At 39.1% G+C, this 71,856-nt stretch overlaps 2 protein-coding genes and 1 long non-coding RNA gene across 6 annotated transcripts; 1 reads left to right on the top strand and 2 right to left on the bottom strand.

The window, feature by feature from the left end:
- The first annotated feature begins 4,275 nt into the window (after window positions 1-4,275).
- CPOX (coproporphyrinogen oxidase) lies at window positions 4,276-22,197 on the top strand. Its single transcript, XM_042903018.1, has 7 exons — window positions 4,276-4,920; window positions 7,224-7,367; window positions 7,634-7,744; window positions 9,545-9,686; window positions 12,496-12,714; window positions 17,203-17,307; window positions 20,181-22,197. The coding sequence occupies exons 1-7, from the start codon at window positions 4,392-4,394 to the stop codon at window positions 20,266-20,268; spliced, it is 1,338 nt and encodes a 445-aa protein (XP_042758952.1). The 5' UTR covers window positions 4,276-4,391; the 3' UTR covers window positions 20,269-22,197.
- A 27,417-nt stretch (window positions 22,198-49,614) lies between these two features.
- On the bottom strand, window positions 49,615-51,280 carry LOC122229989. 2 transcript variants are annotated; one of them, XR_006207233.1, is made up of 3 exons: window positions 51,191-51,280; window positions 50,330-50,510; window positions 49,615-49,695 (listed from the first exon to the last, which is right to left on the bottom strand). It is a non-coding gene; the product is annotated as an uncharacterized LOC122229989 (long non-coding RNA). The 2 variants fall into 2 exon arrangements; XR_006207232.1 differs by lacking the exon at window positions 49,615-49,695 and having other exon boundaries at window positions 50,167-50,510.
- Window positions 51,281-53,348: 2,068 nt separating this feature from the next.
- On the bottom strand, window positions 53,349-70,227 carry GPR15 (G protein-coupled receptor 15). 3 transcript variants are annotated; one of them, XR_006207231.1, is made up of 4 exons: window positions 69,067-70,227; window positions 58,561-58,675; window positions 54,160-54,264; window positions 53,349-53,913 (listed from the first exon to the last, which is right to left on the bottom strand). XR_006207231.1 is itself a non-coding variant. In XM_042955624.1 (3 exons), exons 1-3 carry the CDS (start codon window positions 69,919-69,921, stop codon window positions 54,242-54,244), a joined length of 993 nt encoding a protein of 330 aa, XP_042811558.1. In that variant the 5' UTR covers window positions 69,922-70,227; the 3' UTR covers window positions 53,349-54,241. The 3 variants fall into 3 exon arrangements, 2 of the variants coding, with proteins under 2 accessions (XP_042811558.1, XP_042811559.1); XM_042955624.1 differs by having other exon boundaries at window positions 53,349-54,264; XM_042955625.1 differs by lacking the exons at window positions 53,349-53,913; window positions 54,160-54,264; window positions 58,561-58,675 and adding an exon at window positions 68,856-69,001 and having other exon boundaries at window positions 69,067-70,224.
- Between the last annotated feature and the right edge of the window lie 1,629 nt (window positions 70,228-71,856).

The following is a 71,856-nucleotide window of genomic DNA, read 5'->3' as shown; positions in this document are numbered from 1 at the left end:
TCTTGACTCCTAAGTTTAAAAAGATGTTCATATGGGCTTAAGTTAAAAAGCCTTAGATGTGTGTTTTCCAAGAAAGCATTCTAGTTCACCAGATGAGATGAATTTGCCATGATGCGAGTGAAAGCAGCTTTGCATCTCTTGAGCAAATAATATTAGTTGAAAGTGCCACGAAAACACCATGGAGGCAGATACACATGACATTGGTTAAATGTCTTTCTTACTGCTGTCTGATGTCTTTATTGCCCCATGCCCATTGTCCCTTGATTGCCTAAACAGAAGAGATACCTGCATATACCCAAACACGCTGTCCCCAACATCTTCCCAAATGACTCTCCCTTTCAGTTGACCCATAGTGTTCTAAAGCCTCCAAGAATGGTTGCTGAGAGCATTATATGGTGAAGGGGCAGGGTGGTCAGGAAACTATTGTACCTAAGGCAAATGGAACAGCTGGATAGCTTTGGCTGAACCGGTAGAAATAACTTTTAATAACTGTCTAGGTTAAATCTATTACCTTCTGTCACACCTAACTTGTTAGTTCTTTCTGAATTCCATATTTGTGTTCATCTTAGATTCATAAGCTCAATACCCCGGAATTATCTTCAAAAATTTATCTCTATCCTGGGCATCAACTGTATTATCTGCTTACCATGTTTCCCTTTTTTCTGGAAACGATATCCCATACTGACCATTCCCCTCAATTATAGTGGGAGGTCATCATGTTCTTTTTTTTTTTTAATGTTTGTTTATTTATTTTGAGAGAGAGAGAGAGAGCGAGCGCAGGGGAGGGGCAGAGAGAGGGAGACAGAGAATCCCAAGCAGGTTCCGCACTGCCAGCATGGATCCCCTCACAGGGCTCAAATCCACGAACCATGAAATCATGACCTGAGCCGAAATCAAGAGTTGGACACTTAACCAACTGAGCCACCCAGGCATCTCTGGAGGTCATCATGTTGTAACATGATTCCATCCTCTACCCCTGGCCATTGTTGGCTGGCTCCAGGGTAGACATCGAATCAAGATGGGATAATTAGGATATTAGAAAGACTTAAGCTGAAGGTACTGAAAATCTGACAAATAGTACCTTAATTTATTTATTTTTCTCATATAACAAGAACTCTAGCCCAGGAGTTCCATCTGCTCAAGGAAGTATCAGGATCCAGGCTCCTCCTATCTTACTGCTCTGCAAATTTTTTCATGTCATTTTTATAGTCTTCATCACAAATGGTTGCTGCAACTCCAGATATCACATGCATATTACTATAGAGAAGAAATATGGAGGGGCTAAAGGCAAAAGGTGAAGGACTAAGGAGCAGGCACCATGATTCCTCCCTTTCATAAAACTTTTCTTGACTATTTGGGTGGTATCTATACCTCTATGAGAAACTAATCTTAAAATTACTTCAGATAAAGAAAAAGCAAGTCAGTAACAACAAATTGCATTGGATATTTAACCTACATTTAACTATAAGAACCAATTACTTTAATGAAATATGTAAATATTTGCCTCTAAAGACCTAAACATTTCTGGACACCTGGGTGGCTCAGTTGGGTTAAGCATCCAAATATTGATTTCCACTCAGGTCATGATCTTATGGTTTGTGAGATTGAGCCCTGCACTGGGCTCCACACTGAGCATGGAGCCTGCTTAAGATTCTTTGTCTCTCTCTACCTCTGCCCCTCTCCCCAACTCACACACACGATCTCCCTCTAAAATAAAATTATATAAAGACCTAAACATTTAAAATATAAATTCTAAAAAATTGAGTAAAAATATCAAAAAGTCCACTTCTTTGCTATCTCACTACCACTATATATATAGTGGTATATACATATATACATAACCACTATATATATATACATATATACATGTATGTATATATGTATATATATATATGCCTCATGAGTTTGTACAAGGCTATTCAAAATCTTTTTGTTTTGCAGGATCATATAGAACACAAAGCAGTGCAGGAAACCAGGCTCAAAAAAGGATGAGAAGCATTACATTTTATGTTTTGTACCTTATTATAAACTTATTATTTGTCCTCACTAGCTTTAAAAAGCTTGAAATTGCTTGAATAGGGGATGTTTTTTTATTCCATGCTGACAAATAGGTCTTAAATCTCTTGGAGACTATTTGTAGCCACAGGAAGGTAATTTACATTCACACTAACCAGGCTTTGTGAAAATGAATAAATGAAACCCAATTCAAAATCAGGTCAGGAAAAAATTAAGGGATGGTTCTCATTCAGTATCAGTTACATCTTACTTTGCATACCCCTTCAGGAAGGAGGAAGATTTACTCTTCACCCAGCAACAACCCAGCCAATGAGAAACTGTCACAACTCAGCCAATGGGAAGCCACCACAACTCTGAACTCTCTTTCTCCTCCTATGAAATTTTCTTCCAAACAACCCTTCCCAACTCTCTCCTCTATAAAAGGAAGCTCCTTTTCTTTGTTCCTCTGTATTGTTGTTCTTGCCTATGGTGTGGTGTAGTTTGCATGTCTGGAGTTACAATTCTTCCGCTATGCCTAGATAAACTCATTTTTGCTGATTAAATAACTAGCTATTTTATTTTTAAGTTTGAAAGTTATAAAGGCCTTTCTTTAGCATAGCATAATAAGGTAAGGGTATGGAAGTCTCTGGAAACCAGAAGAAAGGAGAGCAAGCTCTTTGCAAAGAGAGGCCAAGGATGGGGAGGGATGGAAACCTGCAAATTAGTACACAGTTGGCTCAAGACCAGACTATCTGACTGTGCATATGTTCAAAGCGGCCTGTGTCTGCTTATCTTTCCCTAGCTTTATGAGTATTCTCAGAATCAGAGCAAAAATGAATGGGGTTCTTATAGAAAAATGCACTGGAGAGGTTCTTTCCATTAATGAGGTTCAATTGCTATCCCCAGGCCCAGCCAAACCTTATCACAGGCATCTAGGAGAGGCAAACAACTCTTACTGCAGTGATAGTTCTTATCTTCCCTTTCCTCCTGCAACTCAGCCTCCCAACATGTTACACTATGGCTAAAATCCAATGGTATTCTTCCCCTGAAGTAGTCTATTCACTTCTCAATCCAAACCTTTACCTTTTATTGAATCTGCTAGTGAGTCAAGCATACCTACCCAGCTAATGTTGTGTCCTACTTTGAGAGTTGCCAGATGCAATTGTGGATGGATAAGATACACTGGTTTGAACAGCTTGTCTGACCCATAGCCATGAAGTTCCATCACTGCATCTAGCCACTAAAAACTTGTAGAGACCACCACAAGTGGCTTAAATTATTATCTACTACTGGAAATTAAAATCATTCCATGACAGTCTTTCTAACACTTTCATGTTCAGACAACACAAAACTGTGGTATGTTACAGGAACAATAAGAACAAAAATCTGTCAAATCTATGTTAGCTTCTTACATCTTTTTTGAAGTGTATGTGTGTGTGTGTGTGTGTGTGTGTGTGTGTGTGTGTGTGTGTTGGTAGTAGCAGGGAGAAAGCAGGGCAAATGTTTGCCCCGCCTAGCTTACATGAGTTGTTGAAAGTATTAAAAGGTGAGAAATACTTGGCAGCACGCCACAATTGTAGGGTGATATGTATTTTTAAGTCTAATGTTATTCCTTGATCACCCAAACACACCAGGGCATTACTTTTACTCGTGTTTAGTAAAATGATCACTTTGCTTTTCCTATTTCTAAAAGAATCAACTGGTTAGTGCAGGATCAAGAACTGGAAAGACTGCAATGATGAACTCTCCTAAAGTCTTTTACTAGGATTTTCTTAGCATCCCTTTACTACCTTGCGGACTCGCTTTAAAAACTGTTGGCACCGAAGGAGTCTCTCAGGCTCCGCCCCAAGCCCCTCCTACAAATTCTAGAAGGTCTCCTGGACTGGAAACGGGGCACGAAGGGGCCTCCTATACACTCAGAGCCAGGATTTGCAACTCTGTTTGAAAATGTAACTTGTAAATTGTAAATGTAAATGGAGAAGGACTCGGGCCATATTTTCTGCTCCATTGGTCCTCAGCGTCCTCAGTGTACTTTGTCTACACCCTGTGGTTGATTGGATAGCAGACCAGAGGTTGTACGTGACCAGAAAGCCTCTTATCTCATTACTTACACAGCCCTCTCGCACGTTCGGCATCCAGGTCCCATGTCTTGGCACCCGCCCTTCTGGGGACTGGATTCTTTATCTCCCCGGCGCGCCCCTGCAGGCGGCGACAGGAGCCGGACTACAGCTCCCAGCATCCCCCGCCCCTCCGCCCGCCGCCCGAGTGCCGACCCGGTAGTAGCTCTTCTCCGCCAAGGTTTCCACTCCCAGAGCTGCTCCCCAGCTTGGGACATCCAGAAGCTCAGGGACCGATCTCCGGGACGTGGGCATTGCTAGAGGTGACAGCGCGGCAGTATGGCCTTGCACCTGGGCAGGCTGAGCGCGGGCTCCTGCTGGCAAGCTGCGCGGGGCGGCCGCGGAGCGCTGTGCGCCTGGCCGGGGCGCTGCTCCGCGGGACGCATCTGCCGGCCCCCGGGCTCCGCTGGCACCGAGCAGTGCCGCGGGCTGGGGCACGGCCGGACCGCGGGAGGAGCCTCCTGGTTGGGGACCGGGCTGACCACGGCGCTGGCGGGGCTGGCCGGGCTGGCGGGGCTGGCCGCCGCCGCCTTCGGGCACGTACAGCGGGCGGAGATGGTGCCCAAGAGCTCGGGGGCGCGGAGCTCTTCGTCGGGGAAGCCTGAGGAGGAGGACGAGCTGGCCCGTCGCTGCAGCTGCTTCATGGCCTTGCCTGTGACCGACCTGCGCGAGCTGCGTGGGAGACCGAGCGACATGAAGACCAAGATGGAGCTGCTGATCCTGGAGACCCAGGCCCAGGTGTGCCAGGCTCTGGCACAGGTAGACGGGGGCGCCCGCTTCTCCGTGGACCGGTGGGAGAGGAAGGAAGGTGAGGAGGCCAGAGCCTAGCGGGAGGTGGAGACGGGGGCGGGTGGGGGGGGTGGTGGTTAGAGATCGAGATTTAGGTTGCTGGCAGCAGATGACGGAGAATACGGTCTGGGAGTAGGAAAGGGGTACCTAGAGAGCGGCTGCTAGGTTAGAAGGGACACCTTCAGGAAGATTGAGACTGTAAGGGTCATCAGGCTTCTGTTTGCAGACCTCTAGATGCAGATCTGTTACTCTAATCCTGGACGTTTCAAAGTCTATGCGATTTTTTAATGGTGCTTTTCGTAATAGTTTTAGGGTTATTTTCAGCCATCAGGCTTGGGTGTCCATATTTGTAATTGAGCATCGATTTTCCTCACATTTCATCCGCTTCTCTGGGTGCATTTCCCCCTTCTCCTCCTTCTTTAGAGATGGAAAGATTAACTTGCCTCCTATTTGTTAAGTGTTGGCCAGACTCCTCCAACTGAGGCTGTCATTGTGTCCTTATGTCTTTTTCCCAAGTTGCACAAGAAATATTTGGCTTGTCAGTAGTTCTACCAAAAGCACCCCTCAGACTTCCTGCTAGGACAATCTTCCCTTCCAGTGGCAAAACCCAGTTCTTCAGATTAGTAGTTACCAGATAGGAGGGGGGTGAGGAGAATGGGCAAAATGGGTGAAGGTACAAACTTCCAGTTATAAAATAAATAAGTCATAAGTATGTAATGTACAGCATGGTGACTACAGCCAAAAATATCGTATTGCATATATTGCTGAGAGAGTAGATCTTGAAAATTCTCAACATGAGAAAAAAAAAATTTGTAACTCTCTGTGGTGTTGGATGGTAACTAGACTTATTTTGCAATGTATACAAATATCGAATCATTGTGTTGTACACCCGAAACTAATATAATGTTATGTGTCGATTGTACTTCAGTAAAGAAAAATCCAGTTTTTATAGAATCATGTATTTATGACCTTGTTATTGCCTATGTAGGGAAAGCCCACATCTTGGTCATAAACTTGAAGAATTCCTGGCTTCTTAGCTAGGAATACTACAGCATCCTTCTCCTCAGCAGCTTTTGAGCTGTGATGCTGCCTCATCTCTATTGAGGTTAAATCTGATCTTTTGTAGTGTTATCTATCTTACAATGTTTTCAAGTGAAGACCATTGAACAAGGACCCAACTACAAGTACTAGAGTAACTGCGTGGCCTTCAGAAGTTACTTAATTTTTGATGTGCCTCTGTGTCCTCTTCTCTGAAATGAGATTAGATACTATATGAGGGGATTGTAGGGATGATGATATATGAAGTGCTTAAAATATTGTCTGATGCATAGAAAGCACTAAAACAAATTGGACCACTTGCCAGCTGTGTGATGTTGGATAAAGTGTTTTGTCTTTCTGGGCCTCATTTTCTCACTTGAAATGTACAGGGGTTGCACTGGATAGTCTTATGTCCCATCCAGCTCTAAAAATTCTTAGAAATAAAGACAAACAAGTACCTCTATGAACAGTTGCCTTTGTGGTAACTCTAGTGTCTTAAGAAAAAAAACCTATTAGTAGTAAATCTCATCTACCTAAATATTAATGTGTATCTTATTCAGTTTAAAGTCCCAAATCCCTGAAGAGTTCAAATGTCTACTGTTTTTTAAGTGCCTATAAACAAAATTAAATGGTACACAGCACACAGAAAAAACAATTAATACAGAGCTCTTAAACTTGGTAATAGCAGAACATTCCTCAAACATACCCATACCTGTTTTTAACTGTGGACTTCTCTCATGTATCATAACCAATGGATGCCATTGTGGACAGTAGTATTTGAAGGGAAAATATTCCAGTGATTTATTTTATTTTTAAAGTTTATTTATTTATTTTGAGCCAGCAAACTTGTCCAGGGGAGGAGCAGATAGAAAGGGAGTGAGAGAGTCCCAAGCAGGTTCTGAGCTATTAGCACGGAGCCCTTTGGGTGGGGGCTCCATCTCACAAACCTTGAGATCATGACCTGAGCAGAAATCAAGTCGGATGCTTAACTGACTGAGCCACCCAGGCGCCCGTCCAGTGATTTATTTTAGATGTAGAAGAAATACTCAGTTTAGTGCTGTGGGAAAGATAAAATATTTGCCCACTAGGCAGTCGCAGTGTCATCAAGCTACGCTAGTTATCTAATTTTATCGTAGTTTAAAATGCTAAATATCCTGATGGTCTAGAAGATTTGGACAGTAGAGGAGGAAAGTCACTCCCAATCCCACCACCTTCATGCAAGGGTTGTTTTCGATTTTGCATACACCCTTACCTTCTCTCCTCATTTTGTATTTCTATAAACAGGAGGTGGTGGCATCAGCTGCGTACTTCAAGATGGGCATGTTTTTGAAAAGGCTGGGGTGAGCGTTTCTGTTGTTCATGGAAATCTTTCTGAGGAAGCAGCGAAACAAATGAGAAGCAGAGGGAAAATTCTGAAGACGAAAGATGGTAAATCAGGCAGTCTCGACAGCCTTTAAAAGTCCCTGCAAACCTTTATTCCCCATGAGTTCTATTTGTACAATAAATATTGCTTCTGTGGAAAAAAAAAAACAAAACATTAGGGTGCACATGCCAAAGAAGCATGTTCACATTTACTTTTTAAAAATTGTATTTTAAGAGACAAAAAGGAGCTTTTGAAAATTGGTCCCGAAACCAAGTTGGAGTGATTTAAGCCCGATGATTAAGTGGAGCTCACCACGTGTTTTGCTTTCCAGGTAAATTGCCGTTTTCTGCTATGGGCGTGAGCTCTGTTATCCACCCCAAGAATCCTCATGCTCCTACTATCCATTTCAACTACAGATACTTTGAAGTAGAAGAAGCTGATGGTAAGCATCCCTGGAGCTTGCAAAATATTATTGTGCAAATATGAATTTTAAAACAAGCCAGGGGGCATAATTTAAGAATGTGAGAAAGAATATATAAATCTTAACGAGGTTTTCAGGAGGCGTATTAAGCCTTATTCCTTGGCAGGTGCAATGGATTGTGCATGAGAGGTGAAAAGTGGAAATAGCATTGGCTGGGCTCTGAACTTCCCCATATTTCCTCCAATGCAGAAGGAATGATTTAATGAATCTCAGCTTCAAAGTGCACACAGGGTTCTTTGCACAGGAAAGAAAATCCAAAGGAAAACCTCACGTATAAGGTTAAGTCGAAATGGAGAACTTGCTTATGTGAAAATATCTTCCAAGTGTATTGCTCTGCTAGTCACCAGCGTGTTATCAGTGGGTTTAAGATAGGGTGGAGTTGATCATGCCTCATTAAGGACGTGTAGTTCAGCCCGTGTCTCCAAATTAGCCAGACCTCCTGTTACCACCCTGTGGAGGGTCTGTGCAGTGCCACTCTATGGCTGGTGGTCTCTCTGGAGGTGGTGGTATTTAAAGTCGATGTATTTAACTTTCATTTTGAAGACATTTAGTTTGGTTCAACCTTTTAATGTTAGAAGTTGGTAACTGGTACTGACAGCCTATAGACCCAACTAAACACATGTAATAGTTATTCTCAAATGGTAAGTTGTGTCCCTCTGTAAGTGTTTTTGCCCTTTCTGGGCTTAAGGTGGGACGGGCAGTGGTTTTTAATACAGGGAACATCAGAATCTCCTGGGGGACTTTTATAAACTGCAGATACCTGGGCCAGAGATTTGCTTGTTGTTTGTTTTTTGTTTGCTTGTTTCTTTTTTAATTGTGACCCAGCAGAGGCATTTTATGCTCCTCGTGTGATTCTGATGTGCAGCCAGAGTTGAGATCTACTTCCTGGTCCACCCATGTGGTGTTTCATCATTCTCTGCCATGCATATCATTTTCCTGCCTGGATCTACTCTGTCACTTTTTTTTTTTTTTTTTTTTTTTTTTTTTTTAATTTAACGTTTTATTTATTTTTGAGACAGAGAGACACAGAGCATGAACGGGGGAGGGGCAGAGAGAGAGGGAGACACAGAATCGGAAACAGGCTCCAGGCTCCGAGCCATCAGCCCAGAGCCTGACGCGGGGCTCGAACTCACGGACCGCGAGATCGTGACCTGGCTGAAGTCGGACGCTTAACCGACTGCGCCACCCAGGCGCCCCTACTCTGTCACTTTTTGATTTCATACTTCTTTTACCTTTTCTTTCCTGCCTAGGCTTTACTGGCCATTCAGAGCTAAATTTAGTTGAATTATATATATATATATATATATACACACATACACATATATATATAAATACACATATATATATATAAATTTATATAACATTTATATATATATAAATGTTATATAAATTTATATTATATATATATATATATATATATATATATATATATATATATATATAAATGTTTATTTATGTTTGAGAGAGAGAGACAGAGCATGAGCAGGAGAGGGACAGAAGGAGGGAGATGCAGGCTCCAGGCTCTGAGCTGTCAGCACAGAGTCCGATGCGGGGCTTGAACCCATGAACCATGAGATCATGACCTGAGCCAAAGTTGGATGCTTAACCTACTGAGCCACCCAGATGCCCCTAAATATTTTTTGATTGTCACCCACTTCATGTTAAGCTAAGCTGATAAATTAAGTTTGCTAATACAGTGAGTAGTGTGCTACATCTCAAAGTCCGAAGTCTGCATGAAAATCACACGTCTCGATTTTGTAGGTAACAAGCTGTGGTGGTTTGGTGGTGGATGTGACCTCACTCCAACATACTTGAACCAAGAAGATGCTGTCCATTTCCACAGAACTCTAAAGGAGGCTTGTGACCAGCATGGTCCTGATCTCTACCCTAAATTTAAAAAATGGTAGGTAAAGATGTCATAACACCTAAAATATATTCTGTTGCTTCCTCCTGTAGATCCTGAAGGCAATATTATGTCACTGAATATGTTTTTCAGCTTATGAAGATTGATCTGGGTTTTTTTTGGCACCAGAAGTAGAATGCTAGTTTGAAGTGGTTTTATTATGTTGTTTATTTAGGAATATTTGAATAATTGGGTAGCAGTGTATTTTTTGATCCCAAATGATTTAGAATATAAATTTTAAGGTGATCTATGCCTGAGAATCAGAGGCTTTTTAATCCTGGGGTAGGCTTTTAACTTCTCATCCCAGATGAGAACGTTCGTTGCCATGGGAATATTCAGACATGGGAAGAGTCAGAGAACTGTTAGGGAAAGATACAGATATACCAGAGATTTGGACAAGAAGAAGACTGGGATTGGAAACTTTGGTTAAGGAAACTCTAATGGTAAAGAAAAGGGAAACAAATGAGTTGTGAGGAGATCCAGGATATTTGGCAGAAGTGAAATGGAGTATAAGCATAAATTGTTTGGAATAAGAATAAAGTACTCAACTCTGCCTAGAGCTAATTGACATTCTTGAAAAAGGAAGAACAGGAAAGGTTTTGGTGTTTTTGTTGTTGTTGTTGTTTTGCATTGTTTTTAGAGCTAATAATTGTGGGATGTTGATATTATTTATGTAAGGGTATGGAATTCAGCTTTAAAATTCTCAGAAAAGATATATTCTCCTTTTGATTGATATTACCAATGAAAATTGCACAGCTATGGAAGCATGAATGTAAGATGGAGGGATTTTTCCCTCTGTCTCTCTCTCTCTCTCTCTGTCTCTCTCTCTCTGTCTCTCTCTCTCTCTCACACACACACACACACATACACACACACACACACACACAAATCAGCCTCCTTCCAGGAAGAGGACTGGTTTGGGTGACATTCTCTTTTTTTGGTTTCCTCTTATTGCCATTATTGAGATGACTTTATCTGAGTGATATTAGTTACTAAGACATCTAGGATGCAGGCTAGTTAAAAAAGAAGTTTTTAGTATAAGTATTTAGCAAACTTCTTAATTTTCTGGTGATTTTGAAATAGTGTGATTTGGTTAAAGCTGACTTCACAGCCTTGCCCAGGATGGTCTTCAACTATGTTAATAAAATGTGCCTGTAAAGGACAGCCAACAAGTCACAAGTCAAGGTGAATTATACCATTGCATCAGTTCTAGGGATTTGCATCTGCTACTGGTTTTGTTTTTTGTTGTTTTGTTTCGTTGGTTTAAGCTATTAAGGCTATTTTTAATGGAACCTTTTAAATAGCTTTTAGTTTTTGTTTGTACAGGTTTTTCTGTTTATAGAGATCATCTAAAAAGTTGTTTCCACAATGTAAACTATTTTCTACAAATTGAGCATTTAGGAAATGACTTTTTAGGAAAGCTGTTCTAGTGGGCACAGAGGGGAAAGCCTCAGGAGCAGATGGATAGTTTCATGTGCTGGCTCACAGGGGTAAGCTTTCATACGTCCCTAGACGTTCTCTGAACGTCTCCTTCCACCAGCCCTTCCCTCAGTCATGCCCGCTATGGAGACTCTGCATTGTATTGATGAAAGGAACCTTAGACATTATTTGCTGTGCCTTCCTTTGGCGAATAAAGGACCTGACTTGAGAGCCGAAGGGTTGGCACCCAGTCAGACCTGGTTGGCGGTGTTGGTGGAGGATTCCTGTCCTGCCTCTTGCAAAAGCCCCAGTGCTGCTGAAGGCAGCAGCATCACTTGTTTTAAGAAATACACTGTTTGGGGGCGCCTGGGTGGTGCAGTCGGTTAAGCGTCCGACTTCAGCCAGGTCACGATCTCGCGGTCCGTGAGTTCGAGCCCCGCGTCAGGCTCTGGGCTGATGGCTCGGAGCCTGGAGCCTGTTTCCGATTCTGTGTCTCCCTCTCTCTCTGCCCCTCCCCCGTTCATGCTCTGTCTCTCTCTGTCCCAAAAATAAATAAAAAATGTTGAAAAAAAAAATTAAAAAAAAAAAAAAAAGAAATACACTGTTTGGGGGCGCCTGGGTGGCTCAGTCGGTTAAGCGTCCGACTTCAGCTCAGGTCACGATCTCACGGTCCGCGAGTTCGAGCCCCGCGTCGGGCTCTGGGCTGACGGCTCAGAGCCTGGAGCTTGCTTCCGATTCTGTGTCTCCCTCTCTCTCTGCCCCTCCCCCGTTCATGCTGTGTCTCTCTCTGTCTCAAAAATAAATAAACGTTAAAAAAAAAAAAATTAAAAAAAATAAAAAATAAAAAAAAAAATAAATAAATAAAAAAAAGAAATACACTGTTGGGGCACCTGGGAGTGCTCAGTTAGTTAAGCATCCAACTCTTGATTCCAGCTCAGGTCGTGATCCCAGGGTCATGGGATCGAGCCCTGCATCCAGCTCCATGCTGAGCGTGGAGCCTGCTTAAGATTCTCTCTCTCCCTCTCTCTCTCTGCCCCTCCCCCACTCGTGCTCGAGAGCACATGCACTCTCTTTCTCTCTCTCAAAATAAGTAAATAAAAAACACACTCTTAATACTGGACTCTGTTTCTTTTTCACTAAAGTTCTTAGAGTTCCACATCCTTTAAATATGTGTTCCATTCCTTGCTTTGCAGATGAAAGCATAAGCATTTTCTACATGGGTGCTACTTACAGGAAATGTGTCTAAAGCCCTAGTTTCATTTTCATAGTTGGGCAGAAAAGTAAGGACATTGCTTTGGCATTAGTCAAGGATAAGCTGAAATGCTCACATTGACGTTCATGCCTTTTGTTCCCCCTTTGATCCCTGACATGGCCTTGCTGTGTCTTCCAGGTGTGATGATTACTTTTTTATAGTCCATCGTGGGGAGCGGAGGGGCATCGGGGGCATCTTTTTTGATGACCTTGACTCTCCATCCAAGGAAGAAGTGTTTCGCTTCGTGCAGAGCTGCGCCCAGGCTGTGGTTCCTTCATACATTCCTCTTGTGAAAAAGCACTGTGATGACTCATTCACCCCCCAGGAGAAGCTGTGGCAGCAGCTGCGGAGAGGACGGTGAGTGAACGAGTGAGCGACAGGAGAATAGACCATCTCATTGCAAGACTTGGGGCGGGGGAGGGTGGAGCAGCTGTGGTGGGTGAATGAAGGGAGGGTGATGTGTTGCCTTGGGCAGGTACTTTGTTAGAGTTGTATTAGTACTAACTGGAACTTCTTTTGGTAACTAGGTGAATATCAAATGAATATTAAGAGTTGTCTGAAATAGTGTTGTAAAAATAGCAGAGGTTACCTCATTTGTCCGTATGTGAGAGATTCGTAGGAGCCATGTATTAGTACTTGCTGAATTTAATTCAGCTGATTTCTTTTAGTCTTCTAGCAGTTCCTTGCAGCCTTACGCCAAGATATGGGCATCACTTAATGTTTTTGCTGCTTTGTAGATTTGGAAGCCCACACTTTTCCATCCATTTTAAGGTTTCATGGAAGTTGTTATAATGGAAATAACCATTTCAGAAATTATTTACACTTAATGGTAATACTTATTAATGATGGAGTCCTTACTGTGTGCCAGCCAGTGTTAGACAGATTGCATCTAGTTTTCTTTACAAACCTGTGAGATTGGTGTAATTATCATCATTTTACAGGTGGTAAAACTTCCTCCCCGAAAAGTAAGTCTCTTGCCCAGGATTACAACTAGTAAATAAAAGATCCCAGATGTAGAAGCAGGTCACCGTGACCTCAAAACTGGTAGTCTTTCCCATACACAAAGGAAGTTAAGTAGTTGAAGCAGGTTTGGATTTCTTACTAGATACTCAACCTCAGCCACCCTGTTCTGTGCATTGAGCTTAGAGCCCAGTTGGGTGACCACATTGAGGTCGTCTTCACCCGAGGTATATTTGCAGATCAGCTCCAATGATCCACCCTGCCAGCTCACATCAATTTCTCACTGCTGTCTTAATTTCATTTGTAGTACTGGTCCATGGCTGTAACATGGATTTTCTCCTTCATGTCAATTCTGTCTCAGGCAAATAAAACTTTCAGTATTTGAGGAGGTAAAGTTAGTCCCTGAAGAGGTCAACTTAAATAATGTTTCAAGTTTAAAGAGAAATATCTGTGTTTATTCTTTCTTATGGTTGCCTGTGTTATCTGGTCCTTTAATTTAGAAATTTGGGAAAATGGAAGTTGATTAAGTTTTCTTGTTAGAAGTTTCTTAGTGCATCTGTTTTGGGACTCTTTCTTTGGTCCCATGATTTCTCAAATAATACTTTTACTATTCCTTCCTTTTTTCATTTCCTTGATATTTATTATGCAACCCTTATGGCTAGGCACTGTCCCGGCTACAGTGGTGAGTATAACATGCATCTGTGAAAAGAAGCTCATGGTTTAGTGGGGAAGGTATACCTAAGAGGATGATTTAAAACTCCATGCGGTTTTATTTCTTAAATTCCACGTTTGAGTGAAATCATATGGTATTTGTCCTTCTCTGACCGACTTAACTCATGGAGTATGATACCCACCAGCTCCATCCATGTGGTTGCATGTGGCAAGACACGTTCTTTTTTTATGGCTGAATAACATGTACAATTTAAGAAACAAAACAAACGAACAAAGTCAAAAAGAAACAAACAAGAAAAACACATACGGAGAACGAACTAGGGGTTACTGTAAGGGAGGTGATGGGGGCATGGCTGAAATAGGGGAAGGGGATTAAGAGCACACTTGTGGTGGTGAGCACTGAGTAATGTATAGAATCGTTAAATCACTATATTGTATACCTGAAACCAACATAGCACTGTTGATTATACATTAAATAGCCAATGAAAATTTGCAAAAAACCCTCTGGAAAGTACAATATTCTAGTTTTGCCCAGGATTTGATGTGCAAAGCTGGCAGATTTTGTGAATACTAATGAGGTGAAGCCTTAAAACTTCTTAGACATAGGAACAATGTTTTGCGTTCTTTTGTTTTCTGCTTTTTCATTATGTAATGACAAGACATTTTGAAAATTCCATTTGTGTGAATCCTTGCACGTCAGGTATTTTTTGAGTTACATATAAGTGTGGGGTGTTAGATGAATTTTCTGTGATGCGACATGGGAGCGTTTCTCACTGAGAACCTCCTACCCCCTGTATCTCTGGGCCTTAAGATGGCAGTAAACTCTGAGCCTTCAGATAACCACAGGTCCTGACTACGGTTGTCAGCATTGTCTTCCCCTTTTTACACACTGCACTCACAGCCCTATCTGCATCCTTCACACGTTATACCTCGCTCCTTTCCTTCCCCTCCAAGTAGGAGTTTCCCTTGCTGTGGTCAGGCTGCTTCCTTTTCGACTTGAGTCCCTTACTTGGGAATTTCCTTTAGTCTCTTACCTACTTCTACTATTCTCTCCCCAGACCTTGAACTTCACTCTTGCAGTCTTCTTTTTCACAGGAGAACAGAAACTAAAGATCTTTTTTTTTTATTAGAATTTTTTTAAAAAATGTTTATGTATGTATGTATTAATCTCTACACCCAACATGGGACTCAAACTCTCAACCCCAAGGTCAACAGTCACATGCTCTTCCGACTGAGCCAGCTAGGTGCCCAGGAAACAAAAGATCTTTAACTTACTGTTGTTTTGCTGTATTTTAGGGAAGGGAAACAAGATAAAATTTAGGCATCTGTTAAATTGAAGGGAATGGCTAAAGTTCATTCATGGTTTACAGGCACTTCAGAGAGGATAAATGTATGGGAAGGATCAGAAAGATCAGAACTGGGGCGCCTGGGTGGCTCAGTCGGTTAAGCGGCCGACTTCGGCTCAGGTCATGATCTCGCGGTCCGTGAGTTCGAGCCCCGCATCGGGCTCTGTGCTGACAGCTCAGAGCCTGGAGCCTGTTTCAGATTCTGTGTCTCCCTCTCTCTGACCCTCCCCTGTTCATGCTCTGTCTCCCTCTGTTTCAAAAATAAACGTTAAAAAAAAAAATTAAAAAAAAAAGAAAGATCAGAACTAAGTGAAACCTTATAGGAGTCAGCCTAATGTCAGGAAAGGGGCATCCTTCACTCAAAAAAGGAAAGCAGTTCAAGGATCCTTACAACAAATTCATATAGGGAGTTCCATACAGGAGTCTTTGAAAGAGACATTAGTACAAACTAGAGAATCCCAGCCATCCCTTAAATACCATGTTTTAGAAAGTCAGCATTGGGGTGAAAAAGGTGGCTGAGAGACAAATTCTTTTCCGTGCTCTTAGCGAGGAAGAAATTAAGAAGTTTCACTTACATTATTTTTTGAAACAGGCTTATAAGAAGGTGTTAAATAGTTATTAATGCATAAAATTCAATCCATGATAAATGAATGCTGAGGACTAAAAAGGGATTCATGGATATATTTAAATTTTTTCAAGGCCTTTGGCAAGTTTGCACACAGAAGGGTGTTTTCTAAAAATTGATGTACTGTGGAATTCTAGAGAATATCTTCCTCCAGGTGTGATTAAAGACTAACCAGTGGGTGAACAAATGAGCAGGCTTCAGGCTCTGAGCTGTCAGCACAGAGCCCAACACGGGGCTTGAACTCATGTACCATGAGATCATGACCTGAGCCGAAGTCAGACGCTTAACCGACTGAGCCACCCAGGTGCCCCCTGAGGGAAGTTTAGACCAAGAAAGTAGTTTCTGAATGAGTTGAGAAATGATCTGAAAGGGTGTCTATTCATTGAATTTTCAGCTTTATGGATCGTTCTAAATTCTTAGGAGTAGTAAAAATTATCTTTGGAGTTTAAATGACCTTTTACAAGAGATCCCATGATGTTAAAGCCAATCACAGATTTTTTCAGCTAGACAGAGTTTAGATCTGACACCATGTGGCAGTTAGTGGAAAACAAATTTACCAAACCAAATTTCAGTTGATGCTAAGGATGGTCTTCTTAGAAACATAAAATTTAGCCCTGCAACCCAACCAATGCTTTTTATTTTGATTGCCATTAATCTGCAGGAAGACTGGATTATATGACTGCGTTTCAGTGCTATCAACTACTTTAAGAAAAGGGAATATCTAGGATATATTAGTAATTATTAATAGACTGCTGTTAGCTGTGCCTGGCCTTTCAATTACGAACGTTTTGCACTATCTTAGTAAATGGAAGTTAGGTAGTGAAATGAGGTCTTCTGAAACATCTCAGTTCATGGGGGAATACCAGAAAGAGCTATTCTGTCCTAATACAGGATGTCGTTTCTTTTTCTTGTTTTTTTGCCTTGAAGTTCTCATTTTTGTGTCCATTCTGTTTTCTTATTGGAAAACATAATCTTCTTGTTTTGTAACTGTGCCATGTTGGGGCCGAATCTATATCCTGTTGTTTGTTGGGTAGGATACCCTTTTATTTATGCCTGTCCAGATGGGCAAGACCGAACTGACTGTAGATTGGTGTTCCCTGTGCCAGTTCAGCTGATTGGGAGGGAGAGGGGCAATGGGCAGGAAGAGGCCCCTCCCCGCCCCAAGCCCTTGAGGTACTTGTTATGGGCCAAGAAAGATTTTACTCAACTGGCCCTTAATGTTATTTGTTGTCTTTACGTCAGGTATGTAGAATTTAACCTTGTGTATGATCGAGGTACAAAGTTTGGCCTCTTCACTCCAGGATCCAGGATTGAAAGCATCTTGATGTCTTTACCTCTAACTGCTCGGTAAGAATAACTCATTATAGTAATTATTCCTCCACTCCCAATCTGCTAACCCGTACAAAATGTGAAAATATGAACACTCCAGTGTCTTACCTAACGACTTCAATGGTTTTGATATTGCTGATTTTATAATAAAATCACAGTCAAATAATTAAGGAAAATTAATTTTATTAAATTTTTTTTTCATGTTTGTTTATGTATTTTGAGAGAGAGAGAGCGAGTGAGCTGGGGAGTAGCAGAAAGAGAAAGGGAAGAGAGAATCCCAAGCAGGCTCTGTGCTGCTAGTGCAGAGCCCGACATGGGGCTCAATCTCACGAACCATAAGTTCATGTTTTGAGCCGAGATCAAGAGTTGGACACTTAACTGACTGAGCCATGCAGGCACCCCGGAAAATTATTTTTTTTTTTAACGAATGAATGGCAGGATGAATGATATGGCTCTGTGGGGGAGGGGTGAGAAAGTATAGAGGGAATAAGAAGATAGGGTGGATGATGGTGTGTAGGGGCCCAGAATGACCTTGCCCACTCAGTGATTTTCTAGGAAGAGCTGTGGGCGAAGCAAATTTGTTAGCGTATGTCAGGTTTTTCAACTTAATTTTGTTAGTAATTTTTACACCTGTGAGGAAGTCTTACTCTCCACTATGAAATATCAAACATGTGTGAAAGTATGAGGGATTGTTGCACATGCTCCACGTTCTGTCTGTGCTTTACATGATGCTGTGGTGAGCTTCCAGAAAGGTTACTTGAAAATGGGGGGGAGGGGGATTTTAAAGACAGATATATAAGAAAGAAAGAAAGAAAGAAAGAAAGAAAGAAAGAAAGAAAGAAAGAAAGAAAGAAAGAAAGAAAGAAAGAAGAAAGAAAAAGAGAAAGAAAGAAAAGAAAGAAAGAAAGAAAGAAAGAAAGAAAGAAAGAAAGAAAGAAATTTCTGTTGGTGCTATTAGGTTAATAAAGATCTACAATTGACTTTTTGTGTATAAGAAAGTGAGAATGATGTGTGTCCAGACTAAATAGAAAAGATTAAAAAAAAATTACCATTGCTTGTTTTATAAGCACTAGAATCTTCATTTCTCCTTGAGGGTAGATGTCCAAATAAGAATGGACTGCCGACTTTGGCTCAGGTCGTGATCTCTTGGTCTGTGAGTTTGAGCCCCGCGTCGGGCTCTGTGCTGACAGCTCAGAGCCTGGAGCCTGCTTTAGACTCTGTGCCTCCCTCTCTCTCTGACCCTCCCCCATTCATGCTCTCTCTCTCTGTCTCAAAAATAAATAAACATTAAAAAAAAAAAAAAAGAATGGACTGCTGGATGGCACTAAAGGTCTGCCTTGCCTCATTCTGCCATCCAGATCTAGCCTGGTGAGATTAGTAGCCCATATAGTTGTCACTGTCTTCAAAATGGCATTGTCTCTGTCCTTGTAAAACTGTTGTTCTTGGGATCTCATGTCTGTAGCAAAAGCTCATATATGTCACTGTTAGGTATTCCTGACACCCTAGAGGTGAGATGTGAATAAGATGTAGAGATAAGTTCTTTTTTTTTTTTTTAACTTATTTTTGAGAGAGCCTATGCATGCATGTGCATGAGTAGGGGCGGGGCAGAGAGAATCTCAAACAGGCTCTGCACTGTCAGTGTGGAGCCTGACGTGGGGCTTGAACTCATGAACGGTGAGATCATGACCTGAGCCAAAATCAAGAGTCAGGAGCTGAACCAACTGAACTGCCCAGGTGCCCCAAAACTAGAGATAAGTTAAGGGCTTCAGGTAGTCCTCCTGATTACTGCTGGCCCCTGATTATAAGGTACATTGTAAGCTGCAGATATGGGTGGATTATAAATCAATCCCTTGCTCATTTGCATAGTTCACATGACAGGTCACTTTTAGCTTCTTCTAGTCTATACCAAGTGCGTGCAAACTTGAGGCTGCAAGATGAATCCAAGTCCGCCTGTGATGTGTTTTTGTACAGCCCTTGAGCTAAGAATGAATTTTACATTTTTAAAGGATTATTAAAAACAAAAAAGAATGTTGTATTCTTTTTTTTATTGTATGTGGCCCCACAAAGCCTAAATTAAAGTATTTATATGGGACACCTGGGTGGCTCAGTCAGTTAAGCATCCAACTTCAGCTCAGGTGATGATCTTGCAATTTGTGAGTTCAAGCCCCACATCGGGCTCTGTGCTGACAGCTCAGAGAATGGAGCCTGCTTCGGATCCAGTGTCTCCCTCTCCCTCTGCCCTCCCCTGCTCGCACTCTGTCTCTCTCTCTCTCTCAAAAATAAATAAACATTAAAAGAAAGTTTTTTAATAAAAAAAGTAAAAATAGAGTATTTATTAATGTGACCCTTTGTAGGAAAGGTTTGCTAACCCCTGGTCTAAACGAGGTTTTGCCAGACTTCATACTACAGCTTAACCATTTTGACTATATTTGTATATTATCTGAGGTATTCACTTACATTTTATACTCTTATTTTTTCTGAGAGAGAATTTGTTTAAAAAGGCAAACCGATAATATTGCTGTAAATAGAAAGTAACACATTAAAATAAATGCATAAATGCCAAGCTAAAAAAAGTTTGCCTGTGGATCCTCTGTGGTTCTACATTTTGTGAAACCTGGTTTCTAGTAAAAGTGTATTTTAGCTCTGAGATATTAATATTAGCCAAAGGATGCTCAGGAATTATTAAAATATTTTATTTCTTTAGCAGCAAATATTTTTTAAAAGCCTAGTGGGTAAAAGGCATATTAAGTACATTGGAGACAAGGAGATACAAGAAATTTTTTACTCTTAGAATTTTAATTTTCATTTATTTTAAGTAAAGAGGTATGTGTGTTGTTTATTATTATTTTTATTATTATTGCATGTTTTGCTTTTGTTTTGGACCTGTATAGATGGGAGTACATGCATTCACCCCCAGAGAACTCCAAAGAAGCGGAAATTCTGGAAGTTCTGCGCCATCCGAGAGACTGGGTGCATTAATGCAGGTGGAGTGGCCTGCCCGGGCTTGGGGGACACAGAATGAGTGCCCCATTCCACCAGCCCGCAGCGTTGCCACTGTGTGGCAGTGAATAACCTGTGTGTTAAGCTCCAGTCTTCTCCACTCTGCAGTCTGCTTCCTTGGCAGACGCGGAGTGTGTTTTAAGTACTACAAGTTTCCATAGGATGCTGCCAGTGACAGGTGGTGATATGGCAGCTTGTCAGAGTCAATTGGTTGATAAAAACCTCATTTATACTTTCCGAATCATTTTATATGACTAGTTTACAAAATACAAAATTGAGTTTCCAAGTGTTGAGTTAAGGGAATCTAAATATAACTTGCGTCAGGAAACTTTTCATGCTCTTTTTGTTTTATCTATTTTTTAAAGTTTTAGCTTCTGCCACCAAAAATCTGTGGTGGGATAAATTTTATTTTCATTAATTCAGTGAGGTTGCAACTTCATAACAATTTCAGAAAGCAATTTGAAATGAAGGTAAAACATTTACTTTGTCATGACAGAAGTTTCGTTGATCGTAACCTTTATATATTTTTCTCTAGAGATAATAATATTGTAAAATGTTCATTTTTATAATGACATTTAGGAACACTTGAAATTTCCTAAATATCCGCATGTGTTACAATTCAATAATTCCCTGTAGTTGTTAACTCTAAAGTGACATCACTGTTATTTAAATAAGGGACATCTGAGATGTAATTCTGATTTTTGTAGAGCTATAATTTGTTAATGTTGGATTCTCTGCACTTTTGAATGTGAAAGCTTATAACCCTGGAGTCTGATATTTAAAATTTTCTATTCCAGACATTTCTATATGCAAATTTAGATTAAGAACAATCCTGGGCATGTTTGAGTTAGGAAATGTTTCTCATTTGGGAAATGAGAAATACTTTCCTTCCTTAATTAAAGTCAACATAACTAGTGTGAAAAGCATGTAGGCATTTTATAAATATATTTCTTTGTAAGATGGACTAGTTAAAGTTGCCCTCTTTTTAAATTAGAGATTGTGTAGTAAATCACAATAGAATAGTGTGTCTTCTTTGTTCATATAATAATGTGAGTGTATTTTATTTTACTCATAATATGTTGAAGTTTGTAAGGAATAGTATCTTCATATTATTAAGCATTATCTTGGAATATGTTAAATGTATGTGATTGTGTATGTGACTCTTTAGGGCTGGGAAATGTATGGACTCTTCAACTATCTTACAACAGATCTGCTGATAAATTTTATGAAATATGACTAAGAGATGTTTCTATTTTTCATTTTTTTAGGGGTAATTGCTATAGGGAAGATAAATATTTTTTAGCACTAAAGCCATCATTCCTCAGCCCTAGGTATTTTACCCAAGAAAAATAGAAGTTTTGCATTCAGATTTCCATAGCAGCTTTTTTCGCAATAGCCCAAACTTAGAAACAACACCGATACCCATCAGCAGATGACTGGATAAACAAAGGATGATTTACCAGTATGTGAAAATACTACTCATCAGTGAAAACGAACAACCACTCTGGTGAATAGCAGAACAGCATTGTGCCAAGGGAAAGAAGCCAGACACAGAAGAAGACTCACTGTATGACTACAGTATGTGAAAACCGAGAAAAGCCAAAATTTGAACAAGGGAAAGCACATCAGTAGTTGCTGGGGCTAGAGCTGGGGAATTGATTGTGGAAGGGAACCAAGGAGTATTTTGAGGGGATGGAAATGGTCTATCTATTGATGGTGGCAGTGGTTACCAGACTGTTTACATTTATCAAAACTTATTGACTGGGGCACTGAAAAACATGGACTTTTATTGTGTATATGATTTATACTTCAATAAAGCTGATTCAATGAAAAAAATATACAGGCATATAGGAACAAATGTTCAAATAAACCTCAGTTTACCTTGTACGATAAAAATTGCCTTATAAAGATCTGCTAGTCTGTTTAGTTGTGTTTAGGGCTGTTGGGGTCTGGGCATTCGACTAAGATGAAATTTCAAAATTTCAGGGCATCAGTTCTTCATACTCTTCAATAAGTGTGTATTCCTCTTACAGATGAGAATATGGGAGAAAAGACAGAATTGCATAACTATTGGAAAATAGATCATTCTGCTGTTCCTCAAAATGAATTTCTGTTTTAAATCCATATTGATGTCTATTCTGAGTCTCCTAGAGGCCCAGGGTGTACCTCCAAATGGCCAGAACACCTAACTGCTGGTGTCTTAAACATGCATATTAGTGGTCATAAGGGGTGGAAATTTGAGGAATGGTGTGTAAATGCTTTGTAGCAAATTTCTAACCACTATTTTATATCCATCACTAAACTCTGCTTACCCACATATTCAACTGAATGTTCAATGAGAGAAAAACTTCTGCATGCTAAAGAGCATCATATTAGGTCAAACACTGTTCCCTTACAATCTATCCTTCCATGTGTCTATTGCTGTTACAGTTCATCCAGACAGGAATCATCTGACACCTGTATGCCTAGGCTGGGACAACTTCAAAGACTAGGTTCAGCTCGGTCTGTAACATACAGGTGGTTGAGAACAGGTATTCCACCAAACAAGGCAGAGGCAGCGTGGTTTCTTCTTTCTCATCTAGCCCCAGAGGTTATGTAGTATCACGTCCTCTAAAGTGCACTGGTTACAGTGTATCATTAAGGCCGGCTTCAGATTCAAGGGGGAAGGGCATTAGATCCCAAAACCACAAAGTAGATTTGACTTTCCCTCTTTTTATTGCCCTAATTAAATCCTGTTGAGTATCCCTTTGAAATATTTCTTGGTTTCCTAATCTGTCTGCTGTCAGCACTCTACTGTTCTCTTTCACTTGAACTTTTTCCAACACCCTACCTGTCTCTGGACACTTGGACCTCCATTCTTTCCCTTCACAATAACTTCCCCAAATCCCAAGACTATTGCTTTCCTCAAACATTCTATTCATCCTCCACTTCTACAGAAAAGATGCGAAAAACCTGATATTCAAGGCTATTCATTTGACCCCAGTCCTTCCTTTCTGCCTTTTCCTCTGCAGTTCTCCCCTGCCCTTCAGCCTCAGCCTTCATGCACCCTACTCATTATTCTGAACAGTTTCTAAATCTCTCCCATCTGGCCTTTAGTCAGGCTGCTACAACCCCTGTTTGCAATCTCTTATGCTCTGTCCATCCTTCCATAGCCAGTTCAGACTTCCAAGAACTTTCCTTGGAATCAATCTCCACCCCTTCAGCACATTTTATCTTTAGCATTGCTTTCACCACAGAAAATATTTAAGGTGGCTCTTCCCTTATTTATAATGCCTGCCTACTATGTTGTGGGTGATTTGTTAACCCTTCCAACGCTGTTTTGCAACATATTGTGTAATCAGGCTTGGTATTGCTTGGCTTTCTATGTAATTGTCTTATTCCTAGTCTGTGAAGACAGAAGTTCCCTGTATGCATCTCTTAGAACCCATTTAGAAATGGTTCTCAGGTGAGGATTGATGGGGGGTGGGAGGGAGGGGAGGGTGGGTGATGGGCATGGAGGAGGGCACCCTTTGGGATGAGCACTGGGTGTTGTATAGAAACCAATGTGACAATAAATTTCATATTAAAAAAAAAAATGGTTCTCAGGGATGTATTCTATTATCCCTGCCACAAGTACTATGTATTTGAAATCCCATATTTAAAAAAATTGATCCTTCTTCCTAAAGAAACACTCGTGTAAAATTCCAATTTCATAAGAAACCTAAATTAGCACATTTAAGTAGAGAAGCTTAGATATTTACAAATAGCTGAGTAGATTTGGTATTGTTGCCTGAAACCAAGTCAGGCGGTACAGCATAAAACCTCACAGACCTGTTTCTACAGGTCGTTAATACCAGGTACACACTAGCATACCAGCTGAGTAAGGTAATTAAACTGCCTTTCACCTTCCAATCAACGTACTTGGTTTTGATTCTAGAAGTTAAACTCATTCATCAGTAATCAGTATTATAAAGAATGCTTCACCTATTAATTCAGTCTGTACTTCAAAACATGCTTGCACAGAAGTTGGCACAGTTCAATCCTCGTTGGTTTCAATGAGCTGACACAAATAGGGTCATTTAGGAAAGTCATTTAGGCTTTGCAGTTGTTTAGAGTTGCAACATTGACTCCATCATGGACACGTTTGCTTATGAAATGGTTAGGGAGGTATCAAATTCAAGTTTATAAATAAATTTGCACCAGTTGGATGCCTGTATTTAACAACAAGGGAATAATGCATCTGTAGATAAAATGCAGGTTTGGTCAAAGTTGCTTCCCTTTTGCTGATTTGGTGAGGCAGCCTGAGACTTTCAGAATGTTCCATGCCTGCTGTTTGACATCCTTCTAATAAGTTTAATATACACAATTTCAACCCAGCTTATCAATTTCTTGCAGTTAAAGTTGCAGTTTATTTAAAAATTTCAGTAGATAGTCTCAAAGAACGTTTAAGTTATATCATTACAAATTAACTTTTGCTGGGAGTAGTTTTTATTCTTTATTATGAACTTGATCTTCTATGCCATTTAACAGTGTACTACTTAAATAATGTGAATATTTTGAGGAAACAAAGAATAAGGACCCACTTTTCATCATTACCTCTCTCTCTCCTTTGTAGTAATGTGAAGGAAATATGGTATCTTCCTTGTAAGGGCAAGACAGTCTTCTCAGAGAACGCCCAGGCATGTGGAGCAGAGACATGCTGCGTCAGAACTCTTGACTCATGGAATCTGTGAACATATACAATGGTTGCTGTTTTATGTCATTAAATTTGGGGTGGCTTCTTCAAGTGCAGTGGACACTGGAACGGGATAGATGCCATTAACAAAAGAGGAGAGCAGTTTTGATGGTCTTGACGTGCCTTCAAGCCAGTATTTAGAGATGCAGGTCTAAGGCTCAGTAGAGAAGTCCAGTCTAGAAACAAATATTTACCAATTATTTGTATTGATAATTGAAAAAGTGAAAGAAGGGGAGTCATCCAAGGAAGTGCATGCAGTGTCATAAGAAAGCAAAGTCAGAGACTGAACTGGGGACAGAGAAATGAGCTTGAGAAGAGGGGTCAGGGAAGGAGGAAGAGAAGCAGCTCCTGGAGCAAATGGAACAGGGAAGAAGGAAATCAAAAGGGACAAGTTGGATGTGATTGTAATGAAGTTTAAAACATTATACAGTGACTGTGTTTCCACATATGAGAAGACATTAAAATAATACATGTTCTATGTAAATAAGTTTGATAAATCACATATTAAGTTTAGATTTTTAAAAATGATCTTAGACCCTAAATTACCAAGATCTTCTAAGGTACTAAAATTTAGGTGATAAAATAATTTCCATTAACGTGTCAGATAGTGTTTCCAGTTTCCCAAATTGTATTTTTTTTTAATTTTTTTTTAACATTTATTTATTTTTGAGACAGAGAGAGACAGAGCATGAACGGGGGAGGGGCAGAGAGAGAGGGAGACACAAAATCCGAAGCAGGCTCCAGGCTCTGAGCCATCAGCCCAGAGCCCGACGCGGGGCTCGAACCCACGGACCATGAGATTGTGACCTGAGTTGAAGTCTGACGCTCAACCGACTGAGCCAACCAGGCGCCCCCAAATTGTATTTAAATACGAAATTCTTTAAAGTACCAGTAGGTGGAGCACATTTGTTGAAGAAAATCTAATCCTGGGTTTTGGAGGGTTTATTTTGGGGTGGGAGGAGAAGGAAGAAAAAGTAAAGGGAAGTAAACAAGGAGGGAGAGAGAAGGAGAGAGGGAGAGGAGGAAGGTGAGAGAGGGAGAACAGGAAAGAAAAGGAGAGGGAGACAGGAGAGAAGATAAGAGAACTGTGAGATCTCTCCTTCATTCAACTATGGGACTATTGGAGAGATTATCTTAACAAGTTGTATTACATATTTAATCACAGAGGGTTAGTTTAACTAGGATGCTTGTGTCTTGTCAAATGGCTCCACTATGTTTCATTTTTCTCTTTATTACAGATTCTGGAGTCGGCAATGTCTATAAACCCAGCAAGGTTGAATTCCTAGGGAGCTCCTGAGTTGTGGTTTGCTTGAAACCATGTGAAATGTGTGCATTTTTCTGAGAGTCCATAATGTTAATTTGATGTTCAGAAGGATACATGATCCTGAAAGACTAAGGACAGTTCATCTAAATCAGGAAAGCACCTATACCCCAGGGGAAGTGCATGATATTCAGTGAAGAAAGGTAAGAAAACATTTTTTTATCCCTTCAAAAGTTCTATTTTTGTGTGTGACTTAATGATTTGTCCACAATAAATTAGTACATTAATGCATATATTTAATTTATAAATAAGCAAGAATATTTTAGGGGTATAAAATTAGTGGCACATAATTTAAAAATTTCAAAATTCGCTTATGCATATAAATAGTGTGCATTTTTACATTTTTAAGGACTAAACATGAAAGTGGAGAAATCAGCAGAATATATTGATAAATCAAAGAAAGAAAACAATAACAATGCATCTTGGCTTCCGGTTGGAGTTACAGGGGAGAAAATGTAAATATGCTAATTTCTCATTGATTTTAAAGGGAACTAATGGATACTGTCCAAAGAAATGAAGGGGAACCTGAGTGGCTCGGTCAGTTAAGTGTCTGATTCTGGATTTCAGCTCAGGTCATGATCTCACAGTTCGTGAGTGCGAGCCCCCACATTGGGCTCTCCACTGGCAGTGCAGATTCTCTCTCTCTCCTCTCTCTCTCTGCCCCTCCCCTGCTCACTCATTCTCTCTAAAGAAAGAAAGAAAGAAAGAAAGAAAGAAAGAAAGAAAGAAAGAAATAAAAATAAAGAAATGGAGAGCTAAGATGTTCAATAAAGATGTGATAATGGAGGTATTCACTAGAATAGAAATATAAATACCACAATTATTCACAAAACTCATAAACATGGAACGAAAAAAATCCCTGTAGAATAAGGCATACAGTATGATTTCATTTGTATAAAATTCAAAAGATACAAAGCTAGACCACAGACTTTTTTTCTTATTATTGAAGTTTAGTTGACATACAGTGTTAGCTTCAAGTGTAAAACATAGCAATTCGATTGAATAATTCTATATGTTACTCATTGCCCACCACAGTAAATGTGGTCATCATCTGCCATCATATAACATTATTAGAATACTACAGACTATATTCCCCAGGCTGTAATTTTCACATAGACTGTTTTTAAATGATAAAACTAATGAAAAACCAATGATAAACACAAATTCAGGTGAAGGATTGAGTCAGGGTTTATGCAGGGCTTCCAAGTTCTCAAGTGGCCATTTTAATATATCAGCATATCGATACGAAATTTCTTAGCATCTTACTCGTATTTCTTAATGTTAATACATATTAAATATTTACTTGTAAATCTTTTAAGCTAGGAGCCAAGAAACTTTTTTTCTCTGATATCAACATACACCTCTGTGGGTTTTCTTGTTGACATCTTGATACGTGTTCTTTAAAAACCAAATTTTTTCCCTAATATTTAAATGAATGCCAATGCTTTGTAGAAAAATTTTGTAAAATAAGCAAAAATAGCAAGAAGGGAATAGCAATCACATTTTATAGCACTCCTCAGAAATAGTCATAACCACTCAATATTCTGGTGTATTTCTTTTTAGCTATCTCACACACATTTGAATATAGTTAAATCATAATGTGTATATAATTTTGTATCCTGATTTTTCCCCTTTATGTCTTAAGTATTTCCCGCTGTTATTTTAGACTTTCAAGGGCATAGGATAGGCTGAGATGAAAATGGGTTTCTTGAAAGTGAGCTATTTGCAGGGGGCTCAAAGCCATGGCTCACCCTCTTTCTCCCAGAGAATTTGGCTTCCAGCTGGGCAGAAGATTCAAGGGCTGTTTTATAGAAAACTATTTTCTAGTGCAGTTCTAAGGAAAAAAATAATACTTCACCACTGGGAGCATTGGTGTTTTCATCACAAAATGATTAGCTCTATCCTTTGTGTCTCCCTCCCCCCCCCCCGCCCCCCCCCCCCCCACCTCCCACCACCAACCCTCTACTCCCAGAGCTTCCAATCCAGTTTTTAGTGCTCTTTAAAGGAAGGGATCATCAGATATTTGGGGGAAATCCCCAAATATGAGAAAGAGAGAGAAAAATAAGCAGAAACAATAGACAAACATACCTGTAGTGCAAATATCCTCAGATAGATAAGAGCTTAAATTTATTATTTAGAAATGTGGAGGCAAACAGAAAATACATGTAAGAGATTTAAAAGTCGTTACTTCGGGGGGGGGGGGGCACCTGGGTGGTTCAGTTGGTTAAGCGTCCAACTTTGGCTTGGGTCATGATCTTGCAGTTCATGGGTTCAAGCCCCGTGTTGGGCTCTGTGCTGAGGGCTCAGAGCCTGGAGCATGCTTCAAATTCTGTGTCTCCCTTTCTCTCTGACCCTCCAGCACTCATGTTTTCTCCCTTTTCTTTCTTTTCTCTCTTCTCTCATGGTTTAAAAAAATTTTTTAATAAAAAAACATAAAAATAAAAGTGGTTGCTTTTGGAGAGCAGGACCAGGGGTGGATAGAAATGGAATAGAAAAAGGCTGTTTTTCATTATAAGCCTTTATTTATATTCAATTTTTTAAACTGCAGACATTTGTTTATTAGATTAATACAAATATTAAACAGTAAAAGCCATGGATTTTTTTAACGTCTCAAACCATCATTTCTTTATGCATATTTTTCCATCATGTAGGTTTTTCTTATCAGAAAGAACTTTCCATTCTGATACATTAATTTTTTTGTCATTATCGGTGCTTTTGAAAGACCTCTTCCTGTTTTTAACCTCACTGTTAAGATTAATTAAATGCATGTTATGTTCTAACTATTTCTAACTTTAAGAGATCAGATATGGTTAGAAAAAAAAAGAATTATTTAACAGGTTCTAATAATTCTTCAGGATTCATAGAACTTTCTGTCTGGCACTCAAGTATCTTTTCTATATATGCTAATATGCTTTAAGTAAAATTATTGTTCATAAAATTCAAACTGTATAGTCACAGATTTCATACACAATTCATACACATCAAGGTATGTGGGGAAGGTATTTCAGAGGTTGAATGCTGGACAATGCCCCAGATACGTGACCTCTTTAAAGTTTAAGCTTGGGAGATTAGAAGTTACATTGAAATCAATGACCATCTAACAACTTGACCACAGTTTCTGGGTTATGTTTTCTTAATGCAGTAGCCTTCAGGCTCAACCACAAAGGCATGTCATGAGTTATAGAGGAACTTGAGCATATTTGTGTTTGTAAAGAAAGAAACCTAAAAAACCCCCTCATATTCAGTTTTTATAGCTTTACTTTATGTTTTCTTCAAACTATATTTTAATGACACTTGAAGGGCCGGCTACCAATGGTTGAAAAACCTCCACATGGTTTCCTTGGCAATCACTAGAATGGGGAAATGAAGGGAAAGTTACCCAATTAAAGAACAAAAACCCACAACTCCTCATGCTCCCTCTTGATTCCCACCAAATCAGAGGAAGCTGTATGGAGGAAATGAGCCAACCCAAGGTCTTAGAGAAAATATCTGGCTTCCTCCCTGGACTGTCACACAATTCATGTGTAGCCACCATAATGCCATTACTTTGTGGTCGGATTGGTATGAGATACAACACAAGTGAGCAAAGAGATGAGATTGAAGGACACTTTCTGTTTAGGAGAAATGAGTTATAAGCTGAAGAATGCTTCTTTCTGAAACCTTTGAGCTTTCCTGCAATGCTGTTACAGGGTTGGGTTTGCATGCTGGCCAGGTTCTCATTTGGACAGGTGGGCTGGAGTCCTCACTCTTATTACCCTTTTGTGGTGAGACAATCTCTCACAGTTGCTTGCTCTTCAGAATTTTTCAGTGCCTTGCTATAATCTTACATAAACTCATGAATGCCTCAGACTCCTCCTGATGGCATAGCATGAAATTGTACCTGAATTATTATTAACTTAGAAAAATAGTTTATAGTTAAAAGTATACACATTTGAAAAACAGATGTACAGAGACAATATAGCACAATGTTTCATTACTCATATATATGTCTTTTCCTTGAAACTTTTAATTTTCTCCCACCATAAAATATTTTTAACTCCATAAATCTCATAAAAATTTAGGCAGATCAACTCACACAAACTCATTTTCCCCTTTTTGTAAACTGTCCTTTATTTTTTTTAATGTGGAGTTTTTGGTTCTTTAACCCATCTCTGTAGCTTGATGTTTTGTCCTCTGGATTAATTTCAATACTTTCTTTTTTGGGGAGCACCTGAGTGACTCAGTCAGTTAAGCATCCAATTCTTGATTTTGGCTCAGGTCATGATCTCCGGTTTGTGAGTTTGAGCCCTGCGTTGGGCTCATGCTGCTGACAGTGCAGAGCCTGCTTGGGATTCTCTGTGTCCCTCTCTCTCTGCCCCTCCCCTGCTTGTGAGGGTGTGCGCCCTTTCTCTGTCTCTCTCTGTCTCTCTCTCAAAGATAAATAAACTTAAAAAAACACTTTCTTTTCTATTACTAAAATATTTTTCCTTGCACACACACTAGGACTTCATTGAACATCTTTTTAAGTTCTGGGAATTTATCAGCTATATCTCATCATTTCTTCTTCAATTTAGATAGTTCATATGTTCTTTCCTTATATGTAGAAATATAAATCTAGCCTTACATAATGACTTCAAATGATGAAATCTACTTATTTATTTATACTTCTAACTTATCCTGAAAAAGAATTAAGGTGATTCATAATAATAACACATAAGATATGATGGGATCAATTCAATTAAAAATAAGAAAGATTAGCAAAGAGAAACTGATGTTGAGAAATTAAGAAGCCAAGAGTGTAGTCAGTATCTGTATGCTTGCCAAACAGAGCCACAGTTTGGCTTCTTGGTGCTGTATCCCTGGTTTTTGTTCACCGGCTGCAATTTTCTTTCCTGTAGCCTGAAGATTACAACTCACTTGCATTAGTCGGGGTTCTCCAGAGAAGTCAAACCAACAGGATGTATATATATTGTGGGACTCAAGAAATTTAACAAAAATCCCGTACCCCTGGACAAGCAGAGCAAGACTAACTCCATTTTGTGCTACACCCACCATCTCATGTATAACCCCCACATGACCTACTTATTGCTTAAGACACTCCCCTACCCTAGTCAAGCCTCTGAGCACACCCTTACTGGAAACCGGCTCATTTAGGAAGGCGGAACCCCTAACCGCCAAAGAATGTAAACCCCGCCTTTTGCCCGCCAAACTTGCGCGTCAATTCTGACCAGAGTGATAGGCTAGTTCAAACAGTTACTATAGGGTAAATTGTAATTTAATTGGCCACCTGCGTGTGGACTGACATGAATGTGCAACTTTCTGTGTGTGTTACAATCTCATTGGCCACTGGCCCCCATAAAACTGCTACGCCTCTTAACCTAGGGGTCCAAGTCCCTGCTCCGCTGTGTCGGGTATACTTGGGCCCAAGCTTGGGCCCAAGCTCGAGCTTGTAAATAAAAACCCTGGTGCGTTTGCATCGGTATCAGCTCCTTGGTGATCTCTCGGATTCGAAATCGGGGGCATTACATATATATATTAAAGAGATCTAGAAATATATAGATGTATATATGTATTAAAGAGATCTATTTAAAAAATTTTTTTTAATGTTTATTATTTGAGAAAGAGACAGAAAGCAAGCAGGGGAGGGGCAGAGACACGGAATCGGAAGCAGGCTCCAGGCTCTGAGCTGCAAGAACAGGGCCCGACCTGGGGCTCAAACCCACAGACCGCGAGATCATGACCTGAGCCAAAGTCAGCCACCTAACCAACTGAGCCACCTAGGTGCGCCTTAAAGAGACCTATTTTAAAAATTGCATTATGCTGTTATGGAGGCTGGCAAGTCCAAAACCTGCAGTTCACTTCTTAAGGCCCACAGACTGGAGACCTAAGAAAGAGTGGATGCCTCAGTTCAAGTCCAAATGAAGGCCAAGTACTGCAGAATTTCTTCTTGCTCAGGGGAGGTGGGTTGGGTGTTTTGTTCTATTCAAACGTTCAGAGTGATCAGGTTTTGGAGTGGTGGGTGTCTGGAGCCAACAGCCAAGAAAGAATTCTTGAGATATCTTTGGTGCAAAAAGGTGATTTTATTAAAGCAAAGAGACAGGACCTGTGGGCAGAAAGAGCTGCACTGGGGTTATGAGGAGTGACTGGTTATATACTATGGAGTTGGAGGCAGTAAAGACAAAAGGGAGGCCTCCAGAAGGACTTTCATAAGCTAAAGAGGACTGATAAGATGCCAGGGGGCTTGCTATTGTCAGGTTAAGGTTGTTTTCCCTCCTTTAATGTTTTCCCTCCATTAACATGATGACACTAGGGGGGTTATACTCTGTATTTGCCTCAAGTATTTGTCAATGGGCTGCAAGTTATAAAGAAAGTTAATTTTACCTGTCATTTCCATCTTGCCTTTGTTCTCCACATCACTCTGGGGGGTGGGGAGGGTGATATTAGGGGTTCCAGGAAACTGAGTCTATAGGTTTCTAGAGATTAGGCTATTGATAAGATTGCCTTTTTCTTGTAATTTACTAAGACATTTGTAAACTGGTGAAGACTCCTGTCCTGCATGACTGTGATCTCTATCAGTTAACCATCTGTTTTCTTCCCTTTCCTTTGTTCTTGGGCATCCAGGAGTGCCTGAGGAATAGCATACACATCCCATCTGGGGGAAGGGGAGTTGTGCTAGCTTGTTCTTTGCCCTCAGCTTGCCTTATGGTCCCTCCTCAAGAGGACTGTAGGAGGCCCACCCACCTTATGGAGGGCAATCTGCTTTGCTCAAAGTTCACTGATTTAAATGTCAATCTCACTGAAAATACCCTCACAGAAACATCCAGAATAATTTTTGGCCACCTATGTGGGCACTGTGGCACAGCCAAGTAGACACATAAAATTAACCATCATACCACTAATGCCTGCTCCTTGCCTTTACCCTCCACCTGCCTTTGTTTTCCTCTGTACATGCCCCCTTTCCATTTTCCCTAATCCTTGAAGCTTCTCTCAATCCTTATTTTCTGACATCTTACACTAAAGAGACACAATTCCAAGAGTGTCATCAGGCCACAAGTTCATATTTCCAGGATTGGGTAAAGCTCCTCACCTTTTTGGTGGCCAAGGATTGCTTATGAATAGGCTCCTGGGGTACCTTGGGCTTCCTGCCAACCTCTCCTCCAATGTCCCTCCTCCCACCCCTCCACCCCCCAGGCTCTTGTAAAAATCCTTACATTGTTACAGGCCTGTCTTGAACCACCACTTCTGCCAAAGTGTTTCATAGTAGGAAGTAGCTTTACCAACCTAGGCTGTATTTTCTAGGTGCTACTGCAGCCAGTTCACAGGGTTGTGGCTTTAATAATTTACTTTAATCCCTAATGAGGATGAGGCAATGGGGCAGTTCTGGGAAGAGTTTCCCTGGACCCAGCAGTCCAGTGTGTCCCTGCTGCTGGAGGGGGATTCTGTTCCATCACTACACCTCTTGCTCCCCTGAATACAGACCCCAGACCACAGTCAGGGGGTTGTGAGAATAAGTTGCTCTCTCTGGCAGGGTTCTGAAGCTTGTGAGGGAAAAATAACCCTTTAGCTTTCTTTCAGATCAAAAACGAAATCAAAGTAAGACCAATAAATGGCAACAACAACAAAATTACAAGCAGAGACTCTGTATTATCGCCCCCACTTTTCCTTTTTTAACCAGACACCAGGGGACCCTTAAATGCCATTTCTGAAACCTTTTATAAGATTCCCATACCATCCAGCCCCACATAGACCAGTCACCCTTTGTGATCTAGGGAAAGTCACATAGACTGTCTTCTCAAGTTACCTACTCTGTAGACTAGAATGAGTAATATGCCCCTCTCAACATTACTGTGACATAATGTGTGGGAAAGAGCTCAGTAACCTGGTTGTTGTCCAAACATTATTAGGTACCTAGAAAATCAGTTAAAACCACACCAAACTCATTAAAACAAGTGACAAGGTAGAAAAGTAGATGAATGAGTAGTTGACACTTGAAAGAGTAGATGAGATTCATCAGGAATCCCCTCCAGGTGGGAACTATAAATGCCCACACATGTTTAGATTTTACAGAGAGAGGCTTTGGTAAATTGCTTTTCACTTTTTCTAGTCAATGTCAAAAATAATCGTTAGTTTTAAAACTAAGAAATTTGAGTCATCTGAAGGAGGAATTTAGCTGGAAAAGTGAAAAACAATTCAGTAATATATATTTACACATACATCAAAATATTAAACACACTTATATACAGTAAAACCTTGGATTGAGAGTAACTTGTTCTGCAAGCCAAGCAAACATTTCTAATAAATTTCAACTTGATAAATGAGCGGTGTCTTGCAATACGAGTGGTATGTGATGCCATACATCACATGATCACAACTGACCCAACGGTTCTCTCTTTCTCTCTCTCTGGGGATTGTGGATGATCGTCTTCCATGATCAGATGCTTGGTCTCAGTCTGTGGTGTTTGGCAGAAATCAGTGAATTTTCAGAACATTGGAAGGTGTTCACAACTGGTACTAGGGCATTTTTTGTCACTTCAAAGCACCTATGGACGGCCCTTTGCTTTTCCATGTAAGGGTAAGCTTAGGATTGCTCTGCTTCATTCTAGGTCAGGCTGCCTGCAGATATAGACCCTTTCCTCTGCTGCCTTATTGCCAGTTACATTAAATACAGTATATGACAAGAGTTTATCAATACTGTACTGTAGTCAACATCTGTGCGGCTGTATGCGTATATACTGGCCCCCGTGCAGAAAAAGATTCCATTTAGCAGTGATTCTCTTAGTGATAGTGAAAGTCATCCTACACAATAACCCTCCTGTCTCTTGTCTCCCACACACCAGCCAGGAAGGTTTTCAAACGTAAGTGCAGGTTCATTTGTTTATTTTTCTTTCTATTTTGTATTTTCTTTATTATTTTGTATGATATTATAGTATTGCAATCATTTTTATATGAATATTTTTGGGTTGTGGAGCAAATCATCTGAGTTTCCGTTATTTCTTATGGGGAAATCAGCTTTGATATACAAGCGCTTTGGATAACAAGCGTGTTTTCTGAACGAATGATGCTTGCAAACCAAAGTTTTACTGTATATGTATATATACACATATCTATACAAATATATACACACATACATACATATATTTATTTACTTATTGCAGAAGGAAATAACATGTTAACCTCTGTGTGTCTTCTTTTATTTAGCACTGTTTCCCATCTGTTGTTTAACTTTCTAATTCTCTTTGTATTTTGTTTCTTTCCCTTATGGTCCAGTGTGCAGCACAGACTCCTAACAGCATTTGAAACTATGCCACATCAAAGGTGGGCAAAAGAATTGGTTTCCTGGCCCTGCAGGAGCCTCCCCACCCTGACAGCCAGCCCCAGTCCTCTCTCCATATCCATCTCACCCAATGTTGACCCCAGGCATACTTAGTATCTGTAACTCATCAGATTCTTACACACTGCTCAGCAGTATCATTTATGTCTTTGTAAACTTAGATGTACATTTAAATGGTCTATTTCTGGGGCGCCTGGGTGGCTCAGTCAGTTAAGCATCCAACTTCGGCTCAGGTCATGACCTCACCGTTCGTGAGTTCGAGCCCCACGTCGGGCTCTGTGATGACAGTTCAGAGCCTGGAGTCTTCTTCACATTCTTCACCCTCTCTCTCTGCCCCTCCCCTGCTCATGCTCTGTCTCTCTCTCTCTCATAAATAAATAAATAAGTAAATAAACATTAATAATAATAAATGCCCTATTTCTCCTCACACTAGCTAACATTAATAGCTAACCTAATTGGCGATTTACCGTGTACCAGGCACTGTTCTAAAATTACATGAGGTTACTCAGTATTAAAATATTCCTATGAGGGGGTCCCTGGGTGACTCAGTGAGTTAGGCATCTGATTTCGGCTCAGGTCATGATCTCACAGTGTGTGAGTTTGAGCCCTGCGTCGGACTCTGTGCTGACAGCTCAGAGCCTGGAGCCTGCTTTGGATTCTGTGTCTCCCTCTCTCTGCCCCTCCCCAGCTCATGCTCTGTCTCTCAAAAATGAATAAACGTTAAAAAAAGAAAAGAAATTTTCCTATGAGACAGGTACTATTATCCCCATTACATGTATGAGAAAAACTGAGGTGTGGGGAGGTGGGGCGGTGGGGGGGGGGGGGTGGGAGTATTTGCCCCACAGGACGGAGTCCTGTGTAGAGCCAGGTCTGACTCTGAATCACTGAGGTGGGAAAGCGCCTCCGAGTGGAGTGGAGAGACTTTGCCTCACAGTTGGCCACTTTCAGCACTTAACCATGGTTTGCATTCAATAAGGGACCTGTAAATGTGCCTGGTTGTTGATCTGTGAAAACAAATCCCATTGTTATGCAAAAAAATAAAGAAAAAAAGGCTAGGGAACTTACACTCTACTAAGCTATTCTTTTTATTTTTTTTATTTTTTTTTATTTTTCAATATATGAAATTTATTGTCAAATTGGTTTCCATACAACACCCAGTGCTCATCCCAAAAAGTACCCTCCTCAATACCCATCACCCACTCTCCTCTCCCTCCCATCCCCCATCAACCCTCAGTTTGTTCTCAGTTTTAATTTAAGAGTCTCTTATTCTACTAAGCTATTCTTATGATTTTCTCCTTATCTTTTTTTTTCTCCATTGAGTTAAAAATTTTAGGTTAAACTGACTTGTACTGAATTCAGAAACAAGGAATGTTACTGATATCGAGGCACTGATTTTTTTCGAAGTATCAACCTGTGATTTGGAGACAGAACTAGAAACATGGACAGAAACTCCCTATTACATAACAAACCACTTCCTGTGTCTGTTTATTCTTTTATCTGCAGTGTTTTAGCTAAACTCTTCTCCCTTTGTAGGGATAAATTGCAACTATCTCACTGCAATATCACAGTGTTGAAGAGCATGGATTTGGTAGCCAGATTTTGAGGTTAGGATCTTAGATAATTCTGTGTAAATAACACATGCTTCATTAGGGTGATAGAAAGGATCATGTACGTTAATATATGTAAAGCACCTAAAACAGTGCCAGGCATATAATTAAGTGCTTTGTATGTATTTGCTATTATCACTAAAACCCCCCAATCTTAGGAAATATATTTAATCACGTCTTCTGCAATCAGCAGCTTCAGCTCAGTTCAACCTGAAGGGTAACATGTAAAGCTCTATTCTCAGTGGTAACATCAGAGCTTAGCTATGAAAGGAACCGATGGGGTGCTGCTCACCCTTGTCTAGAAGATACCTAACAGGTGGTGGTAGCGATTCTGCTTGAACATTTCCAGTCATGGGGAGCTTTCTATCTCAGGAAATGTCCTTCCATGATTGACACTTCCATTATGAATAAGTTTATACTGAACAGAAATTTACCCTTCTGTAAATTCTGCTCACTGGTTCAGTGTTGGATCAGCAAAGCAGTAGTTTTCAGATTTCTTGAGCGGGAGTACTTACTTTTAAAATATTTGATTCAAGGGTGCCTGGGTGGCTCAGCTGGTTAAGCATCTGACTCTTGATCCCTGCTCAGGTCATCATCTCATGGTTTGTGAGCTTGAGCCCCTCATTGGGCTATGCACTGGCAGTGTGGAGCCTGCTTGGAATTGTCTCCCCGCCTGCCCCCCGCCCCCTTGTGCATGCACTCTCTCTCTCTCAAAATAAATAAATAAAACTTTAAAATGTTCGATTCAAAATGTTTTTAAATTACATTTTTGAATTATTTGTTAAAACTGAAATTCCAAAATAAGTTATGTAATATCCTTGGGAAGATCGCTTGGCTTCTCCTATTCTCAGCATTTTAAACTTTAAAATGGGCACAATTAGTAAATGAATAATCAGCATTCAATAAATATCAGCTGCATCTGATAATATAATTATTATCATTGTGTTTTTGGCATTTTTATACAAGCTATTAGGAAGCTTCCTTAAAAATCTATAACTCTATCTTGCTCATGCTTGCTGCACACAGTTCTCAGCTGTCCTCTCCCTCAACCCAGCGGAGCTCTTCTTGACCTTGTAACACAAGCTGGACCTCGTAATAAACTGAGCATGGGCTTTCTGTGTCCACATCCCCATCATCATAATCCACCAAGAGTGATCACTCTTGCAGTGGTAGTCCCTGAGGATCTTCTAGGACCCAGGTTCACATGCCCTGCTTTCCTAGGAGCAGATGATGAAGGAATCCACGGGCACTGAGTTTCACTAACACTAAGGTGTTGAGAGGCTTTCCATGGTTGAATGACCCTGTGTAACTGCTACCCACTGCAAGCCTTGACATTCCTGCACGTTCTCAGCTGCCAGACCCTCCATTGGACTCTGTGGCCTCAGAATTGGGAGAAATCGACCACAGCAGATTTTTCCTTTGGGATAATTCCTGTCTCATGTAATCCAGTTTTGCAGAGTCTGGAGACCTGGAGATCAGGGAGACTTCATAGCGCTCAACCCTCAATTCAGAAAACCCTGTTGTGTTTTTTCCTGCTTGTCCCTCAGCTCCTCTGAGCAAGGGCTAGAGTAAGGAGGAAGTCTGTCATCTGACCTTGGCTAAAATGATATCTCCCTTTGTTTATCTGTCCTGTAAATATCTGTGAAGCATATTTTTAAACTAGCTTTAAAAATTATGAATGTATTATATGTGCATAGTAACGTTTTTTTCAAACATTACCAGTGCATAAAAAAAAGTTACCTATCTTTAACCACTAACCACTAATAAAACTCCTTATAAATTGTTGCAGAAATTGTGTACCCTTATGCATATAATTATGCAACTGTGCATATATGCCTATATTTATAAGAATACTCAGAGATTCGTATTATAAACACATAAATGTGTGCTTCAAATTTGGGCATTTTCCCCATAGCAGTGCATGTAGGCTGCTCCCGCTTCCTTCTTTTCAAAGGTTCTACGACATTTCATTAAGTTAGGAAATTTATTTAACCTGCACCTTATTAGTGGCTGTTGAGATCAGCCTCAAAAGATGGCCTCCAGTGTCTTTCATCCACTGATATTCATGCCCTTGGTATATTCTCATCCCTCACTGGATTGGGTTAACCTGTGTAACAAGAAGATATTATGGATATGGTGATGTATTACTTCCGGGAGTAGGTTATAAAATGCATTGGGACTTCTGCCTTGTTCTCTCATGGGTCACTCAGTCTGGTAGAAGCCAGTTACCGTGTCATGGGGACACTCCAGTAATCCGACTTAGGTCTGGGGGGTGAGGAACTGAGGCTTCCTTCAACTTGTCAGCCATATGAGTGAGTCACACTGGAACTGGCTCTTCCAGCCCCAGTCAATGACCTTCAGACACCTCCGCCCACACCTTGACTACAATCTCCTGAAAAATACTCCCCCAGCTAAGCAGCTTTCCAACTCCTGAGACACAGAAATTGTATAAGATAATAATGTTTAACATGACTTCAAGCTTTTCAGTCTTGGGGGCATTTCTTATGTAGTAATAGGTAACTACTACACACACAGAACCGTAACAGTCATCCACATCTGCTCATTTTTATGAGACTGTGAAAGCCTATAAAACAAATTCCTAGATGTAAAATTACTGAGTTGGAAAGAGTGTGAATTGTAAATTTTACTTAATAATGTTAAATTTAATTTAACAATGTCCCACAGTGAATGAATGGGCTACATCACTTCTACCCTCAACATCACAGCCTACACTAGATTTTTGCCATTTTATAGATTAAAAAATATATATATGTTTTTCATTTTGGATTTCGCATTATGCATGAGGTTGAGCATGTTTTTCATGTACTTATTAGCCATTTATATTTATGTTTCTGTTAACTGTCAATTGCTGTCTGTCATCTTCATATTAAATTGCTCAGCTTTTCCCCATTAATTTGTGAGAGCTCTCTGCATAAGAAAATGAGCCCTTTTTTATATGTGTGTTTATTTTTCCCTCTTTTGACATTTAAATTTTAACATGACTTATAGAATTTTTTCAGAGTAGGTTTTTGCTTTTTGTCAGTGTATCTTTTAAAAAATATTTTGGATTGTATAAAAAACTTTCTCTACCACCTCTAAGGTTGTAAAAAGAAAAATCTTCATGTTATCTTCTGGTTCGTATCTTGTATGATTTTTTTCTACCAGCAGTGGTGACTGGAAAATTGGGTCTCAAAACACAAAAACAACAGCAGCCCTGATCTGTAGTATTTGCCAATTACTGAAGTGTAAACATTCCCATCCTGCTCAATTATCAGCTATCAATGTGAACTGAACACAGAGTTAGTTAGGAAAAGATGTGCGCAATGGGCTCCTGCCAGCTGGTATATGCCAGGTCTAGCACATCACTGCACCAGAAATGTATTTTGACATAAGGGAGGAGAGAGATCCAGGTTCTTTTTTTGTTGTTTTCCATATGGCTTTTTCCCCCAAGAAATGGTAAAGTCATTTTTTTTATACTGAAGTGCTCAACTTTATCATATTCATATCTCATATATATATTTCTGTACCCTGTTCTCTTTCATTGGTTGTCTATTTCAACACACAGTTTAATCACTAGAGCTTTATAATATCTTCTAATATCTGGCAAGGCTAGTCCTCTTTAATGGTCTTTTCTTTCAGAGTTTACCCTGGCTCTGCTCATACATTGCTCTTGCAGATAAGAGATTTGTTTAAAAAAGTTTATAGCTTCACATTTGCAAGATTTAAGCCTATAAATGCACACGGCTAAGTATACCATGATAATGCTTACATGATTGTGGTCCTGGCAAGACCCAGGAATGCCTTTTGGTGACTGTTTTCCTCATACATCAGTACTCAGATAGAAGCAATTGAGCACATAACTTGGTCATATTTTGATATTTTTATACAGATGGTGTTAATGTTAACTGTGCATTTTAGATATGTGTCAGACTTTTGTATTTACACTAAAGAATGCAAGAAATTAGTGCTCTTTAAAAGTTCTGATTCAGCTTAATGGAAATAGTCTGAGACTGCAAGTTGAGTTCTTTGAAAGAATCACTTGCAGGGGTGCCTGGGTGGCTCAGTTGGTTAAGCATAGACTTCAGCCTAGGTCATGATCTCACAGTTCGTGAGTTCAAGCCTTGCATTGGGCTCTCTGCTGTCAGACCTGAGCCTGGAGTCTGTTTTGGATTCTGTGTCGCCTGCTCTCTTGGCCCCTCCCTTGCTCATGCTCTGTCTCTCCCTCTCACTCTTTCAAAAATAAATAAACAGTAAAAAATTTTTAAAAAAGAACCATTTGCAGATATTTATTATTATGAATTGGATTTTTTCAATGCCATACAATAAATAAAAATTTAAAAAGAATAGATCCAATGCTGCCAGCAGAAGTTGATACTGAGGTACATGTAACAATATAACTTTTATTAAAATCGTTAAACTTTCATTCTAACAAACTCTTAACAATCACATTTTTAGTTAATATTCTATGTATATAAATGTAAGATATTGTTTCAACGTAGGTTTTCATGGCTAAAAAGTTTGAATGAGGCGAGTCTCAGTAAGATGTGGGCAGGGGTGAGGCAGAGAGAGGTGTGTATCTACCTCACTTATAAGGTTGCTAGAGTTTGTTAATCTTTAGATCTTCAGTTTCCCGACCCACATCACCCTGTATACCTTAGGTACTAAATGCCCTCATTTTTGTGTTTTTTGTTCCTTTGTGTTGTTTTTATGCTCATCTATTCCTATGAAAAACTGATTTTAGAAAGAAATAAGATCAATGGTTTCCAGGAATTACGGTGGAGGGAGGGATGAATAGGCAGAACACAAACTATTGTTAGGGCAGTGAGACTATTCCGTGTGATAATGTGGTTGGGGACACACGCCATCATGCATTCATCCAAACCCATAAAATATGCAACACCAAGAGTGATTCCTGATGTGAACTATGGATTTGGAGTGATAATGAAGTGTTACTGTACATCCATCAATTCTAATGAATGTTCTGCTTTAGCAGGGGATATTAATGATGGGGGAGGCTGTACATGTATAGGGGCAAGGGGCATATGGGAAATCTCTGTACCTTCCCTTCAATTTTGCTGTGAATTCAAGACTGCTCTAAGAAGAAACGTTTATTAAAGAAAACCTGATCTGAAGGGCACTTGGGTGGCTCAGTCGGTTAAGCAGCTGGCTTCAGCTCAGGTCATGGTCTCACAGCTCATGAGTTTGAGCCCTGCAATGAGCTCTGTGCTGATGGCTCAGAGCCTGGAGCCTGCTTCTGATTCTGTGTCTCCCTCTTTCTCTGACCCTCTTCTGCTCATGCTCTGTCTCTCTCTCAAAAATTAATAAACATTAAAATGTTTACCCTTGGTCTCACCCTGGTCAGACCCTTGGTCTCACTGAAGTGCAAATGGCTGATGAAAGATTAAAGTGCCACTTCTCATAAGGGCCTTTATGTTTTAACAGGAATTGAAGCTGGAAAGCTGATGGGCTAAAGCTTCAATTTTGGCTGCAGGTGGATGTGGGAATTTACAGACATCACAGCCTTCCCATGAATCAGAAGGAGAGGAGGGGAGCAGAGATGAAAGGCAAGAGGCTAGACTGAAAGAGCAGAAGAATTGAGGGCACAAAATTTGTTTTCTGGTCGGGGCTCTACCATTTCCTGGATGAACTTGAGACTCATTTTTCTCACCCGAGTAACAAGCTTACTAACAAGAGCATCTTTTCAGTGCTTTAATGAAGATAAATTGAGATAATATAAGAGAATGTGCTTCATTAGTTGAAGTAATACAAAAATGTTGATTAGTCACATAGAACGCAGGTGTGGTTTTGAAACATCGAGACTGCAGAATGGCGATGGGATGAGTCTGCCTGGATGTCGGAGTTTTACTCTCCTTCTCCTTCAACTCGGTGTCTCAACTTCCTCATCTCTAAAACTGGGATAACAATATTTACTTCTCCAGGTTGTGTTAAGGATTAAAATTGATATTCTTGTAAAGTATTCAGAAAAGTGTCTGTCCCAGGGGTGCCTGGGTGGTGAAGTCCTGTTAAACATCCAACTCTTCATCTCAGCTCCCTAAGGATCTCACGGTTGGTGAGTTCAAGCCCCACCTTGGGCTCTGTGCTGATGGTGCAGAGCCTGCTTGGGATTCTGTTGCTCCTTCTCTCTGACCTCTCCAGCTTGTGCTCTCTCTCTCTCTCTCTCTCAAATAAATAAACTTAAAAAAAAAGTGTCTGTCTCTCCCACTCCAGTTAAGTGCTCAACCAGGTTGTTCTTGCTGTTTCCTTTCCAGATCCACAGGGAAACACATTAGTGTCTGTCCCTGCAGCTCAGCTCAGTCAAAAGTCCAGCCCCACTGCCCCAGGAGAGAAGGAACTTTGACCTTGCCATGACTTCTCTTAGGACACTTATCACTTCCTACCTTCCTCTGCTCACTGTGCCCATGCTTGTTCCTCAACACTCTGGGTGGGCGGGTGGCCTTTGCCCCCACTATTCTATCAAAATTGCACCTGTTTTAAAGGAAGTAGACTCTAACGGGTCCTTTGGACAGTTAAGAGTGAAGTGATGCATTTAGAAAGGGAACTTTAAAAAGATAGAACTTTAAAAACACAGTGATCAAGTCTATTTTGACTTGCAATATGCAGGTAAGAAAACTGGAATAATATTCATTATTTGTAACTGCTGATACATATCTGAAAAAGATGTTTATTCTTCTTTTCTTCATTTGTATTTTCAGTTGCCACCTGTCTTCTTAGATAGAAATAACTTCCTTTCTATAAAGCTGCTGGGTTTCTCTGGGAGTGGGGAGATTTTGAACATCGCGTGTGATTGCTTTCCTCATTTTAGTAAAGAGATCAGTCACCAAGTCACCCTTCACTCTTCAGTGATGGCTGCCACCTCTCATTTTCACAAGAAATGATAAAATAAATGAGTCAGCCCTAGGGTCCTTCAAGAATGGCACGCAATGCTCAGGCTAACCTCAACCTTAGCTGGAGCCAAAGAGGTTTTTTTTTAAAAAAAAAAAAAAAGCCTTCAGAAACATCTGGTTTCCTTCTTTTTTCTCTATTTGTCTCTTATCTGGCTGTCTGGATTTGATTTAACTTTTTATATGCACCAAGATATGGTTTTTAGTTTGAATAAAAGAGCTGTAATATAGTAGCCTGTGATCATCCCCTGTAAGGTAAGATTCTGCATTATGTGTTTAAAAGGGAAGGTGTTTTGAATAGTAGAAAAGGGTGGATGTGTTTATTCTTCTGTCAGTCACCCCAGAGTCAACAAGTACAATATTAGAAAATCTTTTTGCTTAAGCTGCATTGTTGGTTTTCCTTTCTTCCTGAGATAAATTTGGTTTCAAGAACGTTTTCATAACCGGTGCCACGTTTTCCCCTCTGTTGTTTTTCTAACTACGTTTTTAAAAACTCACACCAAAGTTTAAGTACTTGGAATATCATGTGCAATAAAATAATTTTTAAATAATAGGAGAAAAATGAAATGTGTGGCTGAGAAATTCTAAATGAAACCTAAATCTAAACTCCTTTTAACCAACTTTGTAAATAATCACTTGTTTATAAAGGAGGAGGTTAATTTATGTGGTGAAAGGGGGAAGAAGGATTTTGGCTTTTTTGAACTTTTATTATTGTTCCTGGGTGTATATCCTCTAGACACAAAGGAAACCAATAGCATTTTAAAATGATTTAGTCACTAATCATTGTATTCCTTGAGCATTCTTTCTTGTTGGCAAGCATTCAGTGTATTATCATCGGATTGCGTGGTATCAGACTGGTATCTTTAGACCCAGGACTTTGGGCAGCAGGACAGCGAATAAAGTTGGTGGAAAAGGAAACTTTTGATATGAGAGAAACTGATTTAGCCCTTTATACAGGATAGAAAAGTCAACTATTTGACCAAAGCATCCATCTTTCAAAAAAATAGAATTTTAATCAGATGAACAGATAGGACTTCAGTTGGAATGTTTATTTTTGTCTATTTATACATATTCTTTATAATCCCTCAGATCAAAGGGTTTGGATTAAGTAGGATTATTCTTATATGTTTGAGTAAATCAATATCTATAATAGAAATGCTGCAAGATTATAGGAAAGGCCAAATTGGGCCAGATCTATGATCTAGCCACGCTAATCCCACCTGTTTCAGACTGATCCAGGGGTAGTATGTGAAGTTACCTGGTAGTTGTCCTTCTGGCAACTTCGAAAGTTTAGGAAGGAATATGCAGTACCAAATGTTTGGTTTGGTAATGATTAACATTTGTTGAGCAAATGAATGGACCATAAAATAAATCCTCATGTAATTATCTACATTTCCTTGAAGCTAATCTTGGTTTATATTTATTACCTATTTATTGTATATAACAAGCTTTTTAAGTGTCTTGCATTACCTTAAAAATTACCTGTCTTCAGCATCAGGAAAGCTTCCTCATCCCCCCACTCCAACGTTGGTATTTCAGGATTTCATCTGATGGATCTTAAAGCATAAGACAGAGAAGGAATGCTATATCCCCCTAAGCTGATGTTCTCCTTGCTTTAATTAAACTCTGGTTTTATTCTGAAGTGGAAGAATTTTGGCTTGGGTTGTAAATGACAAACCGGTAAGAAAACAAATTGTTTACTGGAGTCTTTATAGCATGGCTCACCTGAAGAATAAATGTTAATTAGTTAGGATTACTCCTTACCCCCAGAGATGTTACAAGATTAACAGAAGATAAGAAAGAGAAGCATAATTTATGAGCCATGTCAACAGAAGGTTAATTGTAGGGGAGTAAGCAATTATTATGTAGTAATGACTCATTGCAATAGGCTGTAACAAGGCTTTTGTAGTAGGTACTAATACCATTTTGAAAAGCCTGAAGGGACTAAAAGAGGAAGGATGCAGAAGCTAATTCCTTTGGTTAACAGAGAATTTGTTGACAGAGTCACTATCATATTTCAGTTTCCAGGAACTAGAAACGGTTGATTAGTCACATCTCTTGTGAGTATGGGAGTGAAAAGTGGAAACCCTTTGCCATATATTTGCTACCCCAGGTTAGACACTGCAGAGAATTTGGCTTATGCTCTGGGAGGGGGGTTGAAATGCAATTAAAATAGATCCAACACACAGGAAGATTCTCGGACAGAACTAGCTCTATGCTAAGACTGTACAAGTGGGATCCCAATGGCCTTCTGAAACAAATGCTGGATATTTAAGAGAAGGCTCAAGGGTCACTTCCCCCTGTTATCAATCATTGGTTAATTGTATTCAGATTGAGTGTATCCAAAGGAAAAAAAAACAGTCGCTCTTTTACTTAATTATGAAGAATAACAAGTAGCAAACTTTTAGAACTTTTTTTTTTTTTGACGAGTTTTTAATCTCAGGTAGAAGAGCTTATTCTGGGAGTAAGGAATCATTTCAGATTCGCCTACTTATATCTATCCCATACCAAAAATTCTGCATTGCTTTGGCACAAAAATTTTCTACCTCTGGCTTTTTCCTCAGTAAGGATACATTTTTACCAGATTGGGGACATTAAGAGAATTATTTCAGGAAGTACTTCAACTGGCAAGGATTGAAATGTTTTCAACATGCCTATATTGGCTTCCAACGTATTTATTCCCTTGGCTCCCTCTCTTCACTGTTGCTTCAGGCTGGCAGCCTCCGGGCTGAACCACTCTTCCTTCCGGGTTCACAATTCCTCCCCGACCGCTTCCTTTGGAACACAGATACAAGCTCTGTTGTCACCAATCTGGGCTACCTGCGCTATCCTTGTTATCGTCCTTATTAAACCCCCTTGAATTATTGTAATTTTGGCAAGCCATCTCTCGCTTCCTGGGAGCCTGATACATCACCTGATCTCATGCAAGACTATAAGAGGTATCTTCAGTGTGAAGTAAGAGTTTTGTTTCATCTGGAGAGTGAGAGAGAAAGACAGAGATGGAAAGAGTCTATGTTCCACTCATTGTAGCAGGGCTTTGCCCTCAAATCTGGGGGAATGTGAAGTGCGGAAAGTGAGCCAGAAAGAGGGAGAGATACGAAGGTCTCTGCTTGCCCGGTGGGACCCACTCCCTGGGAATGGCTTGGTCTCTTGCACTTGGCAAGTCTTAGCTATTTCCCTGCAGGATCATTTCATGTTGTAACACTTCCCTTAGGAATCTACCACAAAATCCTTCTACTCTCTTTTGGTAATGTCTCCATCTTTTTAGTGACGCTGCTTCTTTTTTTCTTTTAAAAATTAATCTAAAGCGTGAGATCGCTAATCACGAATAATGATAACAAACACGATAATAATGAAAACATTTGAAATATTGCCAGGATTACCAAGACGTGGTAATTGCAGCATCCATACCTTCCTCTTTTTTTTTTTTTTTTAAGTTTATTTATTTTGAGAGAGACAGAGAGAGAGATAGCATGAGTGGGGAGGGGCAGAGAGAGTGGGGAGAGAGAATCCCAAGCAGGCTCTGCACTGTCAATGTGGAGAAGCCTGATTTGGGGCTCTAGCTCATGAACCGTGAGATCATGACCCAAGCTGAAATCAAGAGTTGAACGCTGAACGGACTGAGTCACCTGGGCACCCCATACCCTACTCTTTTGTGAATAAGGAATCAAAATCATAGGATTTTCAAGGTGCAAGGGTCATAGGAAGCCATGCAGTACAATTTCCTCCCTTCATGCATAGGAAACTGAGGTCTCTGAAACCAGATGGTGAAGTCCTCATGCAAAAGCTCCATAGCTACTGTTTGTTGCGAGTGTCAGATCCCATGACATTTACAGCCTTATTTTCTTTGGTCTAATCTTTCTGTCCAGAGACCTTGGACTTGACATGTGCCCCTACTCTGATTACAGGCCTGAGGAGTAAAGTCCTCTGTAGGATGTTTTGCAAGAAGAATGAAGAGAAGAGAACAATAGAGGAAAAGGGAAAATGTTTTTAACTCCTGTGAGAATTTTCTGAGGTGTGCTTTGAGGAATGTGCTTTACCAGGAATCTTACAACAATGCAGCCACCAAAAATTTCTGCCATTTTTTTTTTTTTTTTTTATAGGGAAGACATTTTCAGCAGATAGCCAGGGGTCAGTCAGGTCATGCTGAGGCAGGTAGCCCGTAAAAGTAGCTCACTTCTTCCCTCTGCTTTGCTTTAGCCTTGCCCAGTGAGTGAGGGCACCAGGGTGGCTCAGAGGCTGGCCAGTTCAGGGCCGAGCCAGCTCAACCTTCTACCTGTTAGTTACTGGGAATGGAGTCATGCTGGTAAAGGCTGCAGCTTTGCTATCATTCCTTGGATCCCAGGATTTATACATTATAATTAAAATTTAGAGGCACCCCTCATCTTATTGTGTGCCACTTTATTGCACGTCACAGATACTGCTTTTTTTTTTTTTCTTTTTTACAAACCTTCAGTTTGTGACAACTCTGTGATGGACAAGTCTATCAGCGCCATTTTTTTTTTATTTTAAAATTTTTAATGTTTATTTTTGGAGAGACAGAGCACAAGCAAGGGAGGGGCAGAGAGAGAGGGAGACACAGAATCCGAAGCAGGCTCCAGGCTCTGAGCTGTCAGCACAGAGCCCAATGCAGGGCTTAAACTCAAGAATCTTGAGATCATGACCTGAGCTGAAGTCAGATGCTTAACCGACTGAGCCTCCCAGGCGCCCCTCAGTGCCATTTTTTGCAAACAGCATTTGTTCACTTCATGTCTCTGTGTTACATCTTGGTTGTACTGTCAATATTTCAAATTTTTTCATTATTATTGTATTTGTTATGGTTTGTGATTAGCGATTATGACTTGTTGAAAGCTTAGATGATGGTTCGCTTTTTTTTTTAGCAATGAAGTATTTTCTAATTTATAGTATTATATTATTTTTTAGACATAGTGCTTTGTGTACTTAATAAACTATAGTATAGTGTAAATGTAACTTTTATATGCACTGGGAAACCAAAAATATACTTGGCTGTATTGCAATACATGCTTTATTTCAGTGGTCTGGAACCAAACCTGTAGTATGTCTGAGGCATGCCTGTATTCGTATGTAACATGGCTGGTTTCTAACACTAATGTTTTCTTTTTAAATGTGGCAACCTCAGAAGAATATACCTGTGACCCCTGCAGTAAAAGAGATACTCTCTTAACCATTTGAAATAAAAGTTGAGGGATGCCAGCGTGGCTCAGTTGGTTAAGCATCTGACTTCGGCTCAGGTCAAGATCTCGTGGTTGTTGGGTTCATGCCCCGACTCAGGCTATGTGCTGACAGCTCGGAGCCTGGAGCCTGCTTCAGATTCTGTGGCTCTCTCTCTCTCTGCCCCACCAACCCACCCCCCCCCCCAGATCATTCTCTCTCTCTCTCAAAAATAAATAAACTTAAAAAAAGTTGAGAGTACTAAAATGGCATTCTTGCCAGTTTAATTTTATCTCCCCTGTATCTTCATGATGTGGTGTGGGCTTCTTCTATGTGGAATTTCTACCAACTTCAGAGGGGAGGTCCTGAGCTTTGATGAGCTGTTGACAGCAGGCAGGAAAAAGTATAGGACAGCCATGTTTAGTCATTAGCATGTTGGGAGAGACATACTTTCATGCAGTGTATTAGTTTCTTGGGGTTGCTGTAACTGTACTACAAACTGGGTGGCTTAGGACCATAGAGATGTGTCCTTTCACAGTGCTGGGGGCCAGAATTCTGAAAGCTGAGTGTCAGCTGGGCCATGCTCCCCCTAAAGTCTCTAGGGAAGGATCTGCTCTATTCTCTGTCCCAGTTTCTGGTAGCTTCCATCATTCCTTGGCTTGTAGATAACATCTTTTCCCTGTGTCTCTTCCCATCATGTTCCCCCTGTGTATGTCTGTGTCCAGATTTCCCCCTTGTGTAAGAACATCAGTCCTATTGGAACAGAGCCCACCCTAAAGACCTCATTTTAACTTGATTACCCCTGGGAAGACCCTGTCTTCAAATAGGGTCACATCCCAAGGTGCTAATGGTTAGGACTTGAACACATCATTTTTATTGAGGGTCAGGTAGGCACAGTTCATAATAATAACAATACAGTCTGTCAAAACTGTGAATGAAATTGCTCAAAGGTTCTCCACTACTCAGAACCAAATGTTCTGACTGGGACTTTTCACTGGCATATCCAGAGCTCACCTTTGCTTGTTGTGCTGTTTACTGTAAGCTAAGATACAGCCATGTGTCTAAAATGAGTGGTCTTGAGGTGTGGGCTGGCTGGGCTTGGTGGTTTTGGTGTTTTCTCTCTGCCCTTTCCGAGTTTCATATGCAAGGGAGGCACCGCTCAGTCAGGGGACGGTGGCCTCAGGCAGAACTGCGACTGGTGAAAAATCACAGGACCCGAATGATGGTACATGTTTAGAAATTTGGTTATACAGTACACAACTTTGTGTATTGCAATCATATTCTCACCTGAAGTTGCTAAGGATGTTCTTTTCCTTTCAGATTAAGCCCTTTCTCTTCTCTAAAAATTACCCAGTGATAACAATAAACGTAATTCCTACTTATATAATCTTCTAACTCTGTGAAAATGATGCTCGACATTTCAAAAAAGTTTTGTATTTCTAAACACAAGAGGATACAAACTTTGTAGTATTATTTGAAGGATTCTCCGGGGCACTTTGATTCACTTAGCCATATTCAAATGTATGGAAACATTTGCTTTACATAGCTGTAAAATTAGAAACCTGGGGATTTGCACAATGACACAGTGTCCCAATGCATTTAAAACTCTGCCATTTTATAACGATCACCTAAGCAGCCCCAGGACTGCTGCTTTTACTGCTACCGATGTGGTTGCTACAAATAGCAGCTGAGGTTTATTGAGCACATGTTCTGTGCCAGGCACTGTTCCAGGGGCTTTGCCATGTTTTGACTAATTTCCCTTCCACAGCAACTCAGTAAAGTAGATATCATTCTCTATAATTAAATAAAGAAACTGGGGCACAGGGCCTAAAGGTAAGTAAGTGGAAGAGCTGGAATTCAAATATGGACTCAGACCTCTTAATCTTGCTCTTGATCACCAAAATATATACGTTCTAGGGCAATCCATTCCCAAGTCTGTGCCACAAAACAGCAATTTTATTCAAATCTCCTGAAAAAAAAAAAGAAAGAAAGAAAAAGAAAAAAAGTTTATGTAATTAAAAACATTTGGGAACCACTGCAAATTCCCACCCCTTCTTGTAGACTCATAATGTATGCTATATTAAAAGTTGTGAGAATTCTCCCAGAAAAGAAACCTATATAACAGAATGTAAAATTGAAATTTCAACTAGGCATCAAGATAAAGTAAATGCTGAATTCTCAAGCGAGTTGCTAAGTCACCCTGCACAGACTCTACAAGCAAAATATCTGGGAACCTATTCCACAATTTTTGGATCCTTTCAGAGGAGGAGGTTTTTGTGAGATTTTCTGAGGAAAGACTAGCAGCTGTGCGATGGGGCCCCCACCTTTTCCCCTGGGGAAAGTTGCTGCCTCTATCACCAAGCCCAGTGGCTTCAGTGTGACTACTTGAGGAGATATGTGCTCCCGTATTTCAGGGACACTGCAGACTGAGGTCGATGCCCTCCTCGAAACGTAGATGCAAAAGTTGGCTCATTAGCGCTTTGGTGGCCAATCTAGGAGCTTGCTGCTGCATGGGGGCAAAGATGTCTCATTGCTTCCCATGAGACAATGCAGAGGGTTGTAACTGCTGTGGGGCCCCACAGCTGGCAGATTAAGGGCTACATGGGGTGGGCATCCTGAGGGAATGAGGAATATCCTTCAGATCTTGAGAGTTGATGCTAGAGATGTCCCCTAGGACCAAAGAACTTCCCAAGTTGGCACAGAAGAATCATCTTCACCATTTGCCCTGTTCAAGGAATGTGAAGGCACTCAGGAAAGTAGGGACTATAAAAAAGGAACCTCTTTTCCCTGTGCTTACCTAGGGTTGCCAGATAAAATACAAGATTCTCAGTTAATTTTGAATTTCAGATGAACGATGAACAATTTTTTTAAAATTTTTTTTAATGTTTATTTATTTTTGAGACAGAGAGAGACAGAGCATGAACGGGGGAGAGTCAGAGAGAGAGGAAGACACAGAATCCGAAGCAGGCTCCAGGCTCTGAGCTGTCAGCACAGAGCCCGATGCGGGGCTTGAACTCACGGACCATGAGATCGTGACCTGAGCCGAAGTCGGACGCTTAACCGACTGAGCCACCCAGGTGCCCCAACAATTTTTTATTATAAGTATATCCTCTGCAATATTTGGGACATACTTATATTAAAAATTATTCATTATTCATCTGAGATTTAAATTAAGTAGGGATCCTGTATTTTTATCTACAAAATCTGGAAAACTTACCCCCACCCCACCTTTACCCTGGCAGCTGGTGAGTAGGTGAATGGTGAAGGGAAGGAAAGAACAGAAGTTGTTCTGTTTTCTGAATTAATGCTTTTTAAAGAGATTTAAAGGTCTTCCCAAAGAAAAGTAGAAAAGTCAACAAACCTGTCAAGGTCCTCCGGCGTGGGCAGGGAATCAATCTGCTCACCTACCTCCCCTCTAGTAATCATCAATTCATTCTCTACAGTTAAGACTCTGTTTCTTGGTTTGTCTCGTTCTCTCCCTCTCTTTTTTTTCTTTGCTTGTTTGTTTTGTTTCTTAAATTCCACATATAAGTAAGATCATATGGTATTTGTCTTTCTCCAACTGACTTATTTTACTCAGCATGATACTCTCTAGCTCCATACATGTCATCACAAATGGCAAGATTTCATTGTTTCTATGATTGAGTAATATATATATATATATATATATATATATATGTATATACATATATAATATATATCACAACTTCTTTATCCCTTCATTTGTTGATGAACACTTGGGCTGCTTCCATAGTTTGCTATTGCAAATAATGCTGCTATAAACATAGGGGTGCATGTATCCCTTTGAATTAATGTTTTTGTATTCTTTGGGGAAATACAAGTAGTGTACTTGCTGGATCATAGAGTAGTTCTATTTTTTTTTTTTTTTTTTTTTTTTTTGAGAAACCTCCATACAGTTTTCCACAGTGGTTGCCCCGATTTGCATTTCCATCAACGGTGTGAGAGGGTTCCTTTTTCTCCACATCCTTGCCAACACTTGTTTCTTGTATTTTTTATTTTAGCCATTCTTCAGAACACATTTTGAGAAATTCTGCTTTGTTTCATAACTTTGTGGTATAATTAACTAAAGGGCTATACTGGAGACCTTTGGCTAAACTTTGCTGGTGGACCAGTGTATTAATATATGAGGTCCCATAAACTTTCAGGTAAAAGAAAACCCAACTCAGATGAACTTAAACAACAAAAGAAGTACTTAGGCTCAGGTGACTGGGAAGTCCAAATTCAGGAGGACTTCAGCATTGGTTGATCTAGTAGTTCAGCCATGCCAGGAAGGACTCAGTTTATTTTGATTTGCTTTGTGCTGCTTAGTTTTTCTGTTGTATCTCTTTAGTGTCAACAATGTTAATTTCATTCCAAGACTGGGTCTCTTGCTCCTAATAAGGTTGTTGCAAATTTCAACAGGGCCTGGGAGGGGAGAGAGCAGTGTTGTCCCAGCATTCCAAGTAGCCTGGTTGGCCGGTCACATGCTCGCCCTGTGATACCTGTGGCCAGAGGATGGAAGGTACCAAGGACCTGAAGTTTATCGAGTCTTTTCCATGGAGCTCAGAGTGGGTTCAACCTTTACCAAAACACATGAGCTGTGTGAGGAAGAAGAGATAGATGATTGCCTGGGGGTGGAAGGGGAGTGTGAGAATGCATGCTAGGTCAACCAACAAATGTCCAGTACAGCTGGGAATTTAAGTTGCTGTCATTGGCTGCATGCAGGGACAATACTCAAAACTGTTAACAGCCTGCACCCTCTTGGGCACCAGCCAGTCTGAAAAGACACCCTCGCCAGGGGGGGTGCCTGGCTCCCAAAGGCCTCTTGCTTATAAAGGGTTAACCTTTTAGTTGCTTAATGTTGAAGGGTCCAGGAGCTTTTGAGGAAGATGTCAGAAGGTTTTGATAGGTAGGCACTCAGAGGACTCAGGGCAGTAGCACTTTATTAGCTGAAATAAAAATATATCGTTATCTTAATTTAATGATGTTTATAATTATGTCCATGTGTACTAGCTCAATGACTTTAAAAAAATACCAAAAAAAAAGTTTTGTTTCTGAATAAGATTCTTCACTTAATTTCCTTATTTGAAAAATGAGTGAGTCACATTAGATGATTTTACAACTCCTTTGACAGCAATGTTTGTGTTATATTCTGTAAAAATATATATAAATAAGCCTTTAATTTTATCTATCATGCACATTGTGACATGTCTGCATTAAATAGAATATTGTAAACAGTTATGCATTTTAAAATGCAGAGAACCAAATTGTCATCTAAAACTTGGCACATTGAATTTAACTGAATTTAAGTCTGAATTTAACTAGATCTTTATGTTGAAATTTTCAGATGTGCTATTTCTAAAGACCCTGAGAGGGTTCTTGTTTCTCATTTTCTGTGTTTTTTGGTAAAACAAGGGGGGAAACTACCATCTAACATGTTAAAAACCATTAATGTTGCTTTGGCCTCAACAGAAGGCAGAGAGGTACAAAAACAGAAATGGCTAAAGAAAAATCAGAGTTGAGATGGAAGCTGTGCATTCACCTAAAGATGGTTCATTAGGGTCACCCAAGGGGAGGGATCAAGAGGGAGGAGCCGCCCAGGCCATTCCCTCTCCCATGGGTCAGTGCCGTCAAGGGCAGAGCTGATGTGCAGTTTGAGAACGTGAGTTTTTCTCCAGGGCTTCGCCTGCCTGCTCTAACCGTCCTGAGAAGCCTTCCCAACCTCTTAGGTCCTCAACTGGCTAGTCATCTCAGATACAAAAAACCACAAGGAAGGAATATTTTCCTAAAATAAATGGAAAATCAGCAACAATGATGATCCTTTTTCCCATTTCATATCCTCTTCCTCATCCCTTCTACGTCCCCCCTCCCCCAATCCCTTGCCCCCAAACAGAGTTAATTATTCCAGAGGGCAGTGTTGTTTATAGTCACCAGAACTGCAGGCAAGAGAGAAGAGTATTGTATATATTTCCTGTTTTTTTCTGCATAGAGACATGCCTAAAATATTTGTGATATTTTGAATTTTTAGACTGAGGATCATTTAAAATATTTGCAGACCTATCTTTGTAGATTTTTTTTCCCCCTGTACTTTAAGACATCAAAAATATCAAAGCTGAGAAAGGTTTTGACTTTCAAAGAGAGAACTTTTTGACAACAGCCAATATTTTATTTCATCTTCAGAGCAAAAAGCTATCCTGGTTTGGTGGAGCCTTAGGTCGCTCCCTCCTTCTTTATACATAATTTCTGATAGATTTATAGGTATACACACATCTGCGTTAATTAAACCAGATGAAAATCATACAGAGACTGCTAAGAAAATACATAGTCACAGGGATTAGGACTGATCATCTTATCCCTTTAAAGGTATTTTCTGTTATGGCAATAGCTAGAACTAAATAATAAATGTATTATAATGCTTTGAATAAAATAGCTTTCAAACATAATTTATAAAATTTGCTGCCCAGAGGCCACAGTAAATTTATTAACCATGAGTGAGGACCGTGTTTTTGGGGGTCTGCATGTTTGGATATGTATACAGTCTGCCTAATATTTAATGGTATATATATATATATATATATATATATATACACACACACACACACGTATATGTATATATATATACTGCAAAAACATCTTCATAAATCTTAAGTCTCCACAATTAAATTATTTTAAATTAAAATTTGTTTTTACAATATATATGTATTTGTATCTGTGCATACAGGATTAATAAAGAATTTAAAGACAAAACAAACATTACTCTCATGACCTTCATAAGTTTGCTCATTTATTTAATGCTCAATAACCCCAAGGAACATAGTGTTACCTTCATTTCACAGGTGAGAAAATTGAGGCAGAGAATGTCAATAACGTGTGCAGTTCACACAGACTTCACCAGTGGTTTGTTGTTGTGGTTTCCAAAACAAAGTTTGCTAATTCTAAAGCCTTTATGTTTTCCATCACCTCGCACCATGTTTTTTTACTCCATTATTTGAAGGCATTCCTCATTTTAGTTTTCTAGGGATGTGGGTGAAAGGTTGGAAATAGTAGAAAGGTGCAAATAGATAAAATCTAATAATGGCTACAATAGTAACCATCACTATAGTGGTGAGAATTATTACCTAAGGTGTCATCGACACCTTAAATGTTTTTTTTAGTAAATGTTTATTTGTTTTTTGGGGGGGAGAGAGAGAGAGAGAGAGAACAAGTGGGGGCGGGGGGCAGAGAGCGGGGGACACAGAATCCAAAGCGGGCTCCAGGTTCTGAGCTGTCAGGACAGAACCCAAGGCAGGGCTTGAACTCATGGACTGTGAAATCATAGACTGTGAGATCATGACTTGAGCTGAAATCAGACGCTTAACCGACTGAGCCATCCAGGCACCCCCATCAAGGGCTTTTCTTAAGACAGCTAATCAAGATACTTCTCAGAGGCACATTTTTAGAATTCTCGGCTAAATATATGACTTCAGCAGTATGAAAATGCACAAAACACTTGTTACTCCAAAGCATAGCATGCTCCATCTTTGACATGTCTGAGAGAAAGCATTTTCCAAAGGGTTCTTTAACTCTAGAAAATTTATATTGTCAGAAAAAAATTTTTTTTCTCTTTATGTGTTCAAGTTTGCAGAGAAACAGACCTCAAGACAGGAGTAGGAAAGATTTATTGAGAGAAGAAGCTAGAGAAGCTGGGGAGAAAGTTTCAGACTGAAAGGAAGATCTGACCACTGTGGAAAAAGAGAGAAAAGGAAGGAGGACTGGATAAGTTTTTTTTCACAGGTTGGTTTATGGATTAAATTAAGTGTGATAACATATGTGAACCATTTAACAGTTCCTTGGTACTAAATGAATACTCCATAAACATGGGTCTCATTCTTAAGCTCCATTTTTAAAAATCATTGCAATGAGAACCATAGATACCTGTTACAATTCATCCGCCCTGTGCATTTTTCTTGGTAACAGAACTGTACTGTTACAATGGAAAATTGATGTCAGGCTGGTGGTTCGGCTTCCTTGAGAACTTAGCAAACAATGTTTACACAGCCTCAATGCTAGAAAAGTTTGTAGATAAATCCACATGACAGAGAAAGACGTTAAAAACCAACATTCTTCCTCATATGATTGCTCAAATTAAAAAATCCTTCCTTTTATTTTAGAAATCTTTCATTTGGAGGTATTTTCAAGAAATATGTTATTTGCAAATACTTTTCAATAGAGCATTTGGAATAAATGGTATAACTCACAGTCAACTATTATCCAACCAATTCTAATTTGCACTTGATTGAAAAGTTGAAATATTTTAAAATAAGATAAAGAACTGCATCTATACACACAACCTGGCCTGACCTTTGACTTAACGGACAAGCCAATTTAGTAAAAGTAAATTAGAAGCTTTGAACCAAATAATGACTTGCTGCATTTGATATGAGAACAAATATGATTTGGTTGAATTTTAATTTATTGAGGCTTTGTCTAAAGTTAAATCATCTGAAAGTTATGGATATTAAACTTAAAACTGAGCATGACATTTAAAAAAATCCTATTCTGACTTTAGAGGAAGAGGTAAAATAGTGCTGAAATATTAATATATGCTTTATGCCACATATGACATTTCTTTCAGCATCCCTTATTTTAAACTTTAAGAAATACATATTCATTATAAAAAATGGATAACATTCATAAAAATATTTAAAATTAAAAATGAATCTGTCCTTGGTTCTACTACCTACAACAACTATTGTTAACATTTTAATATCCTTCCTAAATAAAGCAAGCTGAGGTAATTACGCTCAAAAAATATATATTTAGAAAATAAATAGCAGGTTTAATGTTGGAACACTATGCTTTCTTATTCTTAAAAACTATGTTTCCTTTTCTTCTTGATTGTGGTCATTCAGTTATTGACCTTATTATCATTTTACTTCAGAACATTCTTAACTGCCCCTCTGAAAAATGCTGCATGGAAATATTATTTCTTAATTAAAGTAAATGTAAATCAAGTTTCAAATGTTTGGGGCAGTTTATAATGTTACTAATTTGAGAAACCACTATGTTTTTTTTTAAACTCCTTTTGGAAATCCTTATTAAAATTAGGAAGTCATTTATACAAATATGCTTTCTGAAAAGTGTAAACAAGTTTCCTGGAATGCAGGAATAGTGTGTATTCAAATTGCTCTCTCTGCACATAGATCAGTGAGTGCAGCTTCTTGGCCTAACAAACAGCACCGAATAGGAAAGACGGTGATACTTACAGTGTCTCATACCAGTTTGGGTGGCAGAGCCCGTAGGCACACAGTCTATAGTGGGAACTTTGGCACTGGATTTATCTTTTCTTCTTGCCATAGGAATATTACAAGAAATCTGTGACTAGAACAAAATGGAAAAATAAAGAAAATGAAACTATAATTCTTCCCTCGTATGTATGTGCTCTGTAAAAAAAAAAAAAATGTTTTCCTGTGAGGGTAACTGTCATAGATGTTACTGTCCTTTAATATGGTATCGAGTGTGAGAGGGAGTAGAAGGAGACAGCTGTCCATTTCTTAGATGCAACATACATTTGATTGCCTATATAAGATGTTTAGTGACCACTGAACAGGATGGAAAATGTCATTTCTAATAAAACGCGATGAAGAGGGAAACATGCTACAAGAAAATATGATTCGTTCAAGATTGTATTTTCAATAAAATGGACTTCCTCTTCCCTTGAGCAATATCTTCACTATTTAGCCACGAATAGGCAGACATTTTGGTGATTTGAGGTATTTGCATTAGAAAAAAATAAGAAACATGTTTGAATTTGAAAAGGAATTGGAGACAGAAAAAAATAAACCAAACCAAGCTTGTGATGTTAACAGAATCTATTGAAAAATCTGGGACTCAGAGGAAAAAAATATGAAGTGGAAAAAGCATGAGTTTTGGAATCACATAGGTAAGCCTAGATTTCATTGAAATCAAGCTTGCATTTTCGGTACACTTCACTAAGAATTGTGTGAAGTCTGATTTCTTTGAATCCTATTTCCTTTATCTATAAAATGGAGTTCTCAGCAGTGACTTAACAAGCTCTTAATATGTACCAGATACTGTGCCAAATTCCTTACATTCTCACTTTAATTTCTTAGAACCGCCGTGATCTAAGGCAAGTATAACTGTCCCCATTTTGTAGAGAGAAATAGACTCAGGAATACTGAGAAACTTGCTCACCTTTCACAGACAATAAATAGCAAATTTGGATCTGTGTTCTTTAGCCACAATGCTATACCATGCTCCCTGCAGTAATAGCTATATTACAATGAATATCACAAGCTAATGATTTAAATGTTTTATGTCACGGTATTTGAATTAGCTCTGCTTTTTCCAGGTAGTGCCAGAAATAGACTGTTAGTTGCTATTGCATTTTCCTTAGTTTTTATGGAGATTATCTTCCAATTATGTGACCTATAATGCTGCTTTCATGTCCTCTCAAAAGTACAGAGTCACATCTGTCACATCTGGAATATAGGCTTGGAGTTTGTGAAAAGGTTGACAATATCCTTGCAATCACAAGAGGAATGTTCAACTATCACATGATTATAACTGCGAATCACTAATTTTTATTACAAATCATATCAGATTTGCACTAAGAATTAAAGTCTTCCATTTAAATAGGACATAAATGTCACAGAGAGAAAGAAATAACTAGGAATCAAGTGAAAGTTACTATACCACTCATTTTGCTAATCATAATACCACTAGAATGACCTACAAAATTCAAGGAGAATGGAAGGATTCATGTTCCTAAATGAAGTGTAACTGGTATAGTCTTCTAGCCCCTCATAATTACAACATATTAGAAATAAAGTAAAAACTAAAAATGGGAATATTTAACATTTGTAAAAATCCTTAAATTTAATTTAAGCCAGAGATGGCATGTTTCTAGGATGTTCTGTTTAGTTCAACAATCATGAATGACTGATTTGGAATAGGATATAGACATACAAAAATGAAGACATGGCTGTCCCCCTCCCCCTGGGGGAGCTCTCTCCCAAGCTCCCAAGCCGGGGGAAAGACCACCAATGATTCCATAGGCAGGTTGCAGGAGCTGCTGTGCTGAGGGAAGGCACTGGGAAATGGGGAATGAATGCTAAAACATTCAATCTCTCATCACCATTTAAAAATTGTAAACGTGTATGGGGTGCCTGGGTGGTTTAGTTGGTTAAGCATCCAACTTCAGCTCAGGTCATGATCTAGCTGTTCATGAGTTTGAACCCCATGTTGGGCTCTGTGCTGACAGCTCAGAGCCTGGAGCCTGCTTTGGGTTCTGTGTCTCCCTCTCTCTCTGCTCCTCCTCTGCTTCTGCTCTCTCTCTCTTAAAAATAAACAAACATTAAAAAAAACTATAGATGTCTGATAGTTCTGAAATTGTTGCTCTTAAGGAAACAAGCACACTTACAGGTAACAGAAAGGCCTTCCGAAAGAGAATCAGCAGATATTCGGGAAGGTTTCAAGGCCAATGTAGGGGTTATACTCACTCAGAAATCAGAAGAACCAGAGGACTTGTGATTGCAGAATTGATATTTTACAACAAATTTACTTTTAGCTACTATTTTTACCTGTGTACTTCATTTTTAAAAAATGGAACTAGCTTGGGGCGCCTGGGTGGCTCAGTCGGTTGAGCGTCCGACTTCGGCTCAGGTCATGATCTCACGGTCCGTGAGTTCGAGCCCCGCGTCGGGCTCTGTGCTGACAGCTCAGAGCCTGGAGCCTACTTCTGATTCTGTGTCTCCCTCTCTCTCTGACCCTCCCCCATTCATGCTCTGTCTCTCTCTGTCTCAAAAATAAATAAACGTTAAAAAAAAAATTAAAAAAAAAATGGAACTAGCTTTACTTTTTTTTTTCCTTAATGCAATATTAATGCATATTCTTTTTGGAAAATACAAGTTATAACAAAAATAAAAATCACAAAAATAAAAATCAAATAAAATATTAAAAATCACCTACATAGTGAGGAACAAAGTTAACATTTTGCTGTATAGGGTTCTGGTAGTCCTGTATTCTAATATAAATGAAATAGTCATAAACATGCAATTATTCTGTAGAATATTTGTAGAATAGAATATTCTACAAATAGAATAGAATATTTGTAGAATATTCTGTAGAAAATTGTACTATTTTGTAGCCTGCTTTTCTTTTGACTTAATTTTATTTAATTTATTATGAAGATTTTTTTCATGTCAGTACATGGTACAGTACTCATAAAGGCTATGTAGTCCTACATTGTAAGGATGTGTAGGAACCTTAATTTATGCAGTCAATTCTCTATCAGTAACATTTAGATTATTTTCACTTTTCTACTTTTGCAAACAATGTTGCAATAAAAATGCATGTACATATATGTTTGCACATGGCCATAGTTATATACAAATTACATTAAAATCCTAGAAGTGGAATTGCTTTTTGTAAATGTTTCTAAATTTTCTCTAGCTTAATCAACTTGCACTCAGTAGACTGTCCAAGAATTTTTACCCACACCCCACCCCTCCAATCCTGGTCAACCTCAGTATTTAATGTCTAAATCTTTGCCAATATAATAGGTAAAATTTGTATTTTGTTATTTTAATTTGGCCATCTTTGATTATTAGGCTAAATATTTTCATAAATTTATTGGTAGTATCTTTTCTATATTTGAATTATAGAGTTGAAATTACTGTTATTTATAATCCTAAAACGCTGCATAAGTTATGCACTTCTGCATTTACTTTTTAATTAGAAATAGAGTGGCCATTTCCATCTACCTTTAACTGGTCTGAATCTGTTTTTGTTCTTTTCTTTTTCTTTTTTTTTTTTTTTTTTTTTTTTTTTTGCTTTAAACATAAAACCACAGGCCAAGTTTCATTTCTCATTTACCACTTCTCCACCTGAGTTGTCAGTTTTGCTTTTGGTCTAAAGTGAGGGTAAGCGAGAGGGCATCTCAATAAATCACTGTCTTTGGGCAAGATTTGTATAGAGTTATCTTCTTTGCATATCTTATTTTAGTTCGTCATTTGAAAATAAATTTAAACTTAATACTGCTCAATGTGCGTTCTCCTGTTTAAAATCATCATTTACACTTGAGACTCTTTTAAAAACAACAAAAGAATTTTTATTTGGGGATGCCAGTGTGAACACTTCTTTAAGGAAATGTGACAACATTTAGGAAACAATCGTGTCAAAATAGCACTTACCTGAAATGACTTGGATATGGACTATTTATGGGCCTTTCCCTAAACATTAGAAAAGATCAAAGAAAGTGATTTGACTTATGGAGCGCCTGCATGGCTCAGTTGTTTAAGCGTACAACTTCGACTCAGGTCATGATCTCACAGTTCGTGAGTTGGAGCCCCGCGTCCAGCTCTGTGCTGACAGCTCAGAGCCTGGAGCCTGCTTTGGATTCTGTGTCTCCCTCTCTGTCTGCCCCTCTACTGCTCACACTCTGTCTCTCAAAAAATAAATAAATGTTAAAAAATTTAAAAGAAAAAAAAGCGATTTGACTTATAATCATTATCATTATCTAACAAGCTCTTCTTGAGCATTAGTACTTCATTCTTTTGTTCAAAAAACCAGTAACAATGGGGATTACAAATTCCATGAAGAAACAAGTTCTACTTCTTTACATCCTACAAGAGTCTAATAGTGCTATATATATATATATATATATATACACACACATACATGTGTATATATATATATATATATATATGTATGTATGTATATAGTAAATTATCGTGGAAACAGGCTACTTGTTCAACCTTTTAATAGGGAATGTGATCCACTTATATTTTTATTGTAATTGTTGATATATTTACATATTTATATATGCCATTTTACTATGTTTGCTTTATTTTTATTTTCTTTCTTGCACTCTTTCAAGTACTTTAGACTATTAGCAACAAGATTCAACAGGTACTCATCAGCTGCATTTGTACATAGCATGTTTGTGTATTTGTGTGTGTGTGTGTGTGTGTGTGTGTGTGTCTGGGTGTATGTATGAGAAAGTGAGAGAAATTTTGTAAGTGACTGTTATTTGCCTATTTTCAAATCCGTCACTTACGCTAACAAATTTTGGGCTATCATAGTGCATTGTGTACAATAGACACTTTGTATTAACAGTTTGATTTTTTAGTTATTGACTATTTTCAAGGAACTCCACAAGTCTGTGGCATAAAAGGCATCAATTTAAGCCACTGTCCCCTGATGTGATGAACAAATAACCCATCGGGAAAGGCCCAACACCCAGGATTGACCTTTCAATTCTGCTTCATTTTCTACACCTCATACAGTAGATCTGCACAGGCTACACTGTATTAAGCTTACATGAAGTAATCGTATGTTCTTCTAGAATTTGCAGGTTTAGAGATTTGTGACAGTTTTGCAATACAAAGTTCTTAAATACTTTCTATACTCTATAAATAAAAAGAGCAAATTTGTTTGTTGAAGACTCTGCCCGAGAAAATTTTTTACAAATTAAAAATAGTCTTTTTGTCGCACGTATTTTTTGATGCATAATATTTTATTTCATCTAAAAACATCACAAGAATATTTATATCTCCTGCTTGTATGTAATTAAGAGCAAATGGAAGAGTACATTTATAAAGTACAGGTCATAAAGAATTCTAGCAGGGAGAACCATTTATATTTCATTTTGAACTAATTGTAATATGGAAATGAAATCTTTCTAATTAGAAATGATAGGAGATAGCAAATAAAAATGTTTTTTGCCATCAGTGTTGATATCACGAAGTACTTGTAGATGAAGCCTAACTCTTTGTAGTATGGCAATGATAGGAAACTAGCTAATTATTAAATCTTCTTAATTAGCAAATAAGAAAGTCACTGAGTGATGTCAGATAGATGATGATAACCTGTACTAGATCTGTAGAACATTATAAAAGTATTATGAACATTGTATCATAAATTCTTTAAACGGGCCACTTGCCTAAGTTAACAACAATTCAACTTAATCACATGTGGTCAACTTTAAAAAGGCCCACCGTAATTTAAAAGATTTTTTTTAACGCTTATTTATTTTTGAGAGAGCGGGAGAGAGAGAGAGAGCGGGAGAGAGCCAGAAAGAGAGGGAGACACTACATCTGAAGCAGGCTCCAGGCTCTGAGCTGTCAGCACAGAGCCCGATGCAGGGCTCAAACTCAAGAACTGTGAGATCATGACCTGAGCCTCAGTCAGATGCTTAACTGACTGAGCCACCCAGGCCCCCCTAAAAAAGACAACTGTAATTTTAAAGTACCTTTGGGTCTTAGAAATTTGTTACTTATATAGTTAAACCGAGAACTTTTTACTTTAATAATGTCTGTCAACTAACAGAATAGTTCCCCCGACTTTTAGATTAGTGAATGGGAATTTCATGTAAGTTTACATTTTACTGTGACTTAAGTTGCCATAACAACCTTCGCTTCATTAACAGTTTGGCACATTGAATATTTAAAGTAGTTGTTTTTTTTTTTTTAATGTTTCAGGATGCAGTCTTAGGATGCAATTCCCATTTAGGAAATGTAACTCTATAAAGGAAATGACAAAGATAACCAGAAGTGCCAAGAGTAAGTCGCAGGTCACTGTTACTGTTGATTTTCCCTGTCCACTTATATGTAAAGTCTAGTCATGATTGTTTACTCATAGACTTGGTAAAAACAGAGAATGTTGACTCAAAGAAAAGAACTTAAAATAAAACCCGGCATTTGCAACAGACAAACCATCCCATACCAATCTCTGTGGAAGGCAAAATCCAATAATCATTTACAAATATTCTGATGGTTGGAATAATCCTCCCGCTTTTTCTCCAGATGATACTTCTTTCTCTCATGGTGCTGGAGGCCATCATCTTGCTAGCTGGCTACACCAGTGGCTCTGCTACAGTAAATTCATAATTCTTCTAATATTGCTTGTCTTTTGTGAATGAGCTCTGCAGGAAAACTGAGACCTCCTGTTCACTGTGGCACACACACCTAATGAGTCATTTCTCACTTTTGAGATTGCCAGGGGGGATAGAGAATGATTGGAGGAGCCAAGATGAATCATAGGAGAAGAGTTCTTTCACTCAGCTCACCATCATACTGTGCATTTCTGCATCTATTTAAAAATTAACTCGTGACCCCTAGTAATATTCCACCCTCAGTCACGCACATTGGTTTCCTTTAAGACCATTATTCTCACTAGCGTTACTCTCACTCAGAGGTGATTCTGGCTTGTTAGAGGGGACAAATGGTGGGCCTTCCAGAACTATCAGGTTAGTGTTACTCTTTTGGTATGGCCTGAATGGAGTAAATGTGTGTTTGTGATACGTGAACCTTGAGTACGTGGATTTTAAAATTAATTACAAGTTATTCAACGACATCTTATACAGACTTTCTTGGAGAACTTTTCTGTGGTGAGTTCAAGAAAAATTGTTTGAGAAATGTTTGGGGGATGACTATCCTTTTATATTTGTCCTTAAAGACCTGGCAGTGGCTTTGGATCACTTTAAAAAATGACAACAAATGAGGTTAATCTGTAGTGATTTCCACATATACTTATTCTTGCTAAGTTTTATTTTGTTTTTCTAACTTTAGATGTAACTGGCCAGATGTGGTTGTTAGGATATCAGATTAATTTTCTAGAAATTCATGGAAATGTGTGTTGATTTGTTTTACTAATGACATGAAATGACCACAAAGCAGCTCTCAGAATAGTTTGAGATAACAAAAATCTTGATAAGCTATGTTTCTACATGTATCTATATGTATATAAGTATATAAATGAATTTGTCTTAAAATGTGGAAATATCCTTGTTTAAAAATCTGCAAAATGAGACCTACTGATACAATTTATAATAAGCCTTTTAATGCTATTATAATGTAAATTACATTTCATACCAGAGGACTCCATATATGACATCGTAAAATACCAACTTAATCAAGTTTTGAACTTTTTACTATCAGAGTTATTCTATCTATAAATTTATATCTGCTTTTCCTTCCATCATTGGAACATTATGAGTATAATATATGCAATATGCTAAGATTTTTGTAAGGCATATTCTTAATATTTGTTAAATGAGAGTGATTGTCACTTGATACTGTAGTTTGGAAATTTTCTTTCTTTATTTATTTACTCTTATTTTTAAAATTTTTTAGCATTTTTATTTATTTTTGAGAGACAGAGAGAGACAGAGCACAAGCAGGGGAGGGGCAGAGAGAGAGGGAGACACAGAATCTGAAGCGGGTTCCAGGCTCCGAGCTGTCAGCACAGAGCCCGATGTGGGGCTTGAACTCACAGACTGTGAGATCATGACCTGAGCGTAAGTCAGATGCTCAACCGACTGAGCCACACAGGCGCCCCCGTAGTTTGGAAATTTTAAAGTAACACTCAGTAATTAATAATAGGAGCCAATAGCTTTATATAATAACTTTTACCCAATATTTAAAAACACTTTTGTATTTATTAGACTTATAATATTCTTGACAATTCTATAGACATAGATATTACCAACTACTTTACGTATGAAAGATTACAATGATTTACTCAATGTCCCAACATTAAGAATGAAGCTGAATCTAATAACCCATTTTTTCTCATTTCCTAACAAATACTTTACCTGATTTATTGAGCTATATTTTAAAAGTAGCATTTCTCAAAGACATTTATTTCCCTGATTAGTAATAGTGCTTTTGCTGATTTGTTTTTATAATGTGAATGGCTTCTACCTTTTATATTTTGTTTTTATTTAACTTTAGGAGATCTATTTAACTGTTTTAAATTCAGTTTAAAGTTTTCCAAGAAACCTTATTTCTTATCATTTACAGTCCTTTTTTCTATATCTATAATGAAGTATTAAAAGCTTTTATAATATCAATATTAATAGTAACTGTGCTGATAGAAATTAATACAACATAGAAGAATACTTAAATAAGAAAATTATATTTTTATTTAATAAAGGTTAAGAGAAATTAATAAATTAACCAATTTATAAAGCATAACACTGTATTTTCAACTTCTAAATAGATTATGGTATGCCAAATATTTGAGATTTCTTTTAATGTGAAAGATACATGGGATGAGCTTGAATTACCTAGTCTCTGAAAAGATTCTAAGCTTTCTCTGATTTTCAAACCTAATATTTAGAAGTAAAATAGTAATTCATTTGTGTCAACACTGAGGGTCAACACATAACCCACTTTCTCTTGAATCAAAAGATATTTACAATAGTATGTTTTCTGTAGCAAAAGCCTTTTGTGGTTGCTGCTAATTACATGTTTTTCACTTCAAAGTCTTTAAAAGGAATATACGTGCAAGTAGACTTAATACATTTTTATTGGGTGAAAGAATTCAGCAAAGTCTCTGGGTTTGGAAAAATGTATATAAAATATCAGTAATATCTTCATTTTGTATTTTTCACTTCAGCTAAATACAGAGCATACTGTCTTCCTATATTACTGAATCAAGTCTTGAAATTATATACACCAAGCAAATGATGCTATAGAAAATGTGTAGCACTAACATTTTAATTAAAATGTAAAATGATAATACACATGGTGATGTAGCTAAGCATTTGAGGACCTCCAATTATATTAGTAGTTACATTTCATTTGATAACTCAATAACTAGTAATTAAAAACATGTAATTAAAACAAAGTCATATCCTAATGTATGAAGTCAATGAAAACAAAAGAGCATAGTAAAACCCTCTTGAAAAGTAGTTACTATGCCATTATAATGAGATAAATTTTTACCAATATATCTTATAAGGAAAATAAAGGTCAAACTTTGCCCTGTGCTCTCTTGTTAAAATACTCTAGAAGACCAGGTGATAAAGGAAGTCTTAAATCATAAACACAATACAGAATGATTTTATCCCCATGAATTTTTTGACAGTCCAAAGTTATTGTGAATGGCTTAGGGTGAAAGATAACATTGGAAGGCAGTAAAGAATCGCCATACAAAGTTTTAAAGATTAAGGCCAGACTCTCGCTTTGTTACTCAGTAATAATTAACTAAAGGGCACACATATTTTTTGCTACCTGTATTGTTAACACATTTCTCACCAGATGAAAGTGGGCAGAATCCTTTAGATGTAGTCCAATTGAAGCCCATTATGAAGGGCGGTGTGGGTCAAGGTACCATTGTTCTTGAGAGAGGAAAAGGCCTGAATGTACATAAACAATCATGAAGAAAGGAATTGATCCAAGCCGGCCTTTATGTCAGAGTTCAAGGTCTACAGGAGTCGTATTTTGCCGGGTAAACTAGATTGACCAGAGTTAAAGAAGGCCATTCAGCTAAAAAAAAAAAAAAAAACCCAAAAAACAAAAAAAGGAAAACAAAACAAAACAAAAAAGACAGCATATGGTTTAATTATAGCCATGAACACAGGGACTTTTCACTCATCTCTTTAAAAATAAACTCTTCCTTGTATTCGTGAAGCGATGCGAATATGAATACCAACAGCAATACTTTTTTCCTTCTTTATCGCTGACACAAATTAAGTCTCCAATCTACTAACAGAGCTTGAAATGTCACAGTGACTTTTAGAGTGACACAGACCTCTTCCTCCTTCTGGCCGAATCTTCCACATGAATGAAGTTGGAGAGAGCCTTGGGGAGGTGACTATCTGATGTCTCAGTGCTGCTCCCAAAGTCATAGTTCTTCAGGCAAGGGAACAAGCAGTGCAAGATAGCCCGGCGGATGTAACTGTCAAAGATATAGTAAATGAAAGGGTTGACACAGCTGTTGGCAAATGCCAAAGGCCCACTCACCTCCATGCCTAGCTGGATAAAAGATGAGGAAAAGTAGACTTCCTGCTGCAACCCAGAGACAATGGCCAGGAGCTTGAAAGTATTGAAGGGCAGCCAGGAGAAGACAAAGGCTGCCACGACAATAAAGATGATCTTTATGGATTTCCTCAGCTTTTTGTTATGTTTTCCCGACTGTTGGTAATGGGCATACAGCTTCCTTGTGATGCAACAATAGCATGTCACAATGCTCACCAAAGGGACAAAGAAGGTAAAAATTAAGGCCACCAGGGCCCAAGTCAGTTTGATTGGAGTAGCGCTCCTCTCTGCACAGTATGGCTTATCATCAATCAGGGTGAGCTCCCTGGAGAGAAGAGTAGGCAAACCCAAAAGGCAGGAGATAAACCAGACACTGGCACAGACTCCATATGCACAGTCTCTCCTCCTGAATTTCCTGGATACGGCTGGGCGCATGATGGCCAGGTAGCGGTCAACACTCATGCAGGTGAGCAAGAAGACATTGCAGTGCATGTTGACTGAGATCATGTAGGAGCTGCCTTTGCACAGGAAAGAGCCTGTCCTCCACAGTCCTAAAGATGCTTCTTTATCCACCCAGAGAGGCAACGTGACAAGGAAAATGAAGTCAGACACAGCCAGGTTGATGATGAAGATGTCGATCAGTCTTCGGCTGCCCCGTTTGAAATGCAATGCACTCATGAGGACTAGGTTCCCCAACACTCCCGTCAGGAACACAACTGCGTAGAAGATGGGAAGGAAGACAGATGTGTAAGCAACACGGGAGTGGTTCTCCTCAATATCAGGATTTTGGCTTGTAGCATAGAAATAATCCAAAAAGACAGCAGTTGCTTCTGGGTCCATCACTAAGGTCAGCTGCCAGATCCGATTAAGTTTCCTTACCTAGGAAGTTTTTGTATAAAGGTTTAAAATCTCAGGGCAGCTTCTTTTATATAGTGGCTACCTCTTCCCCACAACCCCCACCACCCCACCCCTTAAAAGATCTTGGGACAAGCATAAAAACAGAGATTAAAAAACGCAGTTTCTACCAATCCTGAGAAAGAACACCACCCTGGTTGGTGTTTGGTGGTTGTGGTTGTGGTTTTCTTTATTTGCATTTGCCCTGGAGATGGGGGTGCTTTTTTGACTTCTGTCTTCAAGATATTCAGTTTGTTTATTTAAATCCAGAAATTAGAAAACAAATGAACTTTTTTTCCTTACCTACTTTAAAGACATCCTTTGCTTTTCTGACACTGAAAATCCTTTTGATCTGGTTTTCTGTTTCACAGACAAGGTACTATTTTCTTTTAAAATTTTAAGGTGGTGATGACAAAGATAGTCCTTTTATTCACATCCCCGGTAAAAGTGAGGAAAGTAGTCTTTCACTGCAGAAAGAGTGAATTGAAAATTTCCCAAATCATACCACTCTACTTCTACAGCAAACATAATGATTCTAATTAGGGTATGAGATTCTTTCCCCTTACTTGCTTCTTTCAGTTTTATACAAAATTAATCCTGTTTCATTCAATATGTTTTTAAAAATTCTCAAGAGACTGGGACCATGTCTTGTGCTGTTATTATTAGTTTTAAAAATTTTCACTGTCATTAGCACAGTACCTTGCACGTGATAGGTCCTTTGGAAATGTTAATTTACTTGAATTATTCAGGAAAACTCTTGGTTTTGTGATCTAGTATAATCAACAAGTATGTATTCATTGTGGTTCAACTGCAGGCATTGTTGTTATTTATGTAGCTTACAAACACAGGTTTAAAAATGGCAAACTGCCATTTTTACACTCTTTTTAAAATTTATTTATTTTGAGAGAGAGAGAGAGAGAGAGAGAAACAGAGTGCATGAGCGGGGGAAGGGCAGAGAGAGAGGGCGAGAGAGAGAATCCCAAGAGGCTCCACACTGTCAGTGCAGAGCCCTACATGGGGCTCCAACCCATGAACCATGAGCAGAAATCAAGAGTGGGCCACTCAGTCGACTGAGCCATCCAGGCACCCTACACTCTTATCTGCTTTGTAATTCAACCAGCAAAGTTCCTTTTTCTTAGAATAAACATCCTTGATTAGGAGATTTTCTCTCTACCTCCAAGTAACTCCCCTTCATCAGACTCTGGGTCCCCCCCATCTTGTCTTTTTCATACCTCACTACTGGAGCAGTGATTTTTTAGCTTTTGAGCTATGACTTATTTTTAAGTACCTCCACAAACCAGTGAACTTCACTTTGGGGATTATTGACCTAGCAGAGACAGACCTCTAATAAGTGACATTATAATGGAGTTGCCAGTGCAGGCACTTTAACAGAAAGATTTGGGGTTCATTCAAAGCATTTGAGAAACGGGCTAACAACAGACGGGTCCTATCATATCTTCCTGTCATCTGTTCCTTTTCGTATTAGGAAAACTGTTGTGGAGTACAAATCCTGAAATCGACTCCATTTATTTCAGTTCTTTACTGGTCAAAGTGGCTTAAGGCTCTTTCCTTCTCTCTTTCCCTCCATCTGGTTTCATAGCCAAAGTTACAGTTTCAGGCTGATACTGCTATTGTGTAGAAAAACGCATGCCTGTGAATTAAAACACCATTGTTTAACATTTGAAGTCCTTTCTACTGAATTTTTATTTTACCCATAATTAATATATTGAAAATAACTATCTTGCCTTTTGTACCCCTTTCTTGTCACTGTTTCCTGATGTGTTCTAATGTGACCTGAGTCTCAGGCATGTGGGTCTAGGTCAGGGAAAGACGAGGGCTCCCCTGATCTGGGGCACCCCTAGCAAGTCACTCAGAAGTTGA

The sequence above is a fragment of the Panthera leo genome, chromosome C2, assembly GCF_018350215.1.
Source record: "Panthera leo isolate Ple1 chromosome C2, P.leo_Ple1_pat1.1, whole genome shotgun sequence".
NCBI lineage: Eukaryota > Metazoa > Chordata > Mammalia > Carnivora > Felidae > Panthera > Panthera leo.
This window is presented reverse-complemented; position numbering and strand designations above follow the sequence as displayed.

What these genes read in the sequence shown, in the direction of transcription:
- GPR15 (XM_042955624.1), bottom strand. Translation starts at nt 69,921, where the DNA reads ATGGACCCAGAAGCAACTGCTGTCTTTTTGGATTATTTCTATGCTACA. An exon ending in TTATCCAGCTAGGCATGGAG is followed by an intron (nt 58,676 to 69,066) that starts GTGAGTGGGCCT and finishes ATTTTGTTCTAG; the next exon opens with TCACAGATTTCTTGTAATAT. An exon ending in CCAAACTGGTATGAGACACT is followed by an intron (nt 54,265 to 58,560) that starts GTAAGTATCACC and finishes TTTTTATTTCAG; the next exon opens with CTAATAAAGTGCTACTGCCC.
- CPOX (XM_042903018.1), top strand. Translation starts at nt 4,392, where the DNA reads ATGGCCTTGCACCTGGGCAGGCTGAGCGCGGGCTCCTGCTGGCAAGCT. An exon ending in CCGGTGGGAGAGGAAGGAAG is followed by an intron (nt 4,921 to 7,223) that starts GTGAGGAGGCCA and finishes TTCTATAAACAG; the next exon opens with GAGGTGGTGGCATCAGCTGC. An exon ending in TCTTTACCTCTAACTGCTCG is followed by an intron (nt 17,308 to 20,180) that starts GTAAGAATAACT and finishes GGACCTGTATAG; the next exon opens with ATGGGAGTACATGCATTCAC.